This window comes from Lactuca virosa, chromosome 1 (assembly GCF_052849685.1).
Source record: "Lactuca virosa cultivar CGN04683 chromosome 1, Lactuca_virosa_CGN04683_v6, whole genome shotgun sequence".
NCBI lineage: Eukaryota > Viridiplantae > Streptophyta > Magnoliopsida > Asterales > Asteraceae > Lactuca > Lactuca virosa.
Window position 1 is genome coordinate 144113727 of NC_136426.1, and position 72089 is coordinate 144185815.

Genomic DNA, 72089 nt, shown 5'->3' on the forward strand with positions numbered 1-72089 from the left:
TAGCAGTGCACAGTCCGAAACTCGAATTTTAGATTCAGCACTTTTGGACTACGCGACCTAAATGAGAATTGAAGATCTCATTAATAGGAACTCAACTATAAAAAGACAGACGAAAACGGAGTCCGTATGTAGAAGTTATGAATTTTACGCGGACATTTAACAATATAATCTCCTCGTACTGTTAAATTTAATATCGGTCGAGAATTAGCCGACAAAGTCTAAATGAAAGTTGTAGATTTTGTTTTTACCTACGCATGGATATAAAGAACGTAGAAAACGGAGCTCGTATGCGATAGTTATGATTTTTCTAAGTCGGGAGGGTGCTGTGCGAGTTTGGGTGACGTGGCGGGATCACAGCCGTTGCTTTCTCCCCAAGAAAAGCCATCAGATGATGACACATGGCACTGAATCGGCGAGTCAGTGACCCAACTCGGTGATTCCAGCTTCCTGGAAGCCTATAAATAGAGGTGTCGGGTTCCCTCATTCTTCACACCATTCCAACCTCTTCTCTCTCTCTCTCTAAACTCTCTCTTTAGCCCCCAAAACCCCCCTATAAGCCTAGGTAAACCCCCTAGCATCTGAAGGAAGCCTCGAGGCTCCCGAAGCCCCGAGAAAAGAGCCTTTCGGCTCGGGAACGCTGCTCCAGCGAAGCCCGGTTTTCGAGAAAACCCGCTGTAAGTGAGCTATGCCTAACCAATATTTAGTATAGCTTATGTTTTAATATAATAATGTTATTAGGACCTTATAACGAGTATTTGGGCTATTATTATGAGTTATATAAGTGTCGTTATAATATCTTTTTAACCACTCGGTACGGGGAATCTGGTTTAAAGGGCCGCATAGGGTTGTTGGATTTCAGAAGTGTTATATGCCAAAATGGTCCTGCCCTACGGTGTTTTCTGTCTGGCCCCTGTCTGTACACAGTGGGTGAAAAATATTGTAGAACGCTTATGTAATAGTAATAATAGCTAGACAATTAATTATTCGCGATTAACGTTAGACTAAACCCTAGTGATACTGATACTAGGTTTTGTCCGAGGGAAATTGTTTTGAAATAACGAAGTGCTGTTCGAGTACCGAGTCACCACCTTTTCAGGTGAGTGCATAGTTACTTTCATCTTACACAAATATATGAAGTATTTAATATAAACTACGTGCTATGTGTGCATATTGTCTGAATACTTGCTGTCTATGCTGATGAAAGATTTTTATACATGTTTTAAATAATTTAATCTGTATATGTATTTTATATCTACAAAAATGTTGGGGTAAAACATGGGTAGATGTAATAGACGATGTGTGATAAAATGATGAGAGGCCTCGATGTTGTTGTTGTTGATTCTGTCATCTAGCGGAGTATGGATGACGACCACGGACTCTTCTAGACAGTCCAGGGGAATGCTAGCAGGCTCGCAACCTGTAGGTGTTTGTGAACGATGTGTTCACCGGTGTACTCCATCCCCCTCATGGTTGCCTTTAGGACATTTATTGCTGAGGAACCCCCTTAGCAGTAGTGTCCATCCCGATGATGATCCTTAGGCTAGGTCCCTTATGATAGGTGTTTAGGGACGTAAAGTGAGGATAACGGGAACGAGTAATCGGGTTATTGTTGGTTGATGAAATTAATAAACTTATTTATTGTGGGTTGAAAACCCTATGTGCTAATCAGGCTCCCAAGCCTAACCCACTCAGTTTCTTGAATTACAGGTAGTGGCGTACGAGCATAGATATGATGTTTGGGATGAGAGATTACGGATATAGGCCTATAGATATGAATAAATGTTGTAAGGCTTATATTGTACTATTTATGCTTTTGATATGTATCGAACATGACATCCCGAGGTTTTTAATGAAATACATTTCTTCGAAAATGCTTTGATAAATCCTTATTATATTTTATTTTGGGAACAAATTACGCAATACTTTTCTTAAGAAGTTACTCTGATTTTTATTAAAAAAGCATAAACGAAATCGGTCGTTTCTGGCCGTAAAAATGGGGATGTCACATTTACCCCCCCATGGTCTCCCTATTCTCTATCTTGACCAACCCTAAAGTCAACAAAAGTCAACACTCGAGTCAACAGTCCATGTTGACCCGACTCGTCAAGTGCACCTATGTGACTTGTCGAGTCCCCTTGTTCCTTCAGAAAAGTCGTGAAAACCAAACCTAACTCGTCGAGTTGTCTCATCAACCCGCCGAGTTACTCATGTCCAGACTCATCGGGGAAAACTCATCGACTCGTCGAGTCCCTTAAGTCGAATTCTCCTTCAGGCGTTTTAGGGTAGAAATGATGCCTCATACTCCGGATCTATCTTCCTAAGGCTCGAATATCACTTAAAGTTGCAAGCTTTATGTTCATGCATGGCATATTAGGCTCATAATGCCAATACAAGCTCCAACAAGGGTTAGATGCACAAAAGCTTGCCTCTAGCTCAATAAAGATCGGGTCTTTGGACTCACAAGGCCTCCTACAGTCCAGATATGAGGTTCCAACCTCAAGCCATGCTCAAATGACTCAATGACACATGATGGATGGGAGAAAACCCTAAAAACTCCCTAAACCAAGATCTCATAAGGAAATGATCAAGTTAGCATCTTTTTACCTCTAACTGAAGCAAATCTCTGAAGAATCTCTTGATCCAAAAGTCTCCTCTTGATCTAAGCTTTGATGCTCCTCACTTCTCCTCCAAAAGTGCACTAAAACCACAAGATTAGCCTCTCTCTTTTTCTCTTAGCTCACTAAAACGATTAGGGTTTCACACAGGGGAGTAGGGTGGCTGGTGAGGCGGAAATGAGGGCTTAAGGCCCTTTAAATAGGACACAAACCCGAAGATTTAGGGTTTCCTCACACAACGCCAACTCAGTGAGTCGGCTCTCTGACTCGTCGAGTTGGTCATTAAACCCATGTGGCCAATCCGTCTCTACTCAACGAGTTGGGCATCCAACTCGGCGAGTCACTCAGTCAACCCTAAAAAAAATATTATACCTGGGAGTCGGGATGTTACAACGTTGTGAATTATGAAGGAATTAAATTAAATTCGAAAAATATCGAGTTAGTTATTGAAATAGGAACTATGTATGAGCCCAACCAAAATACAAATTTTCTTGGGTTTGGTGAGATATTACCAAAGATTCATAAAAAGACTTGTCTAAAATATCAAATTTCATGACCGCACTAATTCAAAAAACATGTAGGCTCCCTCCTAAGTTCATTAAAGAAGATAAGAACAATGAGAGAAAAAAATGGATATTCCTTCCCTTTCTCTCTAATTCTTCCTGATTTTGGAGGACAGTTTGTAAGGAAGTTAGCACGAGTCTTCATTTCCTTCCTCTCCTATTTTTTCCAATAAATAAACCCAAGACCAATGATCTTTTTCTAATATTTCCACTTCCTTTCCTTTCTGTCGTTAAATTAGACTTTAGAGCAGATCGATAAAGTTATTTTGGATTAAAGATCAAGAAAGAGCTTTAGAGTAGTTACAAAGAAGATTGTGTTATGCACAAATCCTTTTACTTCCTAAGGGGATTCAAGACTTTTTTCTGGGTAAAGCGATGCTTGAAGTATAAGTTTGGGTTGTGTTCCCAACTCAATGAGATAAAGTCATTTCTTATTCAAACCTACAATTAAATGTACATTAAATGAGTTATTCAACTCATGATCCATAGTTAGCGATGGTTGTAACTCATATTTCTTGAAACTTTGATGACATTACATTTATTGGACTAAATATAGACTTTTCATGGTTCATAAGAGTCTAAAATTCTTGTTTAGTAAAGAGGATCTAAATATGCGACAAATAAGATGCATGGAAATTCTTAAGGATTATGACAAAGAGATTTTATACCATCCATGCGAAGCTAACATGGTGGTTGATGCTTTGAGTCACAAGCATATCGGTGAAAGAACTTGAGCATGAGAACTTTTGATGAAAATTATATCATTCATAAACGACGTATTGAGACACACCCAGTTAAGGGTTTTCCTTAATGAGAACCTTAAGGAATAAAAATTGGTAGTGGTTGAAACCGGTCAACGAGGATTGCAAATCTTTCAAGGATGATTCTTAGGTACCAATTAAAATTTTAAAGAAGACTCCTTGATACCATTATTGGGGTTGATGTACAAATATATACAAAAAATTACAAACAAATATATACAAAAAATTACAAACAACGTAAGCATTAACATATTAAAATTTTATGATCAATACTAAAGCCATATATTCATCTTGAACAACATAAACCAACAATTAATCAACTATAGTGTGTTTAAAGTTATACCTCTAATTGTTGAAAAATTACCAAGACACATAATCCTCAATGGTTGATCTTCAAGCAAGAACAATATATTAATTAAAATTCATGAAATGATATTAAGTAAATGCAAGTTAAAAGGTTTTAAATTTCAAGCCATTAGAAAGATTCACTATAGAAAATTACATTTTCTTGGTGTTAAAGGGGCTAATGGTGACACGTTGAAAATTTTTTGGAAGCTTAGATCTAGTTATTCAAATTAATATAAAAAAATTTAAAAGATAACGAAATATTACCTAGAATCCTAAGAAAGAGTACAAAGTTGGAAATTTGTACAGATACCATTGCGAGAAGATATAATACATTTTGGACTAAAACCGTCAGACTGATGGAACTTGTGCTGACTTGACTCAACTAGCTTAGAGCTTATTAGCTATGGAGTGGAAGCACACACCCTACATCAACCTAGTGGGTCACAATGGTGATTAGGCGATTCACTGGCGGCCACTACCATTGGCAACAATGGTGGTTTGTGGTGCTGAAGTGAGAAAGAAGAAATAAATGGAGTTAGATGAAGAGATAGCTTACCGAACCAAGAGACTCAAGCAACACCACCACTCTCTTCCTACTTCTTCCTAGGGGTGGCAATTGATGACACGACACAAAAAGAAAATTGGGACGAAACTGAAATTTGAATTTGTGTCCGTGCCATGTTCGTCTCAAATATCTAAAACATGATGTCGTATCGTGTCGTGTTCGTGTTCAAGATTCAACATGAAATTGACTCGATTTAGCATTTGTCTATCGTGTTTTTTGTGTTATGTATGATTAACTATTAAGTAAATAAATTAATTGTTATTTTATGTCATCTTTGTCGTGTTGTGTAGTGTTTGTCGTTTTTTAATCAGTTTATTTTCGTGTCAGTTGAAAAAAACGACATCGTGTCGTGTCGTGTTCGTGTTACATAAAACTTTGGCGTGTCATGTCGTGTCAGACAAAACACGACACGAGGGCCCGATTCGCCACCCCTACTTCTCCCTTTGGATTAGCCATCCAACCAATTATCCTCCGACTAATAACGAATATAGGATCTGAAATATCTCGATAGAATTGATTAACAATGCCCTATTTATATAGGGATAATTACAAACGGATCCCCAAATATAAAGGGGGTATAATAGGTTGATAACAATACAACATTGAAATATATAAGATCCTAAAATATAATCAGCTAATATTCCCCCCCCCCCCCCCCAGTTTGAGCCGGGGAAGGACAAACACTCAAACTGGATCAAAACTGCTGATATAAGAAATGAGACAGCCCTTTTGTGAAGATGTCTGCATATTGCAAGGAGGCAGGAATGTGAAGAACCCGAACATGGCCAAGACGAACCTTTTCTCGCACAAATTGTATGTCTATCTCCACATGTTTGGTGCGCTGGTGTTGGACTGGATTCTGAGACAGGTAGACAGCAGATACATTATCGCAATAAACAACCATTGCCTTGTGAAGGGGAACACAAAGCTCGAGAAGGAGATTTCGTAACCAAGTGGTCTCAGATACTGCATTAGCAACACCTTGATATTCGGCCTCGACACTAGACCGAGAGATAGTGGTTTGGCGCATTGAAGAGCAAGAAACAAGATTATTGCCAAGAAATACGCAGTATCCAGAAGTATATCATCGCGAGTCGGGACATCCGCCCCAATCAGTATCGGAGTAGGCAGTTAGCGTGTTGGACGAAGATGCAACTATCTGTAGACCATAGTCAATCGTACCCTGTAAATAACGAAAAATCTTCTTCATGAACTAAAAATGTGGCTCACGTGGGGCATACATGAAGAGGAAAACTTGTTGAACAACATATGCAATGTCTGGTCGAGTAAAACTCAGATACTGGAGGGCACCAGCAAGAGTACGGTAGAGAGTGCCATCAGCAAGAGGTTCACCATCAGTAGCACTAAGTTTGGTGGACATATCCACTGGTGTAGCGCATTGTTTACAAGAGTTCATATCAGCTCGTTGAATGATATCACAAGTATAAGAGGCTGGTGACAGAAAAGACCATGTTCATCGCGAGTAGCCGTGATACCCAGAAAATGGTGAAGTGGACCAAGATCAGTCATAGCAAATTCCTGAGACAAAGAGGTGATAATGCTGCGGAGAACAGCAGGGTCAGAAGCAGTCAATATTATATCATCGACATATAGTAATAAGTAAGCACGATGGCGACCATTTGATAAATAAATAATGATGAATCACAAATACTACTTCTGAAACCCCGATATGTTATAAATGAAGCAAAACGAGTATACCATGCACTCGGGGCTTGCTTAAGCCCATACAAAGATTTTCGTAAATAACAAACATGGGATGGAGACCGGGCATCAACAAAGCCTGGGGGTTGGTGCATAAATACAGTCTCATGGAGATCGCCATGGAGAAATGCATTTTTGACGCCTAACTGATGTATTAGCCATGCCTGCGAGACTGCAAGACTGAGAACGGTTTGTATAGTAGTTGGTTTCACGACCGGACTAAATGTCTCTAGGCAGTCAATACCCACTGTTTGTGAATTTCCAATAACCACAAGGGGTGCTTTATAGCGGCCAAGCGATCCATCCGCTTTAAACTTGTGACGAAACGACCACATACACCGAATAACTGGGTTTTCGGTCGGTCGGGGAACGAGTTCCCATGTTTTATTTACGTGTAAAGCTCGAAATTCATCTTCCATGGCTTGCAACCAATTAGGGTCAGACATGGCGGCAGAGATTGACTTAGGAATTGGAGAGATGGGTGGAGTAGATGAGGTATGAAGGTTTAAACGGATGATCGGTTTGGTAACACCTGCTCGTACACGGGTAATCATAGGATGAGTAGGATGAGGGGCGGGGTTGAGGTGGGGTGGATGTGGGGGAAGGTGTTTTGGAAGATAGAGAGCTTGATTGAGCAGGTGGATGGGTGGTGGTTGGTTTTGAGCAACGTGAGTAGGTCAAGATGGGTGGATGGGGTGTGGGATGGTGTTGTTGATGGTTGAGTGGGGGTGGTAGATGGTGTAGGAGTGGAGTATGGAAAAACATGAAGAGGGTGGTCATCGAAAAAGTCGAAGGAGGTGGAGGGGGAGGGCTATTGGCAAATGGAAAAGAGGTTTCGTCAAATGTAACATGACGGGACAGATAAACTTTGTCGGTGGAAGGATCAAAGCACCGATAACCCCGAAAGTTTTCCGGATATCCAAGGAAAAGACATTTAACGGATCGTGGTTGGAGTTTATGAGATTGAGTGGTAGAGATGTTAAGATAGCAAGTGCACCCGAAGGTGAGAAGATGGTCATATGATGGTTGGCGACCATAAAGAAAGAAGGTAGGAGTAGAAAAGTTAAGGCGTTTGGTAGGGAGGATGTTATGTAGGTATGTAGCGGTGTGAAGAGCTTCTACCCAAAAGGATTGGGGAAGAGAGGCATGAGTGAGAGGGGTCTGGATAATGTCATTGAGGCGACGAATCATCCGTTTTGTTGGGATGTTTGAGGGCAAGAGAAACGAAAGACAAGACAATGAGTTTGGGCAAAAGACTTAAATTCATTATTGTCAAATTCACCACCGAGATCACACTGGAAAGACTTAATGGTTTGGTTAAATTGAGTTTGGATGGTTTATGAAATTTTGTAAAATTGAGAAAGGTGTCAGATTTGTATTTGAGAGGGTAGACCCATACATAATGAATGAAATTATCTATGAGGACCATATAATATTTGTAGCCATATTTGCTTAAGACTGGAGATGTCCAAAGATCACAATGTATAATATCAAAGGGTGCATAAGTAATAGATTGTGAAACATAAAAAGATAACCAAGTATGTTTAGATAGTTGGCAAGCATTACACAAAGTTGAAGTTGTAGGTTTATTACAAGAAATTGATAATTTAGAACGAAGTAAATCTAAAACAGGAGTGTCCGGATGACCCAAGCGAGCATGCCGAAGATCGTGGGAGGATGAAAGGAGAGCAGAAGAAATGGATGGTGTCGTGAAGGGGTAAAGATCGCTCGTGCTATCATGCCGAGAAAGATGAGCTCCGGTCTTGAGGTCCTTTATAGAAAAACCAGATGGGTCAAATTCAATAGAAGCTTGATTATCGATAGTGAATTTACGAACAGATAAAAGGTTTTTAATAATGGAGGGAGTAAACAGAATATTTTTCAAGGCATATGAATAAGATTGGGTGGTGTAAGAAGAATATCCAGACCCATGAATTGGAATACTAGAACCATTTCCAACAAAAATCAAGGTTACAGGAGAAGTAGTCATGAGACTTGAGATCTTACCCTGATCAGATGTGAGATGGGTCGAGGTGCCTGAGTCCATGTACCAAGACTGATCATTGGAGTTGAGATGGACTTGTTGCATTGTTTGTGTCAAATCTGATGGACTATAGTCAGAATAACCAGCAAACTAGGGATTGGGAGCAGCAATCAGACCAGTTGGTCGCATTGGAGGTGGTCCGTTGGGCCCCTGTTGTGATGTTGGATCAACTACTAGGCTGGGTCTGAATGTGTGATTATCCCAATGACTTGTAGGCTGTGTCGGACCATGTGAGGGGTATGGACATGGCGGTGGATTCCATGGTTGTGAGTTGTTCCAATGTTGTTGATGTCATTGATTTCCTTGATTCCAATTGGTTGGCCTCGACCTCCACGACCCCGAAAACTTCTTCCACGGCCACGACCAGGTGAACCTCGATCGCGGCTGCCTGCACCTCTACCTGAGTAGTTGTTGAAGGTGGGAGTCTGACCATGTTGACCAGGTATGGAGTTTTGAGATGCTCGGTCAGCAGAAGAAGCAACAAGGACTGTGTGAGTTTGATTTTGCCTAGCTGTTTGTTGGTGTTGTTCCAGTTGCAGCATGCTACGAGCCGTCTCCCATGATGGAGAACTTTGATTGATATACGCCCCGACGGCATCAAATTCTGATGGTAACCCTCGAACCATCTGCAAAACAAGTCTTGCTTCAGTGACAGGATTGTCGACATCTTCCAGTTGGTCTACTAGATCTTTTAATTTCTGACATTAGGCTTCCATCGATGAACAGGAAGCCAAGGTGAGATTAGAAAAATCTTGTTCAAGGGCAGCGACAATTGATCCCTTATTGTTAAGAAAGTTTGTTTTTAGTTTGTTCCATGCATCTTGAGCAATAGTGTCGTTTTCCAGAATTCGAACCATGAGTTCGTCGGAAAATGTACTGTAAATCCATTGCAAGACGAGGGCATCAATTTCCATCCATTGAAGATAAGTAGGATTAGTTTCCTTTGGTGTTGGGGTGCCATCGGTATGATCAAGACCTTTGTAAGCGTTGGCATGAAGACGGAACAATTTTGTCCATGAAGAGTACGTGGCCTTGACACCATCCAGAGTTCGTATCTTGGTTTGGATGTTCGTTACAATGTATGCGGGATGCAACGTTGTGACCTTTACTTCACTAAAACTAGCATCATCTTTGCCCATGACGATGACAGAGAAGGGCTTTTGATAGATAACAGTGAAACAGATGAGACAGCGTCGTAGCTTTGGATGAAAGGGTAGCCGCTGAGTTCAGGGTTTATGGCTCTGATACCATAACCGTGAATATAGGATCTGGATCTCTCGATAGAATTGATTAACAATGCCCTATTTATATAGGGATAATTACAAACAGATCCCCAAATATAGAGGGGGTATAATAGGAAATAATATCAGAAAATATTGACAACAATACAACATTGAAACATATACGATCCTAAAATATAATCGGCTAATACCGACAACTTCTTCCCTTCTCGGTTTTGCTCTATCTTCCCCTATTCTCCTCTTCTTAATTGATTGTGTTCATGAAAAAGGGCTATGATTTTGGCCCAATGGATAAAATGATAGATTAGCTATTACCTACTGCTTCATGGGCTTTATACCAATATTTTCACTTCACCCCTTCATTTTTTCCATAATTGACAAAAAACAACCCTTAAAGTCAAAATTCTAACAATTTAAGTTTCTAACTTAAACCCTTTTAGTCCTTCACTATAATTGAACTCTTTTATGCTAAAATTTATTTCTAATTATTTTTATTAATAACTAATAATTAAGTATTGTTATTATTACATACTTTATTAAATTTAGACTCCAAAAAAGAAAATACGATAATTAATCAAATAACAAAAAATGGGATGTTACAAAGTTTAAGTGAAATTTATGTTCTAAAAAGTTTGATATGTTTGAGAATGAGAATTATATAAAACTACACTTATGCAAGAAATGGTAAAAATGACAAAGTGTATTCGCATTATGCTTAATAGTTGGCAATCATGGGAAATTTTATAAAGGTAGGATAACATAGAGATCAAGTGAAATGAGACTTAGGTAACCTTCCTGCAAGTATATTAAGTACATTAGAAGCTTTAAGTCTTAAAAATATAGAACCAAATTGATTATGTGCAATAATCTTGAAAAGTGAAAAAAATCGGACAAAATATGAGAAATTGTGCTTAACATACTCTAGACACTTTGTTATTGTAGAAATTGTGTTTAGACATACTATAGTACATATTAAAAGTAAAATGATGCAAAACATTTTGTGTTTGGGCATGGATATAAGGAAATACCAATGCAGTTTGATATTTTTTGAAAAAAATGACAAAGTAGGATACTATTGCGTGAATAGTTCATCAAAAAAGAATATAATCAATAAAGCTTGGGATTGGGAAATAATACATGGAAACCATCAAGGAACATATCCCAGGCATGATGCAAGGCTTATAAAAGCATGAAGAAATCAAAAACAAAAGTTCTAGTGCTTGGATTGGGTTTTCAAAGTATAGTACTCAGGTTTTCCTTGTAAAGGTCATACCTCAACACATGAAATCCGTTATTTCTTGGTTCCAATTTGTAGCTAAGAAAAATAAGAACAATTAGAAAGAATAATCAACTTAAATTGAGTTGAAATTAGAAAGAATAACGCAACGCATCAACATGCATTGGGCATGCACACTTCGTGTTGACCATGATGGAATCAAAGGTGGGAATCAAGATAGGTGCGATTACTAGGTGGCTTGATGCATACCATGTAGTTGAGACACATACATGAAAGTGAAAATGGTGTAGTTGAGGCATATACATGAAAGTTGAATTTGATAAGTATTACATGTTATAGTTCAAGTAAAGAAAATAATAATGTGAACATTGTTATTATGTTATTATTACTAGATTATCAAGGACGAAGATTAGATTGTCATTATTTGATTGAAACACTCAATAACCCTATATGGACTCATTCATGAGCCACAACCACGACTTGCTTGCCAACATTTTTTCCCGAAAAAAGCCCGACCAAAGCCACAGGTGCACTCTCAAGCCCCTCCACAATATCTTCAATGTAACATATCTTCCCTTCTTTTATCAATGGTATAACCATTTCCATATTCTTTGGATACAAATTAAAATGATTACTTACAATAAACCCTTTTACGAGAAGTTGTTTTGCTATTATGCATGACAAATTCCTCACACTCTCCTCTAGATTTAAGTTGTATTGCGAGATCATTCCACAAGCCGAAATTCGTCCATTACTTCGCATATTTTAAAGCACCACCTCCAACATTTTCCCACCAACATTCTCAAAGTATATATCAATTACTTGCGGAAAGTACCTAAGATTAGTTAGAAAAAGGAAAGAATTGAATATCTTACAAAACTAATCTTTATTTTTCTTGACAGCAATATTAATATTGTTTGTTCGGGCGAACCAACCTCTTGAAAGTTGCATCAAGATCTTGTTCTTCCTTAGTTAAAAGCCTCGTCAAATCCACATTTATTCTTCAACAGCTCAACCTTGAATAACATATGATTTTGAGAAATGTATGCCAATAAATCATCATATAATGGAAGATAATGCTAAAATTAACCACCTTTTCGTTGGTTCCAGCAGTTCCAACAACATAACATCCGGCCAGCTTTGCAAACTGCCCGACAAGCTGACCCACTGCCCCAGAAGCTGCGGAAACAAAGACATACTCTCCTTTCTTTGGAGCACAAATCTCATAGAAACCATAATAAGCAGTCATACCAGGCATACCTACAAACCATCAAAGGAATAAAAATCATTTTAGAGAATCTTAATTAAAGCTCTTTATATGAATTTCATATTGGACTAAGAACATTAATTTTAAACAGAAAACATACTAAGAATTCCTGTGTAATAGGAAAGAGGGACATCCGTATGTTGAATCTTGAATAGGGTACGAGGAGCACTAATTTCAAGGTCACCTTTCTTGAAGTATGAATGTCCAGCATCCACCACTTTAGCAACTCCGAGTCCTGCTATAGGCTGTAACATTGAAAACAAAAGCCAAATTATAGAATTTAATTTGTCTAAGTTAACTGGAAACATGTTCCTGAAAACTGATAATTACTTGGCATTAAAAGTGATAACTTTATTGGTTGTTGTAATGAGTCGCTACATGCAAAAGATTGGGTGTTCCAATTCAAATTTTACACTTGAAATATAAGAAAGATAAGATACCCCATTTCAAATTCGAATAGAAAAGTACAACCCTGAATACAAATCGTTCAATAAACGAGAGTGTAATTCATATCGAACCAGGAGTGAAGGAATCAACGTAACTTCCTTGAGGTTTGTTCATCCGACGACGCAAGTAAGGATCACATGAGAGATAAAGGTTCTTAACGAGGACGGAGAGGTAGAAGCTTGTGGGAGCTTGAGGTGGATGATGGCGGAAGATTTAACGAGCATGCATGTCTGATTCCTTGAGGACGCCATTAATGTAGTCCTTCAATATCACCTGCTGATTTCTCACTTCTTCCATTTGTGATTTGCATGCTAAACAAGGACTAATTGCACACATTTATTGGCGTCCGATTGTTGACCAAATATATATACATATTACACAGTAATACATAAAAAAAAAAAAGCTAATAGGACATCTGTACATGTATCGGGAGTACCACAGGTAGAGTGATGCCTTTTAGACTTGAATTTAACTTGTAAATAATAAAATGGTAATCTATTATCCCGCTCCCATCTTGATTAATATGTTAAAAATTAATAGTTCATATATTAAAAAAAAGTAATACAACAACAATATTATCTATGTTCCAAATAAGGTAAATGGAGGTAGTATGATCGCAACCCATATCCTAGAATAATAAAAAAAAATGTCTGCATAGGAGACCTCAAACAAAATAAAAAGACAAATACAAATAAGTATAAAAAATATAAGAATTTCATAATCATATCCATCCTGAGTGATCTGCATAAAGGTTCATACATACAAAACTATAGATGAGTAAAAAGGTGGTGTACCGTAGGAGAAAAGAAACGGAAAGAAAACAATAAATCTACACATAAAAAGAAGTGAATGTGAACAATAAAACATGCATTAATGCTCTCGTAGAAACGAATAACCAAATAAACGTTTAGCATATGGTAGCTACCATGTGCGGTGCTTTGTGGGTGAGGAGGACCCCGTGCTTTGAAAATCTTATAAATATGTTTTTTCGAAACATTTTTTAATATCATGACTAGAGTAGGACTGTGAATGAACCGAACGAATACAAACGAGAGTTTTTTATGTTCGATTGTTTAAGTTATCCGAACAAACGAACGAATAAACGAACGAGTTTTCTTATTCATATTTGTTCGTTTAACAAATTACATTGTTTATGTTCGTTCGTTTATATTCGTGAACATGCTAAACGAACATAAACATATATAAATGAACATAACCAAACATATAATATATGAACATAAAAAGATATTAAATAAACGAACATAAATAAACGTAAACGAACAACATAAACAAATGTTCACAAACATAATTGAACGAACAAGATCATTGTACACGTTCGTTCATTTAACTAAACAAATGAGAATTTGTGTTCATGTTTGTTCATTTATTAAATAAATGAACATAAATGAACTGCCCCTTGGCCCCGCAAGGGGGCGCAACCCCTTGATCCCCGCCATTTGGTCGAACCAAGATCAAACTCATTTTATTCAAGCGTGTACTCTGCACCTCCTAACTTGTCTAGAATCGAGAATTAAGCTCCAATGGTAATCCATAAATTCCATTATACTAAAATGAACCCGCTAACACTAAAATCACCAACACACGTTACCTCTAAACGCCACCTTCGTGGGGTCCCATGGGTAATATATATTTTTTGGCACAAAACTACTAGAATTATGTGTCTCGGTAGGCTTCTATCAGGAGAACCAAATCTTTTTAATGATAAAAACTGACATGAGTATTACATATTTTCACTTACGGATGTCAAAAGAGCATGAAAGTTGATGCTTAGAATTGAACATGAAATATCACTTACAAAATTTCACCTCAAACTGTTAGGACCTGCTAAGTTTTCATTATTCATAAAATTTTCACCTCTCAATGTCAAAACAAACATACGATTTCTTATTGTTCATAACATTTCTATATCTTATTTTAAGAAAAACATATATATGATACATCAGGTTTCTTATTAGTAACAAATTTTCACATCATATCATTAGAACAAACATACTATATACACACAATTTATTACTATTAATAAAACTTTAACTTCTTCATGTTAGGATAATCATGCAAGATCTTATTATTCACAGAATTAAATTTTCAGTCTTATGGAGGTAGGAGTGGTTCCTATTGGATTAAGGTGTCTAAGCTCATAACTAAATTGATATATTCTTGTAATTAGAAGCAACGTCCTTTTTGGGTTGTCCTCATGACCAAAAATAGTTAGAAATGATATTATGATAGAGAAGTATAATTTATTAGATTATTATATGATTAATAAACTAATTAAAAATTATGGGAAAATGATTCGTTAAAATATTAATGTGATTAATAAATTAATATGAAATCAATTGTTGATTTATTATGTGATTAATAAATTTGTTGATTTTCAATTGAAAAGTATAATTTGTTGATTTATTATGTGATTAATAAATTAATATGAAATCAATTGTTAAATAATTAATTTGTTAATTTATATGATTAATAAATTAATGTGAAATCAATTGGAATTGATTAATTATTAATCAGAATTAATTTGGAATTAATTCGGGATTAATTGGAATTAATTGAAGATGCAAAGGGCTGAAATTTGATTGTTCAATAATTAAACAAAAGAAGCAATTCTAGAACCCTCCATGGTATGGACGGCTTTGGAGGGTTTCCTAAGGTTTCTGGAAACCTCCTGGTTGAATATAAGAAAATGATTTGAATTGGGATTAAATCTATTATTTAATCAATTCAAATCTTACTTTTCCTGCAAGTTACCTAAACTATAAATAGGACCCTTTGGCTTGCAAATCTCGTTCACCACATCACCTATAAACATAGAAACGAAATTTACCTCATATCGCATCTCTAATCCTCATTCTAGGGTTTCTGTTTTTGGGTGTAAGCCATTAGAGACATCATCCTTTTGGTGCTAGCTTTCCAAGACTAACAAACACAAGGGATTGAAATGATTTGTTTACTACAACAAATCAAAGGTATGTAACCCTAATCCTATGTATATTTCGATTATAATAGGTTTCCCTTAGGGTTCTTGATGTTCATATTTTATTGCTATCAATTAGAGAAAACAAAGATCCAAAGTAGGTTGCACGTGAACTTAAGGGTTAAAATTTCCGCTTTACATGTTTTAGTAACTTATATAAAACCCAACAGTTCCCTCCCAACCCACTCAACCAACTATTACATAAGCTTCACAACAACTTTTCTTGCTCCTATTTCTTTTATCTTTCCTAAAACCAGCCACTCTGACTCCGACATCCTTTACCTTTAGGACAAACATACATGAAAATTTCACCCTTAATGTCGGGATAGACATACTTTCTAACTATTCATAGAAATTTCACTTTTTTTGTAACGCCCCGTTCTAAGAGTAATTATTCATGGATCCCCGAGATCAAGAGTAAGGGCGTTTCGGTCTTTTATGGGCAATGGGTTTTATTCGAGAAGGTATCGGGTCGGGGTGTGTTGCTAGAAGCGTAGGGCTTCTCGCCACCTTTTCGTGGATATAAAGTTCGTCGGAAACGGGCTTAGAATAAAGGAGTTATGACACTTTGAAGATAGTGTCAATAATGGTCCCTAAAGGAAATATTTGGCAAAGGGGTCCTAGGCATGCATGGAGTGCATGCGTGTAATTGGCTGGGTACGCCCAGCGTAAGCTAGGTTACGCCCAGCGTAGGGCAGTTAAATGAACGCGGGTGTTGGGGGCGTACGCCCAGCGTACAGGATGTACGCCCAACGTACGTCCAGTGTCCAGAAACCCTAATTTTAGGGTCAGCCACTATATAAGGAACATTATGGTTCCAACCCTAGCCTCCATATTTGCTCTCTTACTCTCAGAAACCCTAAGTAGCCGTTTTCTTCCATGATTGTGGATATTTGACCTTGGGGAGCTTGGTTTGGCAAAGGAGAGCCTAGGAGAAGAAAGAAGAAGTTGTCAAGGAAGGAGTTGGGTGGCTGGAGCTCGTAGATATGGGAAGGCATCATCTTCTGGAGCCCTTTTGAGGTATAAAGTCTCTTGCTTGACATCTATTTTGTGTAGATCTAGGTGTTATGAGGTTTTGACACCATTTCTTGTCCCAAAAACCCCAAAGTGATGCATGATGCGAGTTGGTTGAGATTAGCTGTCCTTTCAGACCTTAGGAGAGGTCTTGAATGAGAAAAATGAGGTCCCAAAGGCTTTGATTGTCTCATGTGTGATGTAGGTGGGTCTTAATGGATTAAGACCTTGAGTTAAGAGCTTTATGGACGTCCCAAGTAATAAAGTTTGAGACTTTATGAATCCTAGGCATGGTTGATCGATGGATCTGAAGTTTGGGCTTAAGAGCTTAAGCCATTAAGAACTTATGTGGAATTTTAGTTCAGCGAGATTACGCCCCGCGTAAGCTGATGTACGCCCAGCGTAGTGGGTCAGTGTCCCGTTTCCAGTCCGCGAGAATCGAAGTACGCCCAACGTACCAAGAGGGGTACGCCCAGCGTACTCCCTCTGTTGGGTTTTTGATTTTGGGCCTTAAGTGATTGGGCTGTTTATGGGCTAGTGGGGCTTGGGCCGTGACTGAACATTATGGATGGAGTAATTTAGACCCAATAATTATTATGGACCTTGGATCTAGGCCCATTTGGTGAGGTGGGCCCAATTTAGTAAATTGGGCCAATATTGGGCTTTGCATGAGGATTTGATTTTGGGTCTTGGCCCAATAAGAGGATGATGGACTTAATGAGTGTTGTGGGCCCTTGGCCTAGAAAGTCATGTTGGATTCTAACTTGGTGATTATCATGTGATAGTTGGGAGTCCCGGTGAGTCAGCGGTCAGAGATTTGCAGGATTTCGGCAGTTGCAAGGTGAGTTATCCTCACTATATCGACAGGGTCTACGGCACCAAGGCCGGCCCTTTATCGGATGGAAATCCGGGTATTGTTGTTATGTTATTGTTTTGCTAGATCTGCATCCTGGTATTTAGGATGGTGTTATGTTAGTGACCTGGTTAAGGTCGGTACCCGGGATATAGGGTAATGCTATGCTAGTGACCGCTTAGGTTGGAATCCTGGTTAGGATGTTGATATGCTATGTGATCTGTTAGACTGTTTGTCTGGTTGAGGATTGTTATGTGATTAATTGTTGTATGTGCACATGGTTGTTTGACGGGGGTTGGGTTGAGGCGGGTCCTGCTTTGTGCTCTAGGCCAACATACCCAGGGCGGACCGGATATTCCGAAGGCCCAGCGAGCGGTCCGGATAGGCTGAAGGCCCCAAGAGGGCGGACCAGACGTGCCGAGGCTCGGGAAGTGGACCAGGCCGACTGAAGGCCCGGTGCGGGCGGACCAGTCATACTGTAGACTCAGGGAGTGGACCAGGTGGATTGTAGGCCCGGTGCGGGCGGACCAATCACACTTTAGACTCGACGTACATGGCTAGACTCGGAGGGTGGACCAGGTGGACTGAAGGCCCAGTGCGGGCGGACCAGTCACACAGTAGACCCGATGTGCATGGCTGTTCTATTTATGATATGTTATGAGTATGATATGTGTGGTTGGTATTTTGGGGGTAACTCACTAAGCTTTCGGGCTTACAGTTTCAGTGTATTGTTTCAGGTACTTCAGGAGATCGTGGCAAGGCGAAGGCGTGATCGTACCACTCCTCATGTTTTATGATTTATATGATATGGTTCTGGGGGATACTCTGATGTTTAAACTATTTTGAAAACGAGTTGTATGAACGTAATGGTTTTTGAATGATTTAAAATATTTTAATTTGGCTCAAATTTTATGGGTGTTACAAGTTGGTATCAAAGCCTTGGTTTGAGTGAATTGGAGGAACATTCGTGTGAATCCAGTCTCAAATCAAGGAGGGATTTTCAAAATGGTTTTCAAAAGGTTTTCGAAATAAGTAAAGGAGGATGCAGAGGGTACGATCAGCCAGAGCCAGTAAGTAGACCCCAAAATACCATACAAGTTATTTGATTATGTGATATGTTAGAACAGCATGCTAGTACTAGGCTAGGGATCTTCAGGAATTGCATGATAGAATTGCCTGATTATGTGATGCCTATTAGCCTAGGGTTTTCCTTATTTGAGATATGCAGCTTTTCCTCTAGGAGTGAGGATTGAGCGGGTGTGTGTATATATGGTTAGAGTGTTGTGGTGATACTTGAGACAAATATGGGTAGGTGTGGAAGGTAGTATGGGCCCGTACTACTGAAAGCACATGACCCATACGCGTATCAAGGAAGTCACAACTCTCTAGGGTATCGGTTATGAGATAGTTCCCCGGGTGGACATGTGATGTGTCTAAGGGTCTTGTTGGTGTATTGCAGTATGGCGATTACGAGACGTTTCGGGGCAGGATCCGGTTCGGGATCAGGATCGGGAGAGGGTGGTCAGGATGGGTCAGTACCACCCGAGGTCATTGGTCAGATGAGCACGGACGAGTTGGATGCCAGGATTCGTGAGATCCTGTATGATGAGGTTGCTGCTATGTTCCGGGCCGAGTTGCCGGAGATGTTTGGGTCGATCAAGACCGCCATGGTCGAGTAGTTTGATGAGCGCTATGCAGCTCTTGCGGAGGCGGCTGCCACGGCAGCTACAGCGGCTGTAACAGTGGCAGGGGGAGGAACCGGTCGAGGTTTTCAGTATCGGGACTTCGATAATACGAAGCCCCCTACTTTCGATGGAGTTCAGGATCCGATCGTTTCTATGAGGTATTTGTCAGGCGTGGAGGGATGTTTCTTCACGTGTTCATGCCCTGCTGATCAGAGGATGAGGTGTGCTCTGAACCTTTTGAGGCTCGGAGCGAAGGATTGGTGGAGGTTGACTCACTAAGTTTTCAGGCTTACAGTTTCAGTGTATTGTTTCAGGTACTTCAGGAGATCGTGGAAAGGAAAAGGCGTGATCATACCGCTCCTCATGTTTTATGATTTATATGATATGGTTCTGGGGGATACTCTGATGTTTAAACTATTTTGAAAACGAGTTGTATGAACATAATGGGTTTTGAATGATTTAAAATGTTTTAATTTGGCTCAAATTTTATGGGTGTTACAAGTTGGTATCAAAGCCTTGGTTTGAGTGAATTGGAGGAACATTCGTGTGAATCTAGTCTCAAATCAAGGAGGGATTTTCAAAATGGTTTTCAAAAGGTTTTCGAAATAAGTAAAGGAGGATGCAGAGGGTACGATCAGCCAGAGCCAGTAAGTAGACCCCAAAATACCATACAAGTTATTTGATTATGTGATATGTTAGAACAGCATGCTAGTACTAGGCTAGGGATCTTCAGGAATTGCATGATAGAATTGCCTGATTATGTGATGCCTATTAGCCTAGGGTTTTCCTTATTTGAGATATGCAGCTTTTCCTCTAGGAGTGAGGATTGAGCGGGTGTGTGTATATATGGTTAGAGTGTTGTGGTGATACTTGAGACAAATATGGGTAGGTGTGGAAGGTAGTATGGGCCCGTACTACTGAAAGCACAGTACCCATACGCGTATCAAGGAAGTCACAACTCTCTAGGGTATCGGTTATGAGATAGTTCCCCGGGTGGACATGTGATGTGTCTAAGGGTCTTGTTGGTGTATTGCAGTATGGCGATTACGAGACGTTTCGGGGCAGGATCCGGTTCGGGATCAGGATCGGGAGAGGGTGGTCAGGATGGGTCAGTACCACCCGAGGTCATTGGTCAGATGAGCACGGACGAGTTGGATGCCAGGATTCGTGAGATCCTGCATGATGAGGTTGCTGCTATGTTCCGGGCCGAGTTGCCGGAGATGTTTGGGTCGATCAAGACCACCATGGTCGAGTACTTTGATGAGCGCTATGCAGCTCTTGCGGAGGCGGCTGCCGCGGCAGCTACAGTGGCTGTAGCAGTGGCAGGGGGAGGAACCGGTCGAGGTTTTCAGTATCGGGACTTCGATAATACGAAGCCCCCTACTTTCGATGGAGTTCAGGATCCGATCGTTGCTATGAGGGGGTTGTCAGACGTGGAGGGCTGTTTCTTCACGTGTTCATGCCCTGCTGATCAGAGGGTGAGGTGTGTGTTAGATGCATTTTATATGCATCTTTTAGCACAAATTCCTACATATTTCATTATAAAAAGCCAACTAATTCCCGATTATTCTTATGTATTTCGTATTTCATGATTATTTTGAAGAATGCCCGTACTGCTCACGTTTGTTATGATTTTTCAGGACCATTTGGAGCACATGGATGATTGCGCAAGTTCGGGATGCGTTCGTGGATGCTTAGGAGCTTAATTGGAGTCTAGACCAAGGAAGGATACCGTGAAATGATCAAGAACTGCTTGGAAGGAGGAACGACGATCAAAAGAGCCAAAAGAAGCAACTTGCGATCGTATCTTCTATCCTTGCGATCGCAGGTATGTCCTTGCGATCGCAGGTTTGATCGCAGGTTGCCTTCGATAATTTGTCGAGCCAAAAAAATGTATCAGTAGAGAAAAAGAGATACTTGCGATCGCAGGTACAGTCCTTGCGATCGCAGTTTGGTCAATTTGCGTCGAAATAGCAACGTACTTCATTAAAATATCTCGTGACGCACTTTTGGGTGATACATGCGATCGCAGGTATACCCCTTGCGATCGCAGGTACGGTGTTTTGACAGCTAGACGTATAAATACAGCCTGATACTCTTCCAGTAACCCTAATTGGCGATTCCTGGCGATTCAGAGGCGATTTTTAGAGGTTTTCAAGTGAAGAACGCAGATCTAAAGGAAACGATTCGATCTTTAGTCGTAGTTTAGTAAGATTTATCGTTTAGACTCTATTTCCGCTATTTGTAATCCGTTTTTAGCCATGTCCGGCTAAAAACTCATATTTCAGTTTCGCAAGACGTAACCTTTTCGTATGATTAATCATTAAGCACTATGTTGACTATGATTACTGTTTAGTTTGATCAATTCTGTGTTAAATTGAATGTCTGATTTTGATTTCAGTTTCTGTTTCTGTTGGCCACTTAAATTGCTTGCAAATCATTCTAGTCATCTAATTGTTTAGATCCGTAATTGTCTAGACTAATTAGTAAAAAGTGACAAGTATTAGATTAATTCTTAGATTAGGGTTAAGTCTGATATGAATTGATCAAACAAGTTCTAACGCCTCCGAGCTTATAAGAGGTATTGAACTTTACTGGGAATTACACTGTGTCTAATGCGACTTTTCTTTGTTAATCAAGAGCTTGTTTGGTTAATTCAGTAAAAAGTTAGGTTTAATTTAAAGAACTTATTTTGATTAAACGATTTTTGTAACAAAGGTCATTAGAGCTTGTTAATGAACTTTAGTACCAGTTTAAACAAGTGCATAGTCAATTATTGTGTTGAAGATTAATTATATGATTAGGGGTGTCACCGCGAAACTGAAATTGCTTTCTCTCATTTGAATTTTCATCACTTTAAATTTAGTCATTTTCTTGTCATTTTCAATCTCTGTTAGTTTAATTTTCAAAAACAAAACCCCCCTTTATTTTATGTTTATTGCATTCACCAAGAATCAGTTCACACCTTACGCAAAGAGGTGTAAATATTAGGACGTGTCCCTGAGGATTCGACCCTGCTTACCTGTACTACCTGTTGGTGCAATAAAGCAGTTTATCTTATACTTTTATTTGTTTAAATCGTGTACGACTGCGGTTTTAACAAATTAGCGTCGTTGCCGGGGACACGGTAAAACACTAATAGTTTTATGCCAAGATCTTCACGTACAGGTGATCTGGTTTTTGATCCAGGGATTGAGAAGACTGCTAGGAAGCTGAAGAAGGAGGCAGAACTCCGGAAGCAACAAGCAGGAACCTCAGCCTTTTCCTCCTCACATTCCAAAACACCCACACCACAAGGCACTCCCTTGTGGAACGAATCTGAAACCTCATTTCAACCTTTCCCAAAAGCACCACCTACCTCACCAATTAACAGCCCGTTCAAAACCTACTCCCCACCCCCTTCAGACAAACCCGAACTCACAGACTCTTCTGAAACTGAAACAGAATTCACCATGAGTGACAACGGAGACGATGCTGAAAAAACTCTACGAGAATGGGCCACACAAGAGGTTACCCAACAACCTTTGTGTATCACCTTTCCAGAGGCTCAAAACTTTGAGCTCAAATCTGGTTTAATCCATTTGCTGCGCCCATTCCGAGGCCTTGAGAATGAAGATCCTCACAAATTTCTCAAGGAATTCCATATCGTCTGTTCTGGAATGAAGCCCCATACGGTTCCTGAAGACCAGATCAAATTAAGGGCATTCCCCTTCTCAGTTCAAGATGCAGCAAAGGAATGGCTATATGACCTCCCGTTTGGTTCAATAACGAGCTGGAACGAACTCGCCAAACTTTTTCTAGAAAAATATTTTCCTGAGGCGAAGGTGTCAAATCTACGCAGAGAGATTCTGAGTATAAAGCAAGGCAAAAGAGAGGCTCTCCATACTTATTGGGAGCGATTCAAGAAGCTGTTAGTCCGATGCCCACAACATGGCATTAGTGATTATCAGTTGTATCAGTGTTTCTGTGAAGGATTGATACCTATGGAGAGGCGACTAATAAATGCATCTAGTGGAGGGTCACTTTCAGACATGACACCAACAGAGATCAGGGCATTAATAGAGAAGCTGGCCAATGAATCAAAACATTCAGCAACTGAGGAAGAGTGGTACCCAGACCATCCAAGAGGAGTCAAGGAGATGAGCAACGCCCACCTGGAATCCCAGATTTCAGAATTAACTAAAGCTGTACTTTTGTTGACAAAAGAAAAAGGTATTGAACCAAAGGTCAAACCTTGTGGGATTTGCTGCAAAACCGGGCACCCAACTGATATGTGCCCGTTACTTCAAGAAGATACGGAAGCTGTGCAGGCTATGGGAGGATATCAGCAAAGGCCATTTGATCAACATCGCAATAACCAAGCTTGGGGAGGGCCTCAAAATAATAATTTCCAGCCAAGACCTCAACAGAACTTTCAGCAAAGAAACCAATACCAAGCTCCACCGGGGTTCCAACAATCTTTTCAGCAGAATCAGCACCAAAGCAATTTTCAGCAACCACCTGTTCAGTCACAAGCTAGCAGTTCCAGCATGTCTTTGGAAGACATAGTTAAAACTCTTGCTACCAGTACCCAAGCTTTCCAGAATGAAACAAAGTCCAGTATCAAAAATCTGGAGCAACAGGTATCACAACTCGCGAACTCCATGAGCAAACTAGAAGCACAAACCCAAGGAAAATTCCCATCTCAGACTGAGAAGAACCCGAAGCACAATGCTTGTGCTGTCACCCTCAGAAGTGGTAAAAACTACAGAGGACCAGATCAGAAAGAAGATGAGGAAGAAGAGATCGTAGTTGAGCAAGAATCTGAGGCAACTGAAGAGGTGCAGAAAAAGGATAGACCTGCTGAAGCTGCAGTGAAAATCACCCCTCCTCCTTTTCCCTCAAGACTGAAAAACACGAAAAAAGAAAAGGAAGATAAAGAGATTATGGATTTCTTCAGAAAGGTTGAGGTAAATATTCCCCTCCTAGATGCAATTAAACAACTACCCCGATATGCTAAATTTTTAAAAGAGTTGTGTACTTCAAAAAGAAAATTAAAAGGCAACGAAACAGTCAAAGTAAGCGAGAACGTTTCAGCTGTTTTACAAAAAAGGTTACCCCAAAGTGTAAGGATCCAGGAGTATTTACTGTTCCTTGCAAGTTGGGGAACCTCTCAGTTCCGCGAGCTATGTTGGACTTAGGAGCTTCTATAAATGTGTTGCCATACTCACTTTATAAAACTATAGGGGTAGGGCCTTTAAAAAGAACAGGAGTTATCATTCAGTTAGCTGATCGTTCTCTGGTGCACCCAAAAGGTGTGTTGGAAGACGTTTTGGTTCAAGTGAATGAACTCATATTCCCAGCTGATTTCTATGTTTTGGATATGGGAGATGACGACTCACCAAACTCAGGTTCCATTCTTTTGGGGTGACCATTTCTAAAAACTGCCAGAACCAAAATAGATGTTTATGATGGTACCCTTTCAATGGAATTTGATGGTGAAGTTATCAACTTCAATATTTATGATGTCATGCGTTATCCTGATGATGTTTCAGCCCTTAATTTTATTGATGTAATTGAACCACTAACTGCAGAATATTTTGAGATTGCTAACCGTGAGTCACTAGCACTAGTGCTCCACAGAAACTTGTCTATTTATGAAGCTCAGGTTATATCATAAAATTATGTGGTTGATAGAGAGGTTCAAGAAATGGCAGCTCATATGGACCAGCAGAGAAAGTTGAGGTATGGTACCCAAACTCTGAAATTACCAATTTCTAACTCCAAGCTTTTCCCTTCTGTATTGTAAGCCCCCATCTTGGATCTGAAGACACTTCCAGAACATCTGAAATACGCATATCTTGGAGAAAAAGAAACTTTACCAGTTATCATATCCAACAAGCTGTCAGAAAAAGAAGAGTTAGAGCTGATCAGAATTCTAAAGGAGTATAAAAGCGGAATTGGGTGGACTATTGCAGACATCAAAGGAATCAGCCCATCTCTATGCATGCACAAAATTCTGATGGAAGAGGATTATAAACCATCGCGAGAAGCCCAACGCAGATTAAACCCACCAATGATGGAGGTGGTTAAAAAAGAAGTTATGAAGTTACTGGATGCTGGGATGATATACCTAATTTCTGACAACAAGTGGGTCAGCCCAGTTCAAGTTGTTCCTAAGAAGGCTGGAGTGACAGTGGTAGAGAACAAAGAAGGAGAGCTGGTTCCGACTCGGGTTCAGAACGGATGGCGCATTTGTATTGACTACAGAAAATTAAACGCAGCCACCCGGAAAGATCATTTTCCTCTCCCATTCATAGATCAGATGCTAGAGAGACTTGCTGGGAAATCCCATTACTGCTGCTTAGATGGATTTTCAGGTTTCCATCAGATTCCAGTTGCTTCAGAAGACTAGGAGAAAACGACATTCACTTGCCCTTTCGGGACATTCGCGTATAGGCGTATGCCATTTGGACTCTGCAACGCACCTGCCACCTTTCAAAGGTGTATGGTTAGTATATTTTCTGAGTATGTCGAAAACACCATAGAAGTCTTCATGGATGATTTTACCGTCCATGGAGACTCATTTGATATTTGTCTAAAAACCCTCACAAAAATTTTACAAAGATGTATAGAAACAGACTTGGTCTTAAATTTTGAAAAATGTCACTTTATGGTTGACCAAGGTCTGATTCTAGGACATATTGTTTCAAAAAGAGGTTTGGAAGTCGATAAAGCAAAAATAGATGTTATAAAGAGCTTACCCTACCCGAAGAATATTCGGGAAGTGCGTTCCTTTCTTGGCCATGCAGGGTTTTACATGAGATTTATAAAAGACTTTTCAAAGATATCAGTTCCCATGTGCCAGTTATTGCAGAAAGATGTTGAGTTCGACTTCAATGAAGATTGCAAGAAAGCTTTTGATGTGCTGAAAAATCTTCTTCCTTCTGCCCCATCATTCAGCCCCCAGATTGGAGTTTACCATTTGAGATAATGTGTGATGCCAGTAACACTGCTGTTGGAGCTGTTCTAGGACAGAGAAAAGACCGGGTCCCCCACGTTATATATTATGCATCAAAGACTTTGGACAGCGCGCAAGCAAACTACTCCACCACTGAAAAAGAGTTGTTGTCAATTGTTTTTGCACTGGAAAAATTCAGACAGTATTTGTTGGGCACAAAAGTCATAATCTTTTCGGATCACGCAGCCATTCGTTACCTTCTTGCCAAAAAGGACTCAAAGCCAAGGTTGATTAGATGGATTCTGCTGCTACAGGAATTTGATATAGAGATTAGGGACAAAAGTGGGAGAGAAAATTTGGTAGCTGATCACTTAAGCCGACTCACCCCACCTGAAGACCCGACACCGATCCGCGAAACATTTCCTGACGAGCATCTATTCGCTGTTTAGAACCCTCCTTGGTTTGCTGATATTGTGAACTATTTGGTCTCCAGAGAACTCCCTTCAGATCTCACCCGCGCCCAGAAAGATAAAATCAAGAAGGAGGCGAAAAGATATGTTTGGGACGAGCTGTATTTATGGAAGCACTGCGCTGATCAGGTGATTAGAAGATGTGTACCTCAAGATGAAGTCAAGTCAATCCTGAATTTCTGTCATTCAGAAGCTTGTGGAGGGCATTATGGTCCGCAACGAACCGCACGCAAGGTCTTGGACAGCGGTCTTTATTGGCCTCATATTTTTCGTGACTCCTTCCTATTTTGCAAAACCTGTGAAAGATGTCAAATGACTGGGTCTTTGACATCTCGTAATCAGATGCCACTTACTCCAATCTTAATATGTGCAATCTTTGACGTTTGGGGTATATATTTCATGGGTCCGTTTCCGCCTTCTTTCGGGTTTGTGTACATCTTACTTGCTGTGGATTACGTGTCCAAATAGGTCGAGGCAAAAGCTACGCGAACCGATGATGCCAAGGTTGTAGTTGATTTTGTCAAAACAAATATATTTGCTAGGTTTGGGACACCAAAAGCCATTATTAGTGATCGGGGTACGCATTTCTGCAACCGCACCCTCGAAGCTTTCCTCAAGAAATATGGTGTCACACATCGAGTATCCACAGCATATCACCCGCAAACCAATGGACAGGCCGAAGCTTCAAACAGACAGATCAAGGGCATTATAGAGAAAACCATCAATCCGGTCAAGAAAGATTAGAGTATTCGATTGGACGATGCGTTATGGGCTCACCGGACAGCATACAAGACTTCTATCGGTATGTCACCATATCGAATAGTTTTTGGCAAACCTTGTCGATTACCGGTTGAATTGGAGCATCGAGCATATTGGGCTGTCAAGAATCTGAATATGAGCATGGATGAGGCTGGTAAGAAAAGAAGATTGGATATTCAAGAGTTAGAAGAAATCAGGAATGATGCTTACGAGAACGAGGCAATCTATAAGGAGAAGACGAAAGCGTTTCATGATAAGATGATCTCGCGAAAGGCATTTACTACCGGTCAAAAGGTACTCTTATACCATTCTCGTTTCAAACTGATTTCTGGTAAATTAAGGTCTCGTTGGGTGGGGCCTTTTGTTGTTACTAACGTGTTTTTTCATGGTGCTATAGAAATTAAGAGTGAACAAACAGGAAAAATCTTTAAGGTGAATGGTCATCGTCTCAAACCATTTTACGAAGGGTTCCAAGTCACAAATGAAGAAGTGGAGGTAGTCGAAGTCCCGACTTACCGCAACTAAGGGAACCAAGTAACAATGTCGAGCCAACGACAGTAAAAACGGGCAGCTTGCCGGGAGGCAACCCGAGCATTTGTTTTGATTTTAGTTCTGCAACTTGTTTTTAATTTTCGTGTGTTTTTAGCTTCTTAGGGTGCTTCTTTTCAATTGAATCGTGTTTTTAAAATAAAAAGGAACAGAGAGATTTTGTAAAAAGTTGAAAATTAAGGTTTTGGTGGCACCTGCGACCGCAAGTCCAGTCTTTGCGATCGCAGGTTATGCAGATTAGGGTCGCAGCACGTCATCGAAGTTTTTTGGGACAAGTTTTTCGTAAATAACAAACCTGCGATCGCAGGTTCTGCCCTTGCGATCGCAGGTACAGCCCTTGCGATTGCAGGTATCATTTTTCCTTTCATTTCCGACCGTTAGAACCTCGATACGCGTGTCACGGCTGCATTTGACTAACCTGCGATCGCAGGTCCTCCCCTTGCGGTCGCAGGTTTGTGTTTCCCTATAAATAATGATCGCAGGCCTCATTTGTTACCACCACATTTCAAAAACACTCTCTGAAATTCTTTATTTTTCGAGTTCTTTCACCAAAAACACCCAAATCGCTCGTTTTTCTTCCAAATCAAGAAAAAAAGGTATCAATCTCTTATATTTTACACCTACAACATCTTTACGGTAACGAAATCATGTTTTCACGGTTGAAATTCTCCAAAAATCTCATTTTATTCATTTTGAAATTTGAATTTTTGCGAGTTTCTTTTTCAGATCTACGTTCCGTTACTCATCCGCAAGCCACGAAAAGTAGAAACGTTTGCTCACGACGCAATTCAGAAGAGATTCATCCGAACGGAATTTCAAAAATCAAAAAAAAATTCGGCACGAAAAATATACCGCTGCTCAGCGCACAGTCAGGTATTTTCGTTCTGACACTGAATTTCTGTTTTTGTTATATAGTTGTGCGGTCGTTTGGGAGTAGTTAGAAATACTTATTTACATATCATTATTATTTTTACCTGGAAATTGTGCCTACCTTGTCCCAATTCACTTTGAAAAATGCCCCCTCGACCGTCTCGTTCACGCAGACAGGTTGACGCTCCACAGTCGTCATACACAGTCCAAGTGGACAATGTCACTGTAGATTTAGGTTCACAGGCCGCACTTGACTGTTACCAGCGGCTCCTTGACCGCGAGATTATGCCACAGGCCTGGGCCCCCAGCCGCACACTCATGCGGGAACTCCATATTTATGATGGTGTTCACGCTCTTTTTGCCAATATTGGCTGGGAGCGCCTATTATCTGCTGATTTTGCCACTTGTCCTCTACTGACCCGAGAGTTTTTAGCTACGCTTAGTGCGGTAAATCATGAGGGAAACATAGCTTTTCGTGTTTTTAGCACCCCTCACACTATTCACGTCGACCAGTTATGTACTTTCTTCCATACCCCTATCACCAGTTTATCCCAGCCCACCCCCCCTTTCGACGTACGCGAGTTTTGGTACTCCATTACCGGTCTGCAGTCTTATGATGCCACCTCATCCGTACAGACCAGTATTATGCACCCTGTTCTCAAAATTGCTTTGAAAATTATATGCAATATCATTTATGCACAGATTGAGACTACGAAAGCCGGCAAAGCCGAGCTTTTTCTTTTGTGGTGCATGATCACCGGGTCGCACCGCCCGCATTTTGGTGATGTTATCATCAAACGGTTCCATAGAGTTATATCCCTTCGCACTCGCGGTGCAATTCGCTGTGGTGGTTTGATTTCTGTCATTGCCCGCGCCCTCGCGGGGCCATCTCCTCCAGGGTACACCTTTTTCGCCGGTGATTCTTTCCGTTTGACCCTGCAAACCCTTAGGGCTATGCACATGCTTCGTCCTGCCCCAGGTGGGTCTGTTTGGATGCTGGGTCGCTCCCTTTATTTCAAGGTCACTGGACCTGATGTCATAGCTCTCGCTGAACCCATTAGCGAGACTGAGTGGGTGCTCCCTTCGAACATCCAATCACCCCCTCGCCCACGTAGGGAACAGCATCCACAGTCTGATCGACCATCTTCATCCACTCAGCACCCAGACTACGCAGACGCCACACTTATATCCTTTACCCAGCCTGATCCTATGCAGACTGAATTTCAGGATCAGCCCCCACCCACTCAGCCATCTCACCCTCACCCCAACTCTCCTTTCACTTACCAGCATTACCTTGACCTCCGTGGGGATATTGCTTCCCTTCAGCAGACGATGACTGGTCTTCGCCTTGACTATCAGCAGTATAGCACTCAGGTTACCGACTATCGTGACGAGCTCTTAGGTCTGCGAGACGATTTCGACGATTTCCGCGACCAGTTCTTCTGTCGCTATGCTCCCCCGTCCGAGTAGTCGTTTTCCACTCCTCCCTAAGCATTGAGGACACTGCTTAATTTTAAGCTTGGGGAGGGGATTTCCTATCTTTTTGTAAAAAGTTTTTATTTTGAAAAAAAAAATTTACGAGATGATGACGATAGCTCCATGAAAGTGGGATATTGAAAATTGAAAATGAAAAAAAATCCGAAGCGACTTGATTGTTATTGGAAGTGTAGAATCAGCTGTCATAACCAGGGGACCCAAGACACCGTGATTCGAGACCCCGACCTTAGATAAAAAAATAGCGTACTGAAACGTTTTTTGGGCGGTAATAACAGCTCTAGGATGATTTGCTTATTAATGTTTAAAAAGAATCTTTATCGGCAACTCTGAACCCACAGAACATGGCCCTATTTGTTGACACGCGTTACCCTCGCGGTAACAGAGAGCTTAAGTATCAGATCCACACAGTCAAAATGAAGAAAGGGTACAACGTTATATCTAGTAACCAAATCAAAGAATTTCAAGCGCTCAATTGAAGAAACTTCAAGAAATTCCAAAAAAAAAAAAAAAAGAGATTGAAGAAATCAAGTTCAAAATGAAGTGTAAATCAAAGTTCAATCAAGTTAGAAGCCGTTCCAAAGTTACATCTGGCGAATAAAGAACTGTGTGATATGATACTTGTGGCTCTCGAAAAAGTGAAAGCATAGAGCTCGGGCTCCTACGGGGGTTGTGTTGGATTAGGTGTCTAAGCCCATAACTATAATTGGTATGTACTTGAATTGATAGCAGCACAGTCCTTTTGGGTTGCCCTCAACCTAGCAACTGGACAAGGAAATTATGAAAGGAGAGATATTAATTTATAAGATTAATGAATTAATATAAATGATTTATTAATATGTTAAAAGATTAATATATTAATTAGAAATCATTATGTTTAATTAATAGTTAGCCAGAAATTAATCAGAATTATATTTGGGGTTAAAAGAATTAATTATAAAGTGCAGGGACTAGTTTGCAATTAACTAATAGTTGAGTGGAAGGTTCCAGAACCCCCTTGGAAGGAGGTGGACGAAATTCTTAGGGGAAACCCTAGAGATTTCGTCCAAGGGGTCCAAATAAGGCCTTTGGATCTTGCTTAGGCCCTAAGCAAAGGATAACTAGGGTTTTCCCTAAACCCTAGATCCCTCAGCTATTTAAGGAGCCTCCTGGCTCACATTTGAGGTCACTGATTTCTTTGGAAGAAACCCTAAGGCCGAAATTGCATACTCTCTCCATCCTCTCTCCTCCAAGTTTCCTTCTTGCTAGTTCTTGGGTGTGATTCCATTAGAGGCATTACATTTGTGGTGCTAAGCTTCCAAGAAGATCAAGATCAAGATCAAGAGGATTATCAATTGTTTGCTATAACAATTGAAAGGTATGTAACTCCTAAACCCTAGTTTGTTAATTTCGAAATTAGCCTCTCTCCTCTAGGGTTCTTGTTTTGCAATTCAAAGTTATATGTTCAATAGATCAAAACATAGATCCCAAGTAGGTTGCATGTGAACATAGGAATTGTTTTCTAGTTTATTTGTTTTACCTAAAACCCATCAGTGGTATCAGAGCCATTGTTTGTTTTAAATTGAATTGCTATAATTGTTGAATTGCAAATTAGGGTTTATAGCTATTAAACCCTAAAGCCCAAATTTTCGATTTCTAGGGTTTTGGATAAAAGGGTTTTTTCGAAAACCCTAGCCTCCAAAGAACCCTAATCGAAATTAGGGTTAGGGTTTTGAAAACCCTAGCCTCCTCCCTTGTAAATTTCGAAATTGCTAGAAGTTTTAGGGTTTCTTGTTTTGGATAATTGTTACTTAATTAGATTAATTGGATAATTATCCTTACCCTATTTTTCGAAATTTAGAGGGATAAGGATTAGGATTAAATTAATTGATTAATTTAATTAGATAATCCTTACAAGATTTAATAATTTGATTAATAGTTGATTAAAAGATAAATATTAAATCTAGTTAATTGGTTTATTTAAATTTAAATTTAATAGTTTGAATTTCGAAATTTATATAAACCCTTGAAGTTTTAAAATGTTTTAAAACACACCCTATATATGTATTATGATTAAAAGTTTAATATTATATATGTATAAGAATATGGTCAGTCAAATCGCTAGTATGCCTCATTCACGAAGCTAATCTATAAGGGGGGTATAAGGAAAGTGCCTATAAAATGGTAGTTGAATGGGTGTCCACTCTCACCCACCGCTTCCTTGATTAGTGGAGGGTCGTTAGCAGAACGGATTTGATAGGACAACTACTTCTCATTAAAAGTATAATGACATTAAAGAAAGTACTAGAACAGTATTTTAAAAATCCCAACTCTAGTTACTTTAGGAAAAATGTGAAAAGTATGCTAATCCATGAAATTGCACATTATGCTTTATTGGTCGTTAGTGGAGCGTGTGTGGTTAACCAGCACACTAAAGGGCACTAATAAAGAGTAGTAATGGGTATCTCATAATTGTCATTTTGATGGAGCGTGTGTGGTTTACCAGCACATCAATAGTTAATGATAAAGACAATGAGGTTACCAAGCACATTTGCATGGTTATTCACATCTTGTTTGTGATCCTCGGCATCCCAGTCACAAATAGAAGAGCATAATCTGAGATTAAAACATGCCATTGAATAGTTTCAATGTATCTCAAAAGAATTAGGAATTTCACTTCGTTTGTTTCGTCTAATGGTGGAATTGGTGAATCGTCATTCACCTACCTTTATGAAATTTACACTTGGATCTTGGCATCCTATTTCTAAGTTGTGAATCTTCATAGTTGGATCCTAACCTTGATATTTTATCTTTGGGTTATTATATTGAGGTATCTTGAAATCTAACTAAAACTTTCTTTCTTTTCAGATGTCTACTCCTGGAAACACTTCTGCTTCATCCTCCTCCAACCAGAACTTCTCTTTGCTCAATATCTGCTCCAAAGTCGTTATGGATGGCTCAAACTATAACGATTGGATGCGCAACATCAAGATGGCTCTTCGTTTTGAGAAAAAAGAATATGTTCTTGAAAAGGAGCTCAAAGAGCTTGATGAGTCTGAAGCTACTCCTGAAGATCTTGCTGCCTACAAGAAACATCACGATGATGCTACCAAAGTGGCGTGCATCATGGTGGCAACCATGTCCCCAGAACTGCAGAGGTACTATGAGGACTACTGGCCTTTTGAGATGAACAAGGACCTTATGGAAAAGTACCATAAGCGAGCTCGTCAAGAAAAGTTTGAAGTAGTCAAGTCACTCATGGCTTGCAAGATGAAAGAAGGGGAATCGGTTGTGTCACATGTGCAAAGAATGCAACGCTACATAGAGCGTTTGGTCAAGCTTAACATTCACTTTGATGAGAAATTGGCGATTGACATGGTCTTGAACTCACTACCTGATTGTTATTGTCAGTTTATTCTAACTTACCATTTGAACAATATTGAGCAGACCTTGGCCCAATTGCACAACTTGTTGCAGACAGCTGAGGCGGGAATGAAGGGTAAAAGTATACCCTCCACGCCTACAAGTGCCCCTGTGTTGGCTATTGGACAGGGAAAGGCGAAAAAGAGGAAAGGTCCTCCCAAGCAAAACTGGAAGAGCAAGGCTCAAGCTGGGTCGTCTAGTAATGGCCCAAAGGCTAAGCCCAATGGTTCCACTCCCCATGTTTCTGATCCAAAAGAGGCCGTTTGCTTTTACTGCAATCAAAAGGGGCATTGGAAGAGATCTTGCCCACAATATCTGCAAGATATCAAGGATGGCAAAGTGAAGCCATCTTCGGCAGGTATTTACACTATTTCTGCTAATAACTCATTATCTTCTCGTTCATGGGTCCTTGATACAGGATGTGGTTTTCATTTCTGTTCTGATTTACAGGGACTAAAGGAAAGTGTGGAGATAGAGCGAGGAAGGATAAACTTGATCATGGGAAACAGAAAGTCTTCACCAGTGACCAAGATCGGAGTTTATCAGCTTCTGCTTAGCAATGATGTTAGATTAGATTTAATAAATTGTTGCTATTCGTCTGAGATGACGAGAAACATTATTTCATTTCATGCATTGTTCAGACAAGGTTTCAAATATTCTTTTAATGATTTGAATGGTTCAATTTCTGTTTATAAGAATGGTGTTTTTATGTTTGAAGCTTTACCTTGTGATGGTGTGTATGAAACAGTGACTTGTGTTGATAGCTTAGGAAATAGTGTACTTAATATTGACTTGTCTAATAGTGTAGACAAGGCATGCTTGTGGCATTGTCGTCTTGGATACATTAACAAGAAACGCATAGCCCAACTCCAAAAGGATGGAGTGTTGGAATCATTTGACCTAAAATCAGATGATATGTGTGAATCTTGTCTTTTGGGAAAGATGACAAAATCACCATTCACAGGGTCTTGTGAAAGCGGTGAAGGTCTGTTGGATCTCATACACACAGATGTGTGTGGGCCCTTCAGATCAACTACAAGATATGCTAATCGATTCTATGTGACTTTCACTGACGATTATAGCAAATATGGATATATCTACTTGATCAAGCATAAGTCAGAAACTTTTGAAAAGTTCAAAGAGTTTAAGCATGAAGTCGAAAATCAATTGGGCAGAAAGATAAAGATACTTAGATCCGATAGAGGCGGGGAGTATCTTAGTATCGAGTTTAACGACTATCTGAAAGAATGTGGGATAGTCTCACAATTGACTCCTCCTAGGACACCACAGTTAAATGGTGTTGCTGAGAGGCGTAATCGAACCTTGTTAGACATGGTTCGTTCTATGATGAGTCGGGCTTCGCTTCCCATTCACTTCTGGGGGTATGCCTTAGAGACAACCGCCCACATCCTCAATCTTGTCCCTACAAAGAAGGTTGCCAAAACACCTCACGAAATGTGGACAGGGAAAGTTCCCTCGTTAGCACATATTAAAGTCTGGGGTTGTGAAGCTTTCGTAAGACGAGAGACTCATGACAAGCTAGCAGCTAGAAGTGAGAAATGTGTTTTCATTGGTTACCCAAAGCAGTCTTTTGGATATTTGTTCTACAGGCCTAGTGAGAACGTGGTCTTTGTAGCACGAAGAGGAGTCTTTCTTGAAAGAGAGCTCATATTCAAAGAGGATAGTGGGAGCACTATTGACCTTGAAGAAATTCAAGAGTCAGCCAATGAAGGAACCTTAGATGACACTAGCACTCAACCAGAGGAAACAGTTCCTGTTGAACCAATCGATAACTCATTACCTCTTAGAAGATCCACTAGGGTGAGTGTGCCACCTGAGTTGTATGGTTTTCATATTACTTCAGATGGTGACACATTCATAAGTGACAGAACACTGGTAAACTTAGATGAACCAGTCACTTATAAGGAAGCAATGACAGGCCCAGAGGCTTCCAAGTGGAAAGAGGCAATCGACAGCGAGATTAAGTCCATGTATGACAACCAAGTTTGGAATTTGGTTGATAGTGCACCAGGTCGTAAGACAGTTGGGTGCAAATGGATCTTCAAGAAGAAGACAGACATGGATGGAAATGTGCACACATTCAAGGCTCGACTGGTTGCAAAAGGTTTCACTCAAACCCCAGGGGTTGACTATGATGAGACCTTCTCGCCAGTGGCTAAGATTAAATCTATTAGGATATTGCTCGCCATAGCTACCTTTCATGATTATGAAATCTGGCAGATGGATGTCAAAACTGCTTTCCTTAATGGGAAGTTGGCTGAAGATGTTTACATGAGTCAGCCAGAGGGTTTTGTTGATGCAAAGTTCCCCAATAGAGTGTGCAAGCTTGAGAAATCCATTTATGGATTGAAACAAGCATCTCGCAGTTGGAATCTTTGCTTCCATGAGAAAGTCAAAGAGTTTGGTTTCTCTAGAAGTGAAGATGAGTTCTGTGTGTATATCAAGGCTAGTGGGAGTATAGTAACTTTTCTGGTGTTGTATGTCGATGACATATTACTCATTGGTAACGACGTTCCAACCTTGAAAGAAGTTAAGTCTTGGCTTGGAAAGTGTTTTGCCATGAAAGACCTTGGAGAAGCTGCCTATATTCTTGGGATTAGAATATTGAGAGATAGAAAGAAGAGACTAATTGGACTTAGTCAGAGCACATACTTGGATAAGGTACTAAAGAGGTTTAGTATGGAAAATTCCAAGAAGGGAGAGCTACCTATCCAGAGCAATACCAAATTGAGTAAGACTCAATGCCCGAGTACAGATGTTGAAATAGATGACATGAGTCGTGTACCTTATGCTTCCGCTGTCGGATCGATCATGTACGCTATGACATGTACTCGCCCTGATGTGGCATTTGCTTTGAGCATGGTCAGTCGCTATCAGGGAAACCCAGGTAGAGCTCATTGGATAGCAGTTAAGAATATACTCAAGTATTTGCGAAGGACAAAGGACTGGGTCCTTGTGCTTGGTGGCAGTGATACTTTGAGAGTAGATGGTTACAATGATGCCAGCTTTCAGACGGATAGAGATAACTTCCGTTCTCAGTCGGGCTGGGTGTTTTTACTGAATGGAGGAGCAGTTACTTGGAAGAGTTCCAAGCAAAATACGGTGGCTGATTCTACTTGTGAATCAGAGTACATAGCAGCAAGTGAAGCGTCGAAAGAAGCAGCTTGGTTGAGGAACTTCATCGGGGATCTCGGAGTTGTTCCAACCATCCAGGAGCCTATGGAACTGTTCTGCGATAATGAAGGAGCGGTTGCCTTGAAAAAGGAACCGAGAGATCATGGTAAGACCAGACATATCGACAGAAAGTACCATTTCATCAGACATAGAGTTGAAGAAGGCCATCTTATAGTAAAGAGGGTGTCATCTGAAGATAACCCAGCAGATCCCCTCACAAAGGGTCTGAGTAGGGCTAAGCATATTCAACATGCTCGGAGCATAGGACTGATAGATGATATTAGTTTTAGTAGTTAGATTAGTTTTATTCTGAAACTTGTAACAAAGTAAATGTAATTGACTTTTGGTGATTAAATAATAAAGTATTATTTATAAGTTTGGTTTCTGCCTTTTGTCAATTGTTTATTATTGTGTCTCATTTTTGCATGTTTTACTTCCCGAATAATAAGATTATTCAAACTCCACAGTCACTCATACTTTTGGAAGTAAGTAGTGAATTAAGACTGTCATGAACTGGATTGTAGATTGTCTAAGGATAGACATGGCAATAGAATTGCTGCAACGTTCATGAGTACTCAGAAATTGAGATTTGAGTACTGGATAAACCCTCGCTCAGAGTATCACTTCATGGAATTCATCACGAGTAATACTGAGACGATAATATCTTATAATCTTGAAACGAAGATATATGAGTTGCAATTTACAAGTCGGTCATGCATTGGTGATACGAAAACGCATCAGTAACTTGGTGTTATAAAACGTATTGTCATGTATAATTTGATGAGTAAAAGATACAAGCATATGAGTCAACGTTTAGTCGTTCCTTTTGCCCTAATAGGAAAAGCGATATATGTGGGCCCTCGATGATTTGGTGTTGACTTATGTGCTGGGCCCAGCCAGGACTAGATTGATGTGTTCGATTAGAAGTCCTACATCATCACAAATCAGATATCGGGAAACATAGATTCTGGACAAAGAGATTGATTACATCCCATGTCTTTTGTCTAGGGATATCTGGCAGAACGAAGGATTATATGATCACTTATCTTAGGACACGTAACTGACTGGGTCAGAGTTCGGCAACAGCTTTTTGGAAGCTACAATTTGCTGGTCAAATTTAGAAGGCATACTAGCAATTATAGTTACAGACTTATCCAAGTGGGAGACTGTTGGATTAGGTGTCTAAGCCCATAACTATAATTGGTATGTACTTGAATTGATAGTAGCACAGTCCTTTTGGGTTGCCCTCAACCTAGCAACTGGACAAGGAAATTATGAAAGGAGAGATATTAATTTATAAGATTAATGAATTAATATAAATGATTTATTAATATGTTAAAAGATTAATATATTAATTAGAAATCATTATGTTTAATTAATAGTTAGCCAGAAATTAATCAGAATTAATTTTGGGGTTAAAAGAATTAATTATAAAGTGCAGGGACTAGTTTGCAATTAACTAATAGTTGAGTGGAAGGTTCCAGAACCCCCTTGGAAGGAGGTGGACGAAATTCTTAGGGGAAACCCTAGAGATTTCGTCCAAGGGGTCCAAATAAGGCCTTTGGATCTTGCTTAGGCCCTAAGCAAAGGATAACTAGGGTTTTCCCTAAACCCTAGATCCCTCAGCTATTTAAGGAGCCTCCTGGCTCACATTTGAGGTCACTGATTTCTTTGGAAGAAACCCTAAGGCCGAAATTGCATACTCTCTCCATCCTCTCTCCTCCAAGTTTCCTTCTTGCTAGTTCTTGGGTGTGATTCCATTAGAGGCATTACATTTGTGGTGCTAAGCTTCCAAGAAGATCAAGATCAAGATCAAGAGGATTATCAATTGTTTGCTATAACAATTGAAAGGTATGTAACTCCTAAACCCTAGTTTGTTAATTTCGAAATTAGCCTCTCTCCTCTAGGGTTCTCGTTTTGCACTTCAAAGTTATATGTTCAATAGATCAAAACATAGATCCCAAGTAGGTTGCATGTGAACATAGGAATTGTTTTCTAGTTTATTTGTTTTACCTAAAACCCATTAGGTTGGCCCTTGCTGCTTCGGCAAAAGCTGATTTGGTCGTGCGGGTTCTTAAGGATGCGTCGATTCTGATTCTTGGCCATCTAGTCTTAAGGACATGAGATCCGGACTATGTTATTTTCGCTCATAAAGCTAATTAAGGTGCAAAGTTTAAATAAAACTAGAGTTGGATTATTGTGTTACATCGTTTTGTGGTCTTCCTTACCTTGGGAGTTTGTGATACATGAAAGATAGCAGGATGGTTGCTTTGGTGTTAGTGATTGGAGCCCAGTATCGATGTAAAGTCTGATCGTAAAAGAAAAGAAAAAATTTAAAAAATTTAAAAATAAAAAAAACTTATAAAAAAAGAGAAGCATGTTTCATTTTAGTTGTTCGTTTTTCATTTGCATACCATTTTAGTTCATTGTTCATTTTCTTTATCTTTGCATGCATGTTTTATGTTTAGCTTTGGTAGTTCTTGTTATTTAAGTTTTTGTTTCAGTTAACGTGTGTCTAGGTTGTTCCGCTATTGCCTTTAGCCCCAATTCTGTTTCCTAAGTTATCGTTTCCTTACTTGAGGGCAAGTAAGGTGTAAGCTTGGGGAGGTTTGTTAGATGCATTTTATATGCATCTTTTAGCACAATTTCCTACGTATTTCATTATAAAAAGCCAACTAATTCCCGATTATTCTTATGTATTTCGTGTTTCATGATTATTTTGAAGAATGCCCGTACTGCTCACGTTTGTTATGATTTTTCAGGACCATTTGGAGCACATGGATGATTGCGCAAGTTCGGGATGCGTTCGTGGATGCTTAGGAGCTTAATTGGAGTCTAGACCAAGGAAGGATACCGTGAAATGATCAAGAACTGCTTGGAAGGAGGAACGACGATCAAAAGAGCCAAAAGAAGCAACTTGCGATCGTATCTTCTATCCTTGTGATCGCAGGTATGTCCTTGCGATCGCAGGTTTGATCGCATGTTGCCTTCGAGGATTTGTCGAGCCAAAAAAATGTATCAGCAGAGAAAAAGAGATACTTGCGATCGCAGGTACAGTCCTTGCGATCGCAGGTTGGTCAATTTGCGTCGAAATAGCAACGTACTTCATTAAAATATCTCGTTACGCACTTTTGGGTGATACATGCGATCGCAGGTATACCCCTTGCGATCGCAGGTACGGTGTTTTGACAGCTAGACGTATAAATACAGCCTGATACTCTTCCAGTAACCCTAATTGGCGATTCCTGGCGATTCAGAGGCGATTTTCAGAGGTTTTCAAGTGAAGAACGCAGATCTAAAGGAAACGATTCAATCTTTAGTCGTAGTTTAGTAAGATTTATCGTTTAGACTCTATTTCCGCTATTTGTAATCCGTTTTTAGCCATGTCCGGCTAAAAACTCATATTTCAGTTTCGCAAGACGTAACCTTTTCGTATGATTAATCATTAAGCACTATGTTGACTATGATTACTGTTTAGTTTGATCAATTATGTGTTAAATTGAATGTCTGATTTTGATTTCAGTTTCTGTTGGCCACTTAAATTGCTTGTAAATCATTCTAGTCATCTAATTGTTTAGATCCGTAATTGTCTAGACTAATTAGTAAAACGTGACAAGTATTAGATTAATTCTTAGATTAGGGTTAAGTCTGATATGAATTGATCAAACAAGTTCTAACGCCTCCGAGCTTATGAGAGGTATTGAACTTTACTGGGAATTACACTGTGTCTAATGCGACTTTTCTTTGTTAATCAAGAACTTGTTTGGTTAATTCAGTAAAAATTTAGGTTTAATTTAAAGAACTTATTTTGATTAAACGATTTTTGTAACAAAGGTCATTAGATCTTGTTAATGAACTTTAGTACCAGTTTAAACAAGTGCATAGTCAATTATTGTGTTGAAGATTAATTATATGATTAGGGGTGTCACCGCGAAACTGAAATTGCTTTCTCTCATTTGAATTTTCATCACTTTAAATTTAGTCATTTTCTTGTCATTTTCAATCTCTGTTAGTTTAATTTTCAAAAACAAAACCCCCCTTTATTTTATGTTTATTGCATTCACCAAGAATCAGTTCACACCTTACGCAAAGAGGTGTAAATATTAGGACGTGTCCCTGAGGATTCGACCTTGCTTACCTGTACTACCTGTTGTTGCAATAAAGCAGTTTATCTTATACTTTTATTTGTTTAAATCGTGTACGACAGCGGTTTTAACAGTGTGCTCTGAACCTTTTGAGGCTCGGAGCGAAGGATTGGTGGAGGTTGACTACGGGATCTTATTCTGACGCGCAGCGGGCTGCGGTTACGTGGGATCAGTTCCGGGAAATGTTCAGTACCCGTTATGTTCAACGGGTTGAGAGAGAGAGAGAGGTTGGCTCAGGAGTTCCTGGAGCTGAAGCAGGATTCTGAGTCGGTGACGGAGATCACCAGGATGTTTACTGAGAGGGCGATGTTTTGCCCAGAGTTTGCTTCAGAGCAGGCTCAGATGTCCCGATATCTGAGTATGCGCAAGAGGGACATCAGGCAGTTTGTGTCCACGCAAAGGTGTGATACCTTGTTAGAGCTGCAGGAGGCCGCCAGGCGGCGGGAGTTAGAGATGGAGTTGCAGTTACGAGAGCAGAGACAGGCCCCGGTGCAGTCGCAACCGGCGCCGAAACGGTCCAAAACCGTCGACTCCAGGATTGGGGGTCAGAGCAGCCACACTTGTGAGAAGTGTGGGAAGGGTCATACCGGAGTTTGTAGGTCCGGTGGTGCGTGCCGCAAGTGCGGGAGAGAGGGGCATTATGCGAGGGATTGCCGTCAGTCGGCCCCGGGGCAGGATACGAGAATTTGTTATCATTGTCATCAGATTGGACACTTGAGGGCCAACTGCCCACAGTTTGCTGCAGGAACGGTGCAGGCTCCAGCACCGGCCACTTTGAGGATTACGGGTGGAGGTCAGGGTGGAGCGGAGCCTCCGAGGGCTCAGGGACGCGCATTTCGGCTTACAACAGAGGAGGTCAGGGCAGAGCCATATGCAGTTGCGGGTATGTTTCCATTGTGATATCTTGTTATCTTGTTGATTGTGTAGTATGGTAAATCTGTCTGCCTTGTTCTGCATGTTTCATAGTATGATTGAGGATCTTAGTAGTTAGGAGTGGCAGTTAGTGTTCAGGAGGATTCTTGGTCGAAAGATAAGGTATATGATCTCGTTGCTTGGAATAGCGACTGCGTTGCGAGGAGTGTTCAGTTGAGATTCGAACTTCCTTGGAGTTCAGGTGTGCGATGGCGGAAGGGTTATACGGTGAAGGTTACTCACTCCCGAGGGAGTCAGTTCATGGATAAGAGGGAATATATGGAGTAAGGGCGATTGAGCCATGCCGGTTTTGGGAACGGTGGTTAGTAGTCGATGCACTAAGTGGGGGAGAATTGGAAAATTCTCCGGTGGAACAACATGCATCCAGGGATGGTTAGCTGTTGGATTTCAGCGTTGTGTTAGCCGAGAATGTGGAGATAGACACGTGGGGCAGGGAACAGACCATGGTTTTCAGAGAAAGTGATTGTTGAGAGGCCTGGGATCAGGTCGGGGTAAAAGATTCATAGAACGGATGTGGAGTTCGGAACCCCTAGAGGGCTAGAACAGACTGCATGGGAGGGATTCCCGGAAGGAATGGTTCAGGGTGATGTGCGGCGGCATTTGAGCGGTCCAGATAGACTGAAGGCCGGGAGGTGTACCAGTCAGACCGAAGGCTCGGGGGAACGGTCCAAACAGGCTGAAGGCCCAGGAGGGAGGTCCAGACATGCTGAAGGTTCTAAGAGTGGTCCAGATAGGCTGAAGGCCTAGGAAGGCGGTCCAGTCATGCTGAAGACTCTGTATGTGTTCATGGATCGATAGAAGGAGAATGAGTGAATAAGTCACCATGCAATAGTAATCGATATGGTCTGGCCCCAAGTATTGATCATGATGATGGAGTCGGCCGGAGGTTCAGGGAACGGTCCAGACAGGCTGAAGGCCCAGGAGGGCGGTCCAGACATGCTGAAGGTTCTGAGAGTGGTCCAGATAGGCTAAAGGCCTGGAAGGGTGGTCCAGTCATGCTGAAGACTCTGTATGTGTTAGTGGATCGGTAGAGTGGAGTTTAACTCAGTGGCACTTATAAGTGCGGTTATGGTTGTGGAGTAGACTTCCTGGAAAGGAAAGGTATGTAACTTCGGAAGGAGTGTGGGTTCTCTGAAAGGGAGGCAGTGGAGTAAATGGATGATCGAAAGTGCTTCAGCTATTGGTAGTAAGCACTAGGATTGTACCAGATATATGGAAGCACATACGGGTTGGATGCCCGTTGAGGTTGTGGCAATGTTGGATGATGCGCAGGTATGTTTGCGGTCTCCTTGGAAGAGGAGGAGGATAGTGGTTCCAGATCGGGGAATGGGACAGAGGAAGGTGATTCAGCAGGATAACAGACTCGGGAGCAGTCTGGACCGGTGCTGAGGACTGCATAAGGATATTACAGTCGGAGGTCAAGGACCTAGAGATCGTGATAGGGAAGTGTGAATGGGTTATACTCAAGTGTGGCGAACCGGAGAGTTCGAGGGGGGACGCAAGGACAAGGTCCTTGGTTCCGAGTATGGTTTTGGGATTGAGTTATGTATGTGGAGGTATTCCAATCTGGGGTATTCCATCATGAGGATGACCGGACCCTATGATTGATTGGACCTGATGTGTTTGGTATTCCAACCCGAGGGTTGATTGGGCCAAACATGGGTAGGGATACGAGGGTATTCCATCCTAGGGATGAGCGGACCCGTCGTAGGCATGCCTGGTATTCCAGCCGGAGGCTGATTGGGCCAGGTGTGAGTGTTGGTTTTGGTAAGGGTATTGATGTATGTACGTTTGGGTAGCCAGAGTTGACAATTGGCGATTTCGAGGGCGAAATCATATTTAAGTGGGGGAGAATTGTAACGCCCCGTTCTAAGAGTAATTATTCATGGATCCCCGAGATCAAGAGTAAGGGCGTTTCGGTCTTTTATGGGCAATGGGTTTTATTCGAGAAGGTTTCAGGTCGGGGTGTGTTGCTAGAAGCGTAGGGCTTCTCGCCACCTTTTCGTGGATATAAATTTCGTCGGAAACAGGCTTAGAATAAAGGAGTTATGACACTTTGAAGATAGTGTCAATAATGGTCCCTAAAGGAAATATTTGGCAAAGGGGTCCTAGGCATGCATGGAGTGCATGCGTGTAATTGGCTGGGTACGCCCAGCGTAGAGCGGTTAAATGAACGCGGGTGTTGGGGGCGTACGCCCAGCGTACAGGATGTACGCCCAGCGTACGTCCAGTGTCCAGAAACCCTAATTTTAGGGCCAGCCACTATATAAGGAACATTATGGTTCCAACCCTAGCCTCCATATCTGCTCTCTTACTCTCAGAAACCCTAAGTAGCCGTTTTCTTCCATGATTGTGGATATTTGACCTTGGGGAGCTTGGTTTGGCAAAGGAGAGCCTAGGAGAAGAAAGAAGAAGTTGTCAAGGAAGGAGTTGGGTGGCTGGAGCTCGTAGATCTAGGAAGGCATCATCTTCTGGAGCCCTTTTGAGGTATAAAGTCTCTTGCTTGACATCTATTTTGTGTAGATCTAGGTGTTATGAGGTTTTGACACCATTTCTTGTCCCAAAAACCCCAAAGTGATGCATGATGCGAGTTGGTTGAGATTAGCTGTCCTTTCAGACCTTAGGAGAGGTCTTGAGTGATAAACTTGGTCCTTGTGTTATTTCGATATTACATGGATCGTCCCTAAGCCGTTAAATTTAACCATGAAGCCCGTTAAATACAATAAATTACCTTTTTACCCTTACCTTTTTATTTTTCGTATATTTTGTTTTTTTATTAAAATGTCCTAATAGTACACGTATCAAGAGTCCCACAAGCAGAGTGATGTTTTTTAGACTTGAATTTGACTTGTAAATAATAAAATGGTAATCTATTCTCCCGCTCCCATCATGATATGTTTGATATGTTAAAAATTAATATATATATATATATATATATATATATATATATATATATATATATATATATATATATATATATATATATATATATATATTAATACAGCAACAATATTGTCTATGTTCCAAATGAGGTAAATGGGGTAGTAATAGTATGATCGCAACCCATATCGTAGAATAAAAAAAAATGTTTGCATATGAGACATTAAACAAAATAAAAAGACAAATAAGTATAAAAAATCATATCCACCCTGAGTGATCTGCGCAAAGGTCCATACATACAAAACCATGAATAAAAGACAAAACTGCACAAATGGTCCATGTGGTTAGCTGAAAATTGTTAATTTGGTCCAAAAAGATTTGGACTAACACCAAAGGTTCAAATTTTTCATTTTGTTGCGAGTTTGGTCCAGTTTTCTATTAACTTTTTCATAATGACTATTTTACCCTTGGTACATTCTTTTTCTATTTTTTTATTTATTTAAATGTTTTTTCTGATTAAAAGAAAAATAAAAAAGAATCTCTCTCTCTCTCTCACTTAATACCATGGTTCTAAAAAACGCGTCATGGCACGCCTCAAGGCGTGCCATGGCGTGAGGCGTGGTGTAGCCGTTACGAAAACGTCCAAGACGAGTTTGTTAAGCGTGGCGCCCAAATAACGTGTCAAGGCGCGCCTTATCGCGATATGGCGCGAGTTTTTTCAAAGCGCGAATTTTTTTTGTTTTTTTTTTTTTTTTGATTTTTTTATCGGGACTAAAATAATTGAGTTTTTGTTAACTTTTTATATTAAATACTAATATAACACTTCTAAAAACTTGATATACTTGATAAAAATCAATAATTATATTATTTATCTCTTGTAATATATGGAAAATAGTCACGCCTTGAAAAACGCCATGACTCGCCAAAACTTGTCATAGCTTAACTTTTACCTTGCCGCCAAGCCACGCCTCACGTTATTTAGAACTTTGCTTAATACTCAACAATCCAAACACCCCACCATCGATCAAAGCTGTTGCTTCCTCCCTCCGCCGTCCCCATCTCCATTCACCTCCTTTCTCGTCGACGAGCATTAGAACGACACACGACATCACCATCGGCTGCCATCGCCGCCTCCCACTGTTGATGGGGAAGTTCCAACGGCCGCCACTACTACCTTGCTGTGGTTTCCGATCACTAACAACCCCTTAATCTTCCTTCCTCTCCCTCTCGTTCGCTACCGGAAGAAGAGAAACGAGGCAGCTAGAGCCACTGCTACAATCACCAAACACCCATTGCCTTATCGCCGCCATTAACTCCGACCACCACCACCTGCTGCTATGTTTGACCCACCCTCCTACCATCGCCTTGTTTTCTCTCCCTAACCCGTGTGTTCACCCGACCTGCTATGCTATTTTCGATCTGCTTCACCCTCCCATGTTCTTCGCGTTTTCTGCTGAACTGAAGAGAGACAGCCGAGATCGACGACTGTTGCTGCTGCTTTTCTTCGATTGGGTCTTCGTCTTATCAAATTTGATTACTTAAACCTAAATGGGTCTTCGTCTTATCAAATTAAAATCGGGATCGTTGGCGATTTGAAACTACTTATCATGGATCTGGAAACCGGGTCTCGTCAAAATCATCTAAGTGTAAGATCAGTATGTTTATATGCTACAATTTGTTGATTTAGGGGTTCTTCGAATACACCCATTTGAGTTTTTGTGTTGTTTTCTTCTTCTGATTTTTACAGAAACAGTCATGGAGGGCAGTTTTGACATTGGCGTATCAAAGTTTGGGGGCTGTTATGATGTTTGAGTGTGGTCATCGGAGGTGGGTTTGATTGAATTCACTGTTATGATGTTTCTTTGTTGTTGTATGTGTTTGAGGACGAGAACGGCGGAGATGATGGTGGAGAACGATGCCATGACCGGACCCGTTAATGAACAGAACTGGGTCGGGTACTGGAACTTGGGTTCGATCGACTAAGAAATACAAACGATTGGTGCTTCGGGGTGGCTTGATTTGAACTAGGATATCGTTTGATTTATTTAGAGAGAAAGAGATCGGAGAGAAAAATCAAAAAATAATGGTATCTCCGGCAAGATTGAATGAACTCCGGTGAAGTTTTCTGATAAAATCTTTAAAAAGAGATAATCGGGATCGAGAAGCATCAAAATGAGATCATCAATGATCCTCCAGATCTCTGGTATAATCACAAATTAGGTTTGAGTGTTTGTGACAACATAGTAAAGTAGAGAGAGAGAAAGAGAGAGAGAGATTTTTATTTTTTTAAATCTGAAAATCAGAAAAAACAATTAAGAAAAAAAGAATATCATATTAACAGGGGCAAATCCGTCATTTTGAAAAAAATGAGAACGGATTGGACTAAACAATCAACAAAATGAAAACTTTGAACCTCTGGTGCTAGTCCAAACATTTTTGGACCAAAGTGGCAATTTTGAGCAAACCACAGGGACCATTTGTGCAGTTTAGTCTGAATAAAAAAGTAATCTACCCATAAAAAGAAGTGAATGTGAACAATAGAACATGCATTAATGCTCTAGTAGAATCGAATAACCAAATAAACGTTTAGCATATGGTAGCTACCATGTGCGATGCTTTCTGGGTAGGGAGGACCCCGTGCTTTGAAAATCTTATAAAGATGCTTTTTTCAAAACATTTTTTAATATCACGACTAGACTAGAATTGTAAATGAACGAATGAACCGAACAAACACAAACAAAGTTGTTCAATAGAGGTCGGTGGTCCAATGGTGGTCACCCTTGAAGCTTGGACCGGGGGTATAAACGGTGGGAGTTGAGGTAGACAAGAACCCTAACTCCAGAATAGTTTACGACACACCTTCAATCGATGTTGATTCAAATCAGTACGCTCTACACTTCGGGTCACCTTTCAGTCTCGTACCATGGGCGGCGTTGCTCATTCAATTTCTAACTATCGTTATTAATTTCGGTGAAGCTCTAAGACTCCCTCGCCAACCTCAACCATTCCCTTCTCCGATGGCACACTTTTCCCATCCCAGTCACCCCCATCTCTGTCAACGCCAACTTCCACAAATGTTGTTGTTGAAATTGAGAATCAAAGGAGTACCTGAAGTCCATAAATTGGAACTGATACGATATATGTAAATGACAGTTTAGAGATCTCGATGGTTTTTTAGGTATAAATGTGTTCTTTACATAAATGGTCCCTGTAGTTTAGAAAAATCTATAAAAAAAAATAAAAAGGAAAGAAAAGGGTAAACATGTCATTTTATAGAAATTTAGTGGCATCATTTTGATGCCGGGTGTCAGAATGACCATTTATGCAATATTGACAAAAAAAATAAGGACCGAGTTTGTCCATTTTTTTTAAAATTGGATTATACATGCCTATTATACTATTTTTGTAATTTTCTCAAATATTTTCACCTCTTCCTCTTAGGACAAACCTATTCAAAATCATAGGTTTTTATTATTCATAAAATTTTCCCCTCTTACTATTAGGACAAATATACAAGATACACACCATATCTTTCAATCATAAACGTTTTAACTCTTACTAATAGAACAAAAGCATACAAAACACACACACACACAATTTCTTATTATTAATAAAATTTCCACATCTTATTGTTAGAACAAACATACAAGATACACACTGTTTTTATTATTCATAACAATAAAAGACATCAACTAGACTCATTCACGAGCCACAACCACAACTTGCTTCCCAACATTTTTCCCCGAAAAAATCCCGACCAAAGCCTTAGGTGCACTCTCAAGCCCCTCTACAATATCTTCAATGTAACATATCTTCTCTTCTTTTATCAATGGTATAACCATTTCCATATACTTTGGATACAAATTATAATGATCAGTTACAATAAACCCCTTCACAAGAAGTCTTTTCATTATTATGCTTGACAAATTCCTCACACCCTCTTCTTGATTTAAGTTGTATTGTGAGATCATTCCACAAACCGAAATCCTTCCATTTACTCTCATGTTTAAAAGCACTGCCTCCAACATTTTCCCACCAACATTCTCGAAGTATATATCGATTCCTTCCGGAAAGTACCTGAGATTAATTACAAAACAATTAGTATTTACTAAAAAAGGAAATTAATCTTTAATATATTATTTGTTCGGGATATTAATTTTAACCTTTTGAGACTTGCATCAAGATTTGGTTCTTCCTTGTAGTTAAAAGCCTCATCAAATCCAAATTTGGTCTTCAACAGCTCAACCTTGAGTGATGAAATAAACATAATAATATAAAAAATATGGAAGTTGGATAAGCTTTCTTATTTTTTATGAAGAGGATGAGGGCATTCATGTCTTTTTGCACAGACTGAGAGATCAAGGGCCATAAGGAGAAACCATGTAAAAATTCATTACCTTTTCTTTGGTTCCAGCTGTCCCAACAACATAGCATCCGGTCAGCTTTGCAAACTGCCCGACAAGCTGACCGACTGCCCCTGAAGCTGCTGAAACAAAGACATACTCTCCTTTCTTTGGAGCACAAATTTCATAGAAGCCATAATAAGCAGTCATACCAGGCATACCTTGAAAAAAAAGTATCAAAGGAACAAAAATTCATATTACAGAATTAATTAAAGATCCCTAATTTAGAGAAATTTAACAGAATACATACCAAGAATTCCTGTATAATAGGAAAGAGGGACATCCGTATGTTGAATCTTGAATAGGGTTTCAGGAGCAGTGATAATGCTGTATTCTTGCCATCCAGTGAATCCCCAAACTAGGTCACCTTTCTTCAAGCTTGAATGCCCAGATTCCACAACTTTAGCTACTCCATATCCTGTTATGGGCTGCAAGAGACAAAGGACATACATGGCTTACAATGTAGTTATAGTACAGATTATAGCTTGATTGCTGAAGCTAATGACAAAAGCTAAATGTTATGCTAGTGTATGTGGATGATTTCATCATCAGAAGAGATTATCAACAAGAAATTCTCCAAATCGAAGAGAATTTATCAAGGAAACTATTATACAGATTCGTTGAAGAAGTTTAAAATGCTTCATTGCAAGCCAATGCGATTAGGAAGAAGCTCGTTAAATACAAAAGTTGGGTGCTCCAATTCAAAATTTACAATTGAAAGATAAACAAATTGATTTCCCCTAAAATGGAAAAATGAAATTGAGAAATGAGAGCGAAGTTCATACCGATCCAGGAGTGAAGGAAGCAACGTAACTGCCTTCAGTTTTGGTCATTCGACCACGCATATAAGGATCGCAGGAGAGATAAAGGTTCTTGAGGAGGACGCCATTGGAACCTTGTGGGAGTTGGAGGGGGACGGTGGCGGAAGTTGTAAGGATCATGTCTGATTCCTTGGGGAAACCATTAACGTAATCCTTAAAGATCACCTGCTGATTTCTCACTTCTTCCATTTTCCTGCTGAACAAGGACTAGATTGCTATGCGAATGTGTTGGTAACTCCAAAAGCAACAGAAATAAGCTCTCAGAACAGAAAAAACTTCAAATACACAACCAAAAGAGAAAACTAACGATCGAAACAACTCAAACACAAACAAGAAACGATCTAGTACAAATCAGATTAGGGTTGACGAGAGCTATTAGAACCCTAATAATCTCTGCGTTGAATATATACTCAAAAATATTTCAAAATTAAAAGTCACAATAATTCACAATTTGTTAATATGTGTATTTTATTTCCAAATAAAGATAAAGATGGACACTTTTGCCCATTCCGCATCTACCCACTCAAAAAGATATTTGTGTAAGCATGCATAAATTGACTTAACATTTGAACCACAAAAGGAAATGTTTGGTTAGTATTGGTAATATTATCCTACAACACATCGTACGAGTTCACACGAAAGATGAGGAGCTATTTGACTTAACATTTAAACCACAAAAGGAAATGTCCAGTGCTAGGATCCATTTAATTTAATAAAAATAGGAAATTATACGAATGATCTTCGTGTTTGGGGTAATTTGTGTGTTTGGTCCTTAACTTTTTTCTTTTTTTAACTTGAAAGGTCCTTAAAACTATATTTTGTTGCGTATTTGGTGTGAGAACAAAGAACTGATTGCGCAGGGACAAGGTTTGAAAACTCAAATATTGAGTTAATGCTTAAGATCAATGTCTGCTTCTGATTATAAGTTCCAGTCAAGTCTGGCAAGACCAGTCAAGACTTGAAGATGAAGATCAACAAAGTACTTCAAGTATTAAATAAGAGACAATGAGAATAATCAAAGTAAAGACACTAAATGAACAAGTAGAATGTTTGAAAGAGTTTGATTTGAGAGAAATATACAAGTGAAGTAAATGTGAAAATATCTTCTTTAGAGGAACAACATGTCTTCTATTCTTGTCATTAAAAGCTCCTTATAAAGGAGAAGGAGTGCATCGTACAAACTTGAATACATACATAGGACTGGACAAAAGAGTTACATCTGACACTCTGATTATCCCTTTGACAAAATAAACTTAGTCCTATGAATGATTACATCAAACTAAAAGGCAAGAATAATAAATGTAAAGACAGATAGATACATTCGGAAGTGTACACCACTTCGGAACATTTGCACCTGATTATTCTCTCTATTCCGGACACCAACTTGACTCCAGACCACAGACTGACTCCGGAACATGAACTGACTTCAGAACATGAACTGACTTCGGAACATTCAAAAGATAGAGATCGCTAGAGGTTCACTTTCAGGTTCCAATAATCTCCCCCTAAGTGAACTTAGCAATCTAGTCAACTCAGTTTGCTTCTTCCCTGATGAAAACATATGCTCGGTACAACCATTCTCTGACTTCAATGTACCATTGTAGCTGACTCACAAACTTTGCCTTGACATGTTCGGGTGCTTCAGACTTGGATGCACGAATAATGAATTTTTGAAGGGTTTTAGTTGGAACTAGGTGTTTGTAAAGGACTCGGAAGAAGTCCTTTTTATTTATATTTCGTTGCTTGTAGACAAACCCTAGCATCGCTTCATCGATGGGCCCTTTAGCCAGTAACTAAGCTTCTGGCAGAACAAAGTCGATTTTGGCTAAGTAGTTTTCAGTTCCAAACAGATGTGTCAATTCATAGTCGCATCGGCAGAATTCAGCCACATAATCCTTGAGGAAGCTTAAGGTAGTGTGATAGGCTCCCATGCTGAGATTGTTAGTTTGATGGTTTCGGAGATGAGCAGCAATGGTTAGGATGTCGTTTGGATTAATTACAGGGAAATCATCGCCAGTGATGGTGTATTGGGTTGGTTTATTCTGGGGGATGTAGAAGCGAAACAACACACAGTTGAGGTCGAACTTGGTTAGGACCTTCCTTGCAAACCCGAAGATTTTGGTGATCTTTTTTCTAGACCACACTTACTTTTGGGGAAGAGCATTCTTAGTATAAAAGGTCTTCAACCGTTCACGCTCGGTTCAGATGATCAATTGAGGATCATCATTCAGATGCAAAGGAGCGAACTTTGTGTAGTACTTGCTGTAAGGAGATAGCGGTAGATCAAGTGGTTCCGAATCGTCATTAGGAATATCATAGTACATGAACGGTACTATGTCCAAATCATGAATAATTCCTTCGCGGTAGAGAGGTGAGAGCCCAAGCATCGGATTAGGGTTATCTTTAAGATCTTGAATCCGAATGCTTTCCTCAAGTGCTCTATCGAATTCTTCTTGGGACCAGCCTGATTTTTGCTTTAGTGGGGATCCGGAGTGGTGAACTTGATGAACTTCAGAAATGGGCTTCTTACCCTTGTCTTGCTTTTTGTTGAGGACGGAGATGATATGTTGCATGTTCTCATCGATGACAAACTTCGGAGGAGAGGATGGGAGAGGCTCTTCCGGAAGGTTGTCCGGTTTTCGGAGTGGTGAACCTTCATCAATAGGAGCAATCTGAGGTGCAGGAATTGGGGGCAGCATTGATGTAGTACCTCGGAAGGAATCAGCTATTAATTTGCCTTTTGCTTTGGCATTTGCAATGCTTTTATGAATAACATCAGCTAGAGTAGATGGCCATGAGACTGCTGACCAGATTCTTTTCTCTTCCTCCGTTAGCACTTTAGCGGGAAATTTCCTTGGAGCTTGAAGTCCCACTACTCCGTTCGCCACATACATATCCTCTTCATCACTTTCATCATCATCATCATTGTTGTCATCACCAGGAGAACCTGAAAGGATTTGTAGAGAGTCATCAGATTCATCTCGGAGTCTAAACTCCAAGACAAGTTTCCATGGTTGAGTTCTTGAGCTTGGTCCTTCTCTCCCTCTTGCAACGGATGGCCCGGCAACCGATGCAAGCAAAGCAGACTCCTTAAGATCGGAAAACTTGTCAAACACCTTTTAAAAACTGGTGTTGAGCTGGAGAGTGAGGGCATTATAAGCATCAACAGTGGGAGCCTGAGCTTTGAGATGATCAAAAGCTGGGAGAGAATGGAGAGCATTTCATCGAATTTGTTGTTCGGAACATCCACAATGTTCCAACATGCTTTGAGAAGCTTGATAAGAACTTTTTGCATGATGAGATTCATCTCATCCTTCTTCCGAATCTCCTTCTCTAAACACTGGATTTGCTTTTCAGGACGAATGTAGGTCTGCTTGATGAGTTCGTTTGAAGCATTGAGCATATCGTCATGAACTTTCAACATCTTGGTGATGGTGTCGAGATAGTGATTGACAGATACATCATACTTCTGTTCAATTTCTTCTATGGTGTGTTTGAGGCGTAGAGAAATTAGCTGATCAAGCTGAGCTTCTCTTTCAGTAGTGGTGGGAACTAACTTGTTTGTTTCGGACAGGGAGGAGAGAATCGCATCCAGCTTTGAATCCAATCCGGAAACTTTTTCATCAATTTTTTAATTGAATCTGGCCACAGAGGTTTCAAGGGCATCAACCTTTTTCATGGTGTCCGAGACACTTGCTTGAATATCCAAGAGGGAAAACGGATCAATATAGTTCCCTGCAGAAGATCCGGTGTCCGAAGTGGAATCTCGAGACTTTGTTTTGATTGATTTCAGATTCACTGGCGGTTCGGAAGGGCCAGGATTTGTTGTAGCAACATCGTCTTGGGGTTTCGGAGTGGAATCAGTTGCAGCATCAGGATTAACTTGAACATGATCATTTATTTGAATTTCTTCATCTATGGGTTCAGAGGAGGATGATGAGAGTCCGAAATCAAAAAGTGATTTTGATGGGGATGGTTTAGACTGAAAGTGAACAAAGGGTAGCACAGGAGTATCAGCAACAGAGGTACCGTCATCATCAAAAATCATTTCTTCTGAAAGTTCTTTGTTGAGATCGGAATGCATAGAATCATGATGTTGAGTCTTTGGAGTTTCTCCGGAAGTGAACTCCAAGTCGGTGACTTCATCAGTAGGGACAACGAAGGGCAAGTTGCTCTGAATGGCCCTATTCCTCATGGAGATGAGAGTTGCTTCAACCTGGGATCTGGTGAGCTCCAGATGTCTTGACTTAGCCCTGTCAACAAAATCTTCCCACAATGGATCATTAACTCCTGTTCGTCCTGTACCCTTACCGGGTATCAGACAAGTTGAGGCACTTAATGTTGGAGGGACTACTCCAGCCTCGGAATGCTTGGGGTCCAGAACAGGGGTTTCGGACCGTGCGTGTGTAGAAGAAAGTGGGATATCAAATGTGACACGTGGGTTTGTTCCAGGGGGCAAGGAACTATCGTCAGCACCGCCATCACCTTGTTGGGAAGGTGAGGGTGGATTATGTGCAGGCTCCCCGTGGGTGTGTGCTTGTGTTAATCATACTCCGAGGGGTACCTCAGAAGAGTGGGTAGGTGGGGAAGACGGACGGCCAGAGTCAGCCAAAATGTCCTTGGCTCCTACCTGTTGAAAGGAAGAACCGACTTTGGTTCTCTTTTTGGCTTTGGGTTTGGAAGGAGAGGATTTCCTCTTGGCTGATTTCTTCTTCTTTCCTCCTGAGGGAACTGTCTGGCCCTCTTCCAGAGTGGGCTCAACGGGGACCGGGGCAGATTGTGTTGGGTCATACACAATCGAGGTCTCCATGTGATATTTCAAATGAATGGATCTGGAAGGTAGGACGACCAACATATGTTCCGGAAGACGTCTAATTTGTCCGAAATAAGTTTGGTCCGGAATAGGATAATGTCTAATAGTTTTAAAAGAGACAAATACCTCTCTTGGAATCATTGTTGGGTTTTGAGCATTCTAACACTCCTATGGTGTACATGCAACCCTATAAACCTTGGATCTATGTTTTCTCTATTATACATGCAAATATTAAATATTCCAAGGTTTCATCCTAACTAGCATATTATGAAGCACCTATACTACAAAGTTCTAGTTAGATGACATACCTTTTGATGTAGCTTGATGTCTTCAAGCTTTAAGAGCTTAGCCCCAATAGTGTGGAAGCCTCAAGTGGAATCACAAATCACCAAAACACCTTGGAAAACCTTTAGAGAATATGGATACTTGGCTCACACTATGAAATCAGTTATTGCCCTCTTTAGTGTATCCACACTAGCCACTAGCATAATTTCATGAACCATAAGACCCTTTATATAGTGTGGAGGATTAGGGTTAAACCCTAATACCCATGACCTTTCATATCCTAGGATCCATGGGTTAAAGCTCCATGGACTATCCATGAAGACTTAGCCCAACCTAAATGAACTTGGCCCACTACACATGTATATATCTAAGAGTCCATATTTAATTTGTTCCTTTTGATCACTTAATTAATTATAAATTAATTCTTTATCAATACTAATTAAATAATATGATTATATATTAATATATTAGAACTTATAATATATTAATATAAATCATAAATATACTATTCTTAAAAGACTATCCATATAAATTGTGTCGGTGAAGTGCAACCCAAATGGACCATGCCGGGTCGGGTCAAGTACATACCAAATATAGTTATGGACTTAGACATTAATCCAACAGTCTCCCACTTGGATAAGTCTAAAACTATTATTGAGTATGACTTCAAAAACCAACTGGCAATCGTAGCTCTTAAAGCCGCTGTCGAACTCTGATCTTGTCAATGAACTCTGACCTTTGTCAATGACTTGTCCATTAGATAAGGGATCATATATTCCTCCATTCTAGATATCATATGGACTGAGACATGGATTATAATCATTCTCTCTGTCTATTTGTTGTTTCCTGATTTTCGATTTATGATGACTGACTGATTGAACAAATCAAATCAGTCCTGGCTTGGCCAAGCACTCACATGTGTCATCGCTAAATCATCGAGGGGCCCACAGATATCGCTTTTATCCCGAAGGTAAAAGGAATGGATAAACTTCGACTCATATGGCTTGTTCTACTACTTGTTGAATCATACACAAAGGCACGTTTTATAACATCGAGTTACCAATGCGTTTTCGTGCAATCAATGTATAACGAACTCATAGTAACAACTCATATCTCTAGGTTTGAAGAATATAAGATATTATCGTCTCATGATCACTCGTGATAAAATCCATGAAGTGATTCAAATGAGCGCGGGTTGAATCCAATACTCAGAGCTTATGAGCACTCATGAGTGTTGTAGCACCACTTTGTCCACCAACTTGGACCTCTACAAACCAACCCATGACAGTCTTGATTCATATCTACTTCCAACATATGACTGACTGTGGATGGTTTGAATAACTTAATCATTCAGGAAGAGCGACTTAGTTATTCTGGAAGTCAAAACATGCAAAGTGAAACACAAGAATAAATGAATCAAATATGGTATCAAACCCTATGAATATAAATAAACACTTTTATTTATCACCATACTGATTACTCATTATTCATTGTTTCGGTTTTATCAACTTTATACTTGAATTAAAAACACTACTTGTCCCATGCTCCAAGCATGTACACTATGTTTTTCTTAAACAATAGCTTTGCCATACACCAAGTATGCACTCTATGTTTGTCTATGATCCTTACTTTGTGAAATAAACCAATTGAACATAATTTCAATGATTCTAATTTCACACTTCCAAATCCTTATCGAAAAATGTGAGAATTTCAAATTCCTATCATTTATCGAAATCTGTTTAGATTTTGAACTTATATGCACTGACCCTCCTGTAATGAATATGTACAAAGTCACAAAGACTTGTCAACAGTCATTATAAGGTATTCCAATGGAGATCAACTCCATGGAAACTAAGTCTCATATTCAAAGTACATTGCTTTAGACATGATTCTTGCATTAAGTTTTCTAATCTTACACAGATAACTTCGACCTATGGAGACAACTCCATATTCTCATTTTGACTATCACTTCTGAATAAGAGATGCCTCTTTTCAGAATATGTCAATATGGTCCTTCCAAAATTAGCACTATACTTCCAACTGTCCCTGAGCAACCAATCTTTGGTAAACCTCAGATTGTCCTCGACAATTGCTTAATCATTTTAGTCATATCCAATTCTAGACCTTTTCCCTTCTTAATGCCTCTGGGCATTTGGAAAAATTTAGAAATTACAAATATTATAGCACATGCAATCGATCCTGTACCCAAAGCAAATGGTACACGATTCATGATGTCTCACATAAAGACATGATTCTAGACCAGTCTTTTGCTACAATATTTTTATTTGCCATGTTTTCAAAATTTGACTATGAAGAGGGATGTCGTAATCATAATCGAATTTTGAGAACGCAATATATAGAATTTCCTTAAGTTGAACCAATCCAACATGAAATTCATATATATATATATATATATATATTCTTGACTAAGGATGATTAAGGTCTCAATCTAAGCCGTTAGAACTGAAATGAAGTATATCCTCTCCCTTAATTATAGCAAAACAACTTTTTCAATCCCTGCAGCCTCACGAATTGAAACTTTTGTTTTCTATAATTAACATTGCTAACTTGCAACACTAACAATAATTATCATGCTCCCACTAACATGATGATTATTAGCATAACACTTATGCTCCCACTAGCTTTGACATGTACTCAGAAATCAGCTGGACTTCTAGAAACAATACTTTATTGACTTTCTTACCAAAGTTCAGATTTCTGATACGAGATGCTTTGATAAAACTTTATCAAAATCATACACCTTTCCTTAGATAGCATGCATGCGTGTCTAAACAATTTCAGAACTATGAAAAGGGATGTCGTAATCATAGTCTCAATTGTTTAGACCTTTTGCCATCTGCTTCAAATCTACTTGGTGGAAGTGTTTCCTGACCATCATTTTCATGAATCGGAGAGAAACCTTATGACCCTTAGATTTTATGGTGTATGTGTTCTTATACATGTGAATCGTCAAAACCATAGTCACAAGACAAGGATAATGACAAATCCAAACTCATATGGACTGAACTTATGCAATCTTAACTTCTTGCCACCTGGCAGTACAGGGCCTGCCATTGCTTCCAAGTTGTTATGTAACCAATTGAGAACTTTCAGAACTCCTATGCAAAGCCAACTTTAACTGGAATGGGCACAGAATATGTCAACACGATAGGTTATAAACCTCAAGTCGTGTGCTAGTGAAGAACCTCAGGTTTTATTCTTGATTAGTTCTTGAAATTCTTTTTAGGATCTTTAAGACTCCCACTATCCTCTTGACATATAAGACTATCTTGCCAAATATTCAAGAGATAGTGCGGATTCTTTATCAAGACAAACACTTCACACAATTGGCCTTAGTTGGTCTTTGTTTTATCCAAAACATCACAACTTACCAATTTCAAATGTACAAGAGTAGGACACTTTTACTCTTACATTTGACAAGTGTTTTAAACCTTTCTTTAAGATATGTCACTCAAGTTACAATCTTGGAGTATGACTCTAAGAATTGTTTTGGAACGAAGTATGACTCATCTTCCTGATCTAACCATTTCAACAATTCATGACTCCTCTTCTTAGTCATAATAATGCACTAAGATGACCTTTAAAGGACTAATTGTGATATGATTTCTAAATCATTAAGATGATCACAAACATGATACTAAAGTACTCTCCCATCTTTTCAGATTTGAGAAACTTTTATCTTTCTGCCTAATTTGATTCTTCCCATTCGTTCTGCCATACATTGAGACTTTTCCAATGTTTCAGAATTATACTTAAACTTGTAAGTATAACCATATTTACTAAACTTTAGTAAATCAAATAGTCTTAACGAGCTTTGTGGTGGACATGACCAGTGCACAAGAATGTGTACTCGATCCCTTTAGTCCTTCACTTGACTCACACATCCATGTGAACAAGTAATTAGTCTTGATTTTCCAATGCTTGAAAGTTTTCATTCATCATACTATTCAACTTGCATGATTCCAAGTTTCAGTCCAATTGAAACTTGGGTGATGAGGAACTTTCCTGATTTGGTAAATTTAGACACTACCACAAATGAAAGAATCAAATCCATTTTCCAATATTGCTGTCAGTGGAATCATATAAGCAACAATTTTCCACAAATACCATTGTAAGGATACTTCAAATAAATAAAATTAAACAATTTTCTTTTATTTTAAAACTTTGCGGAAAAACTTATCCTTACAATCGACATGGAAAATTGTTGTTATCTATTCCTTGGCAATATATCATAACTTCTTAAGCAACTGCTCAAAATTCTGATGCGATCGAAATCCACCTTCGCGATCAGAATCAACATATACTTCCTTTAAGATTTCTCTCTATTCTTTGATTCTTAAAACATCAACATGTGACCCAGTCACATCATGTAATGAGGATCTCAGAATAGAACTTAACAGAGTTAGATAATGGGCTCTACCTGATGTAGAGTCAAACTTATTGACTTTAACATCCTTAGGTAAATTTGGCAGCTTTGCAATCAACGCCCATTCCTTTGGCAAAATAAACATATGGACCCTTTGGTAATGGGACTATCTCAGTCTTAGCCTTTCTCTTTACCATTTGGTCAACCGGGTTGACTATGGTCAATCCCTTTCCATTGGGAAGAGAATGCTTTTTCTGGATTTCCAGTGTCACCATTGTCACTGTCCATAAAGTTTTTGGGAAGTTGATCTTCTAATCAAATTTGCTTTACTATCGTTCCAAATCATTGTTGATTCAGCAGCACCAAGCAAATAGATATGATCATTAAGGTTCATGTCATAGTCTGTTTCATAGTAGTCCCAAAGGAACTCACTATGTGACTTAGAAAGTGATTGAACATCCAACTTTCTTAAGACTTTGACACCCAACTCTCCCGACTTGTCAATATGTGACTTCATCTCTAAGATGTGATCACACATAGACCTTGCTTGCCATTAGGGCTTGAGTGACCTTGAAGTTGTGGGTTAGGGAGAATAATTGGAGGAGGTGGAGGAAGAGAAGTATGACTTCCATGAGCCAAACTCGGGAAGTCATATTCATTAGGAAAGCTTGGTTTGGGAAGATCATTGTTGTCTAAACCAGACATCAACAATGGGAGAAATTCATGTAAAGTTGATTTAAGTCCTTAATATAACACCCAATATGATATATTAAGGCTAGGACCCAACAAACTATTTTATAACTTGGAAGAGGGATGTCGTAATCCAAGCTATAAAATATTTGAAGGTAGGTGAATGACGATTCACCAATTTCCACCAAGATAAACGAAATGTATTATTAGGTTTTAATTGGTTTTGAAACTCCTAGATTCTTTTGAGATTCATTGAACTTTTCAATGGCATGTTTCAATCTCGAGTGTGCCCTTCAGGTTTTGTGACTGGGATGCCGAGGATCACAAAACAAGGTGTGAAGTAACCATGCAAATATACTTGGTACCCTTAATATTTACCCCTCAATCGATGTGCCGGTTAACCACACACGCTCCAACGATACTATGATAAACATTAAGTTACCCTTTGCCTACCTTGTTAAGTCCAGGTTAGTGTGCCGGTTAACCACACACGCTCCACTAACAGCTTAAACAAAGTGCAAAGTGTAATTTCATGGATTAGCACCTTATTCACATTTTCCTAAGTAACTAAGATTGGGAATTTATAAAAGGTTTAGTTACTTAGTATTTATCATTAATACTTTTAATGAAGGGAGAATTATAGTCCTTGTCCTACCTGTTCGGCTAACGACCCTCCACCGGTCAAGGAAGCGGTGGGTGAGAGTGGACACCCATTAAACTGCCATTTTATAGGCAGTAACCTTATACCCCCCTTATAGACCGGCTTCGTGAATGAGGCCTACTAATGGTAAGACGACTTGCTCTTATACATATAATATATTAAACTTTTAATATTATAATAGTATAAGGGTGTATTTTAGACATTTAAAATACTTGGTGGTTTAATCTATTAATTAAACTATACTCTTAATTTAATTAAATTTAAACCATGTCATTATGGAATTATTAATTCTCTTTTAATTAAACACTTTAATTATCTATTAATAAAGTCCATAATAGTTAATTGAATTATTCAATAAAAACATCATAATTCCAATTATTAAATTCAAAATTACAACCATTTAATTAATTGTTTAAGTTATGAACCCAAGAGTTTTAGAATTCAATTCTTTTTTTTTATCATAAAAAAACTTTTTCCAAATTCCAAAACTTGAGGGCAAGTTTTGTAACTCTTGAAAACTTTTGGATTCCATAACTTATGGAGTTAAATACTTGTTTTATGATGAAACTTTTCATGTTCCATAACTTAAGAACAAGTTATGGAATTCTTTAAAACATTAAGACTAAGTTTTGTAACTCCATAAAAAACTTTGAATCAATTTTTTTAAAAACCTTTTCATATCCATAACTTATGGAGGTTTCAAAAAACTCTTTAGATCAAACTTTTAAAACTAATAAAATAATCATATCATTTTATCTTTTACTAAATTTGACCTAATTCAACTCATATAGCAAATGATTCAAATTTTACAAATAATTAGTTTTTCACAAAAACAAGTAATTATCTTAAAATTTGACAAACGTCATGTTTTTTTCTTTTTTTTTCCAACTTTGAAAATAAAACATTTGCATCAATATAACAGAAAACAACCTGGCTCTGATACCACTGTTGGGTTTTGAGCATTCTAACATTGCTATGGTGTACATGCAACCCTATAAACCTTGGATCTATGTTTTCTCTATTATACATGCAAATATTAAATATTCCAAGGTTTCATCCTAACTAACATATTATGAAGCACCTATACTACAAAGTTCTAGTTAGATGACATACCTTTTGATGTAGCTTGATGTCTTCAAGCTTTAAGAGCTTAGCCCCAATAGTGTGGAAGCCTCAAGTGGAATCACAAATCACCAAAACACCTTGGAAAACCTTTAGAGAATATGGATACTTGGCTCACACTATGAAATCAGTTATTGCCCTCTTTAGTGTATCCACACTAGCCACTAGCATAATTTCATGAACCATAAGACCCTTTATATAGTGTGGAGGATTAGGGTTAAACCCTAATACCCATGACCTTTCATTTCCTAGGATCCATGGGTTAAAGCTCCATGGACTATCCATGAAGACTTAGCCCAACCTAAATGAACTTGGCCCACTACACATATATATATATATATATATATATATATATATATATATATATATATATATATATATATATATATATATATATATATATATATATATATATATATGTATATATATATATATATATATCTAAGAGTCCATATTTAATTTGTTCATTTTGATCACTTAATTAATTATAAATTAATTCTTGATCAATACTAATTAAATAATATGATTATATATTAATATATTAGAACTTATAATATATTAATATAAATCATAAATATACTATTCTTAAAAGACTATCCATATAAATTGTGTCGGTGAAGTGCAACCCAAATGGACCATGCCGGGTCGGGTCAAGTACATACCAAATATAGTTATGGACTTAGACATTAATCCAACAATCATATCCACATGAATTGGTTCGGACCTTTCACGGTAGATGTAACATCCAAAAAATACAGTCTAAAAATTTCGTTTTAATTTAAAAATAAAAACCATATATAACTTCTTCTCTTAAAATTCATAAGTCATGTATCAAGTCTCATGTCAAAATATATCAGAGTATAGACATCTCAGGCTAAACAAATGGTGTGTGCACTGCAATCTTCCCGAGCTCCTCTTTTGAAAACTGAAGTACCTGAAACCAAAACTGAAAACTGTAAGCACGAAGCTTAGTGAGTCTCCCCATACTACCACATACTGTACACATAATCTCATAACTTGGGCCTAGCCCACTACATCGGGACCTGCCCGGCATCGAACCGTAATCCGGTACACATATAAACATATCAACAATGCATATAACATAAACACATAATATAACTCTAGGACTCCTCCCAACTGCATCGGGACGAATCCCGGCATCGGCTTACCCGACGTCGGACTCCTGCTCGGCATCGGCCTCACCCCGACATCCGACCGCATCGGACATCGGGCTCACCCCGACATCGATCTTACCCCGACACATACACAGCATAACACATATCATAAACACATAACATAATCACATGATATGCATCAGGCTTGCCCCGACATCGGACCGAAGCTGGAACATATAGTCATAACATATAAACTAACTTACATCGGGCTTGCCCCGGAACATATAATGCATGACATAATAACTAACATACATCAGGCTTGCCCCGACATCGGGCTTACCCCGGAACACTTAACACATAACATATAACATAATCGCATATACTGCATCGGGATTACCCGACATCGGACCGAAGCCTGGAACACATAACACATAACACATATACATGCATGAATCACAAAGACATCAAGCATACTTAGCTACTTCTCGGGACCGCCCCGGCATCAGACCAAAGTCCGGAAAACATATAAACTGCATCGGGCTTACCCCGACATACTACAACTACTTAAACGGGTCGGCCTTGGTGCCTTAGACCCGTTCCTACTGGAAGAGGACTCATCTCACACTGCTAAAGTCCTGCTGACAAAACCATAGCTGCTGGATGACAGATTCCCGATCTGTCAATATCAAAATAACACCCAATTAATGATTGGGTTCCAACTCATAGTCATAAGTCCATGTTTGGGGGTAAAAGGCTACTCTACCCCTAACTTGGCTTGATTTAAGCCCAAGGCCCAATCCAAAGGCCTAAAATTCCAACTATGGCTTAAAGCCCAACATATGGCCCAATTTTCCAAATTGGGCCCAAACCTCTACATGGACTTCCCTTAAGGCCCAATTGTTCAGTCCAGTCTAACATGTCTCATTCTAAGGGCCCAATATCATACAACCATCTAGGCCCAAACTATGGCCCATCTATGGCCCAATTTTCCAAACCGGGCCCAACCTTCATATGGGCCTTACCCTAAAGCCCAACTAATTACTCTAGTACATTTGATTATTCTTGGATGACCCATTAATAAACCAATTACCAAAGCCTAATCGAAAGGCCCAACTCACGGCCCAAGGGAAATTAGGGTTTCACATAAAATGACGATTAGGGTTAAGTGTTTCTTACTTAACCCATGAGGAACTTAATCCATTAATTCCTTTACTCTACTAGAGAAATGATATGGAGAAATTGGGCTTAATACACAATCCAATCTCAATGGCCCAAAGGTGGGTCCAATAAGTCCAAGGCCCAAATACTCACAATTAGGGTTTTCTAAACCCTAATTAGGGTTTCCACCCAACCATGGCCCAATAGGCCTAAAATTAATTTTTAAGCCCAATAGGGTTTTGCTTGAGGGGCACCACCCACTACCACCTCGGGTAGTGGTGGTCAATGGCGGCTCACGGCGGCGGCCCCCACCTTACGGTGGTGGTTATTATTATTATTTTCATTATTCAATGCTAATTATAGTTACAAGGCTTTTATCCAAAATAACACACACACACACACATTAATACACACACTAACTAACACACACACAGTCACACCGTGGTGGCGCTAGGCGGCAGCCACCACCTCACGGTGGTGGCAGTGGCGGTCCTCGGCTTTCCGGCTTGACAAACACGCACATAAAAATGCCAGACTGCATACAACACTTCAGCCACCCACTTGGTGGCTCAAGGCGGCGGAGATGCTAATGGCGGCGGAAGGCAACAGCAACAGATTGACACCGATGGCGGCCTAAAACCCGTCCCCGATTCTCGACTGTTGGAGCCCATAACGTCACAGGCAGCGGTTGTGGCGTTTGGGGTGGCGAAATAGCAGCGACAACGTAGCTGTGGGACGGTGGCGCCGATCCTTGGTGGTCGTAAGGCTCTAACAGCGGCGGCGAGGGTGGGCAACTCCCACCGGTTACGAAGCTAAGTCAACGAACAGAAGAGGGGTGAGGAAGGAGTGAATACGACGAGGCAGGAGGCGGTGGCCTTGTTGTCGTCGGTGAAGGGTAGTAGCAACAGCGCTCGTCACGGCGGTGGTTTCCGATCTCCACGGTGATGATGGTGCGGCACCGGAAGTCTAGAAGGGAAGGTGACGATCGGCGGAGGGGATATAAGGGGGGGTTGCGGCTGCTAAGGGCTCCTAGGGTTAGGGTTCCCGAAGAGTGATGGGTTTATATACCCGCTTACTTCCAAACTTCCCATAATATACAATTTCAGCCCCTCCTTCTCTTATTCCTTTCAATCTAAGTCCCTATTTTACCCTTTTAACCCCATCCTCTGAAATTCTTTACAAATAAACTCCGTAATTTACCAATTAGGCCCTTGAACTCTAAAATCTTTTCAAAGGAAGTCCCATAAATTACCATTTAGTCCCTGCCTTCATAAATACTTACAAAACTAATCTGGAACTTACACTTTTAACCCCCAACTTCTAAAATTCTTCACAATTTAGTCCGGGACTTACATTTATTAATTTATTTAAATAAACGGGGCATTACAAATCTCCCCCACTTAAATTAGATTTCGTCCTCGAAATCATTTCTTACCATTCCTTATACACCCAACCACTATAGTGAGATGGTCACCATCCTGGGCACACCCTAGCCTTCTCAGGGTAGCCATGACCAATCTTTGCAAAGCCTTAAATTCCACTGGTGAACGGATTCCTCGCAACAGTCCACATCTACTCTGTCTGATATCTGCTGTCTTGAGATGGTCTGATTCGCTGACAGAACACTCATACTGAATCATTATCGATGAAACCAGCCTGCTTAACTCTCAACTGACTACTCAAATCCTGCTAGCTCGAAATTCCCACTACAAAACAGGTTCACAAACCTAATTATCATTGTAGATCACTTATAATTGGCCAATGCTCATCTATTTCATGCGGTGAGTGACTTGTCACTTCCCAAATCAACCAGCTATTTCGTCTGTACTTGCAACTTAGGGCACAAATACTAACACTGCCCAAACGCTGAAACTGTCCAAACATTGAACTGCCTGAAGCAGTATGTTGCCCCATGGCTGCTTCCAAAATCTACCGAGACCTCCCTAGTCTCAAATTGTTCATCAGTCATCTGAAATACCGGGTTTCAGTCCGGATGCGGAGCCAAAGGACTCCCTATTTAGTCGCCTCACCCGACCTCTGAACGAAATCCTTCTCTAGAACTAGCTGCTACTAGTTATCTTGTCACTGTGGCCCTAATGGCCTTCTGATCTAACTGATTGGTTCCATGCGTCGAATCCTGATGTCACCAAACCCAAGGATAAAAGTGATTGCTATATGACCATTGGTAGCCTTATGTCATAAATGACCTTAGACGGTCTACTGCTTCCTTGCTCTCATCTATGTAGTGGTGCTTCTACAGTCTTATCACTGGCTTAACCAGGTCTAATCCGTCTGGGTAATTCCGAAATCCAATCCGTGGATTTCCATATCTGCACTGCTACACCCGGACTGGTGGGGACTACTCTTCCTTCTGCGTCCTCACAACTCGCTCATGCTATCAACCAACCAAGTGAATGCTACAGCTACACCCGCAGTCTCACAACACTCTAGCACTATCTGACTGCTAGTGAATGCTACGACTACACCCGTAGACTTACAACACTTTCTCACACTATCTCATTCGTTGATTATTAGTGGTAGAGCGGTCGGCTGTTAACTGACTAATCCGAACACATCTGACGTCGAGCATACACGCGACCTAACATCCAAAACTGAACCCATGTCCTGACTGGGATCCCCTGTAACGCCCGTAGATCCGGGCTAGTCAATTTAGAGACGATAAGCATCAAAAATGACTTTTTGATGGAAGATTATTTAGAAGGATTAATCTTAACTAAGTTGTAGTATATGTTACAAGGATTTCGTACATATAAAGAACGCCGAAATTTGAGTTATAACGAAGAAGTTATGACCTGTCGAAGTTTTGCGATAGAACCGACACGACGTTGAATGACGTAAAATATGAATTTAAGATAGAGCGATATCTAGCCTTATTAATCTAAACGAAAGTCGTAGAGTTTGTTAAACCGAGAGCGTGCATAAAAAGAACGTATAAATCTGACTTCGTATGAGGAAGTTATGATTTTTCGAAGTTTCGACTTAGCGGTATGCAGTCCGAATACTCGAATTTGAGATCGAGTGGTTTTTAGCCGAAACTTTCTAAATGAGAATTGAATATCTCATCGATAGTAGTCCAACGGTAAAAAGACAGACGAAAACGGACGTCAGACGAAGAAGTTATGGATTTCTAACGGAGTTTTCCTGTCCCGGCCTACTAAAAATGATATAATAAAAATATAATAAAAATAAAGTCAAAATTAGCCGACGAAGTCTAAACAAGAGTTGTAGAGCATAATCTCACCTACGCGTGCATATAAAGAACGTCGAAAACGGAGCTCGTATGCGAAAGATATGAATTTCTGAAGTTCGGGGCACGAAATCTGATCCTGTGTCAGAACTCACGACGTGAACACTGTGTTCACGACGTGAACTCAGAAAAACGTCACCTGGAATCTGTCAGACCCCACTTGTGATGACGCATGCAGTGACGATCAAGCCCTACGAAGTGAGCCCTTAAAACTCACGACGTGAACCCTGAAATCTCACCCTATAAATAGAAATCGAGGGTCAGCCGATTTTGGTTGCTCCTTCTCAGCTCTCCCACTCCCGATACCCTCTCTAAGCCCTATTTTAACCCCCTGAAGCCCTAGTTTCATACCGAGAACCGAAGCAAGTCCCGAAGCCCGAAGATCCCAAGAAGAAAAGAGTTTCCGAGCCGAAGCTCTGCCCGCGAGAAGCCCGGTGTGTGAAGTGATCCCGGTTTCACCGAGGAATACTACTTCTACAAGCCGTAGTGATGTCCGATCATCTTCTGATCAAGTGAGTGTGTAGTCACTTTCTTCTAACACATAAATATGAAGTATTTTCTATGAAATACGTGCTATGTGTTTATATATTGTTGTTTATTTGAGATGAGTGTGGAATGGATGTTTTATATAGTTTTTAAATGAGTTAAACTGTATATGTATTTTATATCTACAAATATGTTGGGTAGAACATGGGTAGATGGAATAGTTGGTGTGTGATGAGAGATGGTATGAGTAAACCCTGGTGACTATGAGACGTAGTGCCTATTAGATAAACCCTGGCGATGATGTGACTTCGTGCCTATTAGATAAACCTTGGTGACTATGGAGTTAGCGCCTACTGTTAAGTAAACCTTGGTGACTATGGAGTTAGCGCCTACTGTTAAGTAAACCGAGGTGACTATGGAGTTAGCGCCTACTGTTAAGTAAACCTTGGTGACTATGGAGTTAGCGCCTATTGTATAAACCTTGGTGACTATGGAGTTAGCGCCTACTGTTAAGTAAACCTTGGTGACTATGGAGTTAGCGCCTATTGTATAAACCTTGGTGACTATGGAGTTAGCGCCTACTGTTAAGTGAACCTTGGTGACTATAGAGTTAGCGCCTGATAGCTATGGATTTAGTACCTGATAGATAAACTTTGGCAGCAATGGACTTCGTGCCAATTCCTTAGGAACAAATGAATAAAGGATAGTTGATTCTTAGGGTAAAACCTTAAGAAATAAAGAAGATAATGGGGATGGGTAATTGGGTTGATTGTTTGATGATTAAATATAATAATTATATTATTGTGGGTTGAAAACCCTATATGCTCACCAGGCTCCCAAGCCTGACCCACTCAGTTTTCTTTGCATTACAGGTAATGACACAAGAGTAAGTTGGTGGACTTGACGAGAGATTTTGGATAATAGATCAGTAGTTATAAATAACTGTTGTACGGTCTATTTTATATTGTTTATGCTTTTGGTCTGTATCGGAACATGACATCCCGAGGTTTTGTTATTTAATGAAAATACACTTATTCATGAAAAGTTTTGATAGATTCTTATCATATTTTCTTTTGGGAACAAATTCCGCAACCGTTTTCTTTAAACGATCACTCTGATTTATAAAACAAAGCATAAACAAATCGGTCTTTTCTGGCCGTGAAATTGGGGATGTCACATCCCCAGACTGATTCCCTAAGGCTTGCTAGCAAACATTCCGAGAACGCGATCTCATAATTGGCAAGTTTTTCCGAACTTCCATCTCACATTCTCCTCGAACCATACAGCTGTGACAACCATCAAATTTCGGTCAAGTCAAAGTCAAACAAAGTCAACTAGTCAAACCGGTCAACTCCATTAACCCTTGTATGATAGGGTTTACGTTATGTAATCACTGTATAATTCGATATTTTAATGAGAAAACATCATTTGGAAAGTTCATGTGTTTGATTTTCCTTAGCCTTAACAGTGCTAAACAATGAACCAAAGCGATAAAACACTATTGCACAATCATCGGGATTGTGTAGGACACTAAATCATGGCTTAACGGGGTCTATGGACCTTGCGTTGCGAAGCCGGACACTCAAAAAGATCACAAACGAAACCTCTCGCAATCTCATTCAAACCCTACTCAAGATTACTTGACGCTAATAGGATCGAAACTCATACACTACGATATAAATTGACGTTAATAGCAACATAGTATAGTACAACGTTATAACTATAATCAAATTAAATTATGATACCATATTAAAATCAAATCAAAGTATAATGCTCTAATTAAATTTAAAAGAATCAAACTTGAATGCTATAATTAAACTTCAAATCAAAGTAGATTGTTATAATCAAATAATAACTCATCCTTTATAAAACTCCATTTTTATAAACTTTACATTAAATTTTATAAAACTCTATTTTTATAAAATTTACATTAAATTTTATAAAACTCTTATATTAATTATGTAAAAGATGCTTGTGTTAGTGGGAAATTATGAAGACCACCAAAAGCAAAAAGATTATTCCCATGGTCTCCCACTCACACCTCCCATCCACTTTCCTTTCCTTTTTTCTCCCAACACATTATTCTCTTCACCACTTAAACCTTCTCTATTCTTTCTCTCACTCTCAATCTCGAAATTCATCCAAGAAATACTCATATTCCAGCCAAGAACAATCTATTATACTCAAATCTTCATCCCTCTTGAAGCATTCATCAAGGTATGTTGTTAAAAGTTTCAAATTCATACAAGAAACAAATTAAATCCACCAAAATATCTAAAACTCATTTTATGCATAAACCTGATTTTTCTCAGAATCCCATCAATAAAATAAGAAGTTCTGGAAATTTTCAGAAAATAACTTATTTTGATTGAATTACTATAATTATTGCAATAAAGTAGGGCAATAATTCACATAAAATACTTTTTGCATTCAATAAATTCTGAGAAAATTCTGGGATGACCAATATATTGATTAAACATCATTTATGAAGTTTCATGCATTTATATTACTGTTTACTATTATTTATGATTTTATTGATTAATTAATAATGAAATATATAAAAAATACTTCCCATAGTCACAAACATCTGAAACTATATCATGTTATAAAACTATGGTTAATTTTATAGAATTTTTGGTAATAATTTACTATTTTTCCCGAATTTTGTGTTGTTTAATCATTAAAATATTAAATAAATACTAAAACAGTTCAGAAAAATATAAAAATTTTACAGTAATTCATATTGTATGAAATAATGATTTCCTAATAATTTCATAATTTTTCAATACTGTGTACTATTTAAAACCATTTTCCTAAGTATTTAAGCATGTAAAAATGCATTTTAATGATTATTTCATATAAATAATTGTTAAAATCTGTAAATAATTATAATTGGGCAAGTTATTATTTTAATAAGAAATTATTAAAATCTGGCCTAAATTGAAAATATAAATTAATTATGCAAAGTAATTAATTCAATTTAAAATTCATTTAACAAATGAATACCTTAATATTATAATCAAAATGAATTATTGTTAATTCATCTAATATAAGAATATGTGTCTAATTATTTGTATTAGTACTCTATTCTCGTTTAGCAGTTCCTAAACCAAAACTATTAATTATATTAGGTTCTACACCATTTTGACCCGAACCGTCTATCGTACGACACACGCATTTCGTTTTGGGACTAATGTGAGTAATCTACCCCATATTTTATAATTTTCAATACTTTTGGGGTGTATCATGTGGTTCTAATATGTTCCAACTTCATTTTATTGTTTTATCACAATTGAGACATTGTTGGGACATTTATACGTGAGTCATTAATTGTATAACTATTGTTTGTTTACGCTACATGTACTTGTAGTGCATTATCATTTTTAGTCTAATCTCCATGACTATGCCCGTATTCTTGAGGTACGTTATGGACAATAATAGCGCTATTGGGTTGACCACCCCGCCTTGGGACGCTAAGGTGATTGATCGCACGTGGTTGAGTGTGTATGATGATTAGATGCTCCATCCTATATATATTTATATATATATATATATATATATATATATACATATGTATATATAGGGTGAGGACTTATTGTTGTTGTTATCATTTGTTAATCAATTTTTGATTTATAAACCGTTATCTCAAATACAATTGTTTGCCGACTTCAAAAGAAAACAAATTTCCAATTATAAAGGTTTCAACTTCATAATTTTCTCTACTAAGATTAGATTACTCACCAACTCTCGTAGTTGACCTGTTTTTACCCATGATGCAGATTTGAAGAATGAAGTTGATGAAAAATAGGTTGTGCCTTAGAAATCCACAAGACTATTTAAATTTGATGTAATAAATGTTGTTCGTATTTGGATTTGTATTTGT

General features: G+C 39.4%; 3 protein-coding genes and 1 pseudogene across 4 annotated transcripts; 1 reads left to right on the forward strand and 3 right to left on the reverse strand.

Annotated features, from left to right (window-relative positions):
* Nucleotides 1–9322: 9322 nt before the first annotated feature.
* LOC145121604 (uncharacterized) lies at nucleotides 9323–9757 on the reverse strand. The gene has a single exon (XM_079057323.1). It carries the CDS (start codon nucleotides 9755–9757, stop codon nucleotides 9323–9325), a length of 435 nt encoding a protein of 144 aa, XP_078913449.1.
* A 1684-nt stretch (nucleotides 9758–11441) lies between these two features.
* Nucleotides 11442–13556, reverse strand: LOC145159307 (2-alkenal reductase (NADP(+)-dependent)-like; annotated as a pseudogene). Its single transcript, XR_013737632.1, has 4 exons — nucleotides 12464–13556; nucleotides 12190–12356; nucleotides 12032–12112; nucleotides 11442–11931 (listed from the first exon to the last, which is right to left on the reverse strand). The product of XR_013737632.1 is annotated as a 2-alkenal reductase (NADP(+)-dependent)-like (transcript).
* A 12776-nt stretch (nucleotides 13557–26332) lies between these two features.
* LOC145121607 (uncharacterized) lies at nucleotides 26333–27514 on the forward strand. The gene is made up of 3 exons (XM_079057326.1): nucleotides 26333–26586; nucleotides 26794–26899; nucleotides 27239–27514. Exons 1-3 carry the CDS (start codon nucleotides 26333–26335, stop codon nucleotides 27512–27514), a joined length of 636 nt encoding a protein of 211 aa, XP_078913452.1.
* Nucleotides 27515–48572: 21058 nt separating this feature from the next.
* Nucleotides 48573–50560, reverse strand: LOC145159313 (2-alkenal reductase (NADP(+)-dependent)-like). Its single transcript, XM_079078258.1, has 5 exons — nucleotides 50186–50560; nucleotides 49651–49828; nucleotides 49395–49561; nucleotides 49161–49243; nucleotides 48573–49074 (listed from the first exon to the last, which is right to left on the reverse strand). The coding sequence occupies exons 1-5, from the start codon at nucleotides 50408–50410 to the stop codon at nucleotides 48696–48698; spliced, it is 1032 nt and encodes a 343-aa protein (XP_078934384.1). The 5' UTR covers nucleotides 50411–50560; the 3' UTR covers nucleotides 48573–48695.
* Between the last annotated feature and the right edge of the window lie 21529 nt (nucleotides 50561–72089).

Coding starts and splice junctions, on each gene's coding strand:
- LOC145121604 (XM_079057323.1), bottom strand. CDS start 9,757: ATGGGCAAAGATGATGCTAGTTTTAGTGAAGTAAAGGTCACAACGTTG.
- LOC145121607 (XM_079057326.1), top strand. CDS start 26,333: ATGTGTGATGCCAGTAACACTGCTGTTGGAGCTGTTCTAGGACAGAGA. Junction 26,587..26,793: donor AAAAAGGACTCAAAGCCAAG/GTTGATTAGATG, acceptor TTTGGTCTCCAG/AGAACTCCCTTCAGATCTCA. Junction 26,900..27,238: donor GGAAGCACTGCGCTGATCAG/GTGATTAGAAGA, acceptor GTGTCCAAATAG/GTCGAGGCAAAAGCTACGCG.
- LOC145159313 (XM_079078258.1), bottom strand. CDS start 50,410: ATGGAAGAAGTGAGAAATCAGCAGGTGATCTTTAAGGATTACGTTAAT. Junction 49,244..49,394: donor CAGCTGGAACCAAAGAAAAG/GTAATGAATTTT, acceptor TCATCACTCAAG/GTTGAGCTGTTGAAGACCAA. Junction 49,075..49,160: donor CTTGATGCAAGTCTCAAAAG/GTTAAAATTAAT, acceptor AATTAATCTCAG/GTACTTTCCGGAAGGAATCG.